This window comes from Pyrus communis, chromosome 1, assembly GCF_041283825.1.
Source record: "Pyrus communis isolate YQ-2024b chromosome 1, ASM4128382v1, whole genome shotgun sequence".
Taxonomy (NCBI): domain Eukaryota; kingdom Viridiplantae; phylum Streptophyta; class Magnoliopsida; order Rosales; family Rosaceae; genus Pyrus; species Pyrus communis.
This window is the reverse complement of record NC_142565.1, coordinates 10498263-10568302: the sequence shown is the minus strand read 5'-3', so window position 1 is coordinate 10568302 and position 70040 is coordinate 10498263. Positions and strand designations below refer to the sequence as shown.

Here is a 70040-nt window from a genome sequence, read left to right as displayed (position 1 = left end):
TTTTCTTCCCAAGTCCTTTCAATTGCTGGGAAAAAGGGAAATGGAGATGGAAGTTTGTTCCTTTTTCCTTTGTTGTGTAATATTTTTCAAAATCTATTTTTCCTTTTTTACTTTTCACCTTCATCAATGTATATATAAAAATATAGTTTTCTTCAGGTATGTGATTCTAACTCACCTTGTATCAATAGTCGGTTTTGGTCACTGGGTTTCCCATATTTGCAATCTGAATCACTTTAGTAAGTTTTGTGTTTAAAATATCAAATTGTTCATTATTATTTATAATATTGTTAAAAATATATAATAAATTTTAAATGAACGAACAACTCTTGTAAAAATACAGCTTTTGTAAAATATGAAATATGTGTTGGATTTTTTTTTTTTTCATTTCATGATAGTGGGAGAAGATGACTTAATTGTTTTTTTCCCATATTCATATGAAGAAGGGAAAGACAGAGTGGGGAAGAAGACGTAGAGAAAATTTAGGAAGAAAAAAGAGAGAGAGAGAGAGAGAGAGAGAGAGGAGAAAAGGAAAAAAAAAAAACCATTAAATTATTCTCATGGTGTATATTAATTAGTAAGAAAAAAATTTATAAGAGCTTTAAATTTAAAAATAAAATATTATATTTAGACTTACCATGTGGTGAATTTTGATTAGATTGTAATGCCATTTAATAAAATCCAATGGCACACCAAACTCTACATAAATTTTTCTCATTGTTAAAGAGACACCGAAGCCATATTACATAAAACTTTCTAAGTCGAAAAACTAAACTTTAATGCGCCAATCACTTCTAATTCACAAGCGCCTCTTAAAGTTCCCTAACATCTCCCTTTAAAGCTGTATTAATGAGAGATTTTTCAAAGTAGAAGGTATTCAAGTGGGTAAATTATGTGTCATAAAACCAGTGAAGGGATATAAAAAATATATATTTTTCTTCACTTATATTATAACAAGAAATTTTTCATTGTGTTCAGAATACTGGTGGTATACCATGTGTTACTATATAAGTAGAAGAAAATTTTACTTTTTAAGTTATTAATAGTGACACGTGATGTACCACCTTGTGTTCTAAACACATTGAAAAAACTCTCTATTATAACATGTAAAGAGGGAAAAGGATCCTCGCTGGATCCTTTTTCTAGGGATCCCGTGATCGAAATCGTTTATCGTACATCGTACGGTTAGAAATTATTTTAAAATTTAAAATTTAAAATTAAATATAAATAGTACCTAACAAAAACTAATCACATTATGTATAACGAACGATCCCGATCACAGAATTTCTGAGACCCTTATAAAAAAGATCCGGTGAGGATCCTTTTCGTGTAAAGACCGGATCCTTTTTCTGGAAAGAAGACCCAAACGTGGATTATTTTGTTTTTAGAGGCACATGAAACGAGGTTATTTTGTTTTGAGCTTTGACAAACATGTTGTTTTGCATTTGAAAATATATCAATGTCCAAGTACCAATTGAATATTCGGTAGTTGGAAAAATCTCTTGTTATTAACGGATGACAAAGCCAATTCTTTCGGCAATAATATTGGAAACAAAAAACAAAAAAACAAAAAAACAAAAAAACAAAAAAAAAAAAAAACTTTATTCTATAACAAATTGTAATGTAGTTTATTTTCGACAGAATAAATCTTATCGTTGTCCTATTTATTAATTAATTTATTATTATGGTTCGATACAATACAACGATATATTTACACAAATGAAGGGAGAGTTCTTTTTTTTTTTTTTTTTTTTGTCAAAGGAAGATGAAGTTTAGCTAAGTCACACAATAGCAACCTAATTTGGTATCGAATTTATCATTCACGAGATTTAAATTTAAAATCTCACTTACAAATAAAGAAAATGTAACCGCACGGTATCACTGAGTGACTTTCGTAGTTATACTTGGATATTGGAATCTTTACCTATTCATTAATTTTAAAAATAGGATAAGACATTTGAACCAAACCACTACAAAGGTCAACTCAATTACATACAACGTATCATCAGCAAACACCCTTCTTAAATCAAGGACAGATGTCATTGTATATGTGTATAAAACAATATTAATCTCCCTACATAAAATTATAAAAATTATTGTGGAGAAAAAGAGAAAAGAAAGCTATATGCAGCTGTATGCAATACGAAGTATGAAATCAAGGGACTACATTTTGTTTCTCACTGCATAATTAAAATGTATACCCTATGACTCATCCATGGGGGCCCTGGAGAAGGACTTACCTATCATATGAACTTATTGTATATTTTTTTTGTGTCTTTGTCTCACTCTTCCACGTGATACGTTTTTTGCTTGTCCTTCCTTTTTTGTCTTTTCCCTTTTTATCCTTAAAGTTAAAGAACTTTTGAGTTTCATTGAGCGAAGAGGGTTCCAAATCAGTTGCCTAAAATAATGCTTAATTGTACACTTTAGAGGGTCCGGAGCTTCTGTCTTCTCTTGTGGAACTATAACCCTCCAAAGCATTTGCTAGCACAAGCAACCAAGCCACTCCCTCCCTTTCCTTCATCAGCTAATTCAACCAACTAGGAATTCAAAACAAAAAACAAAAACAAAAACAAAAAACAAAAATTAACAATTAACAATTTTAATAGTAAAATAACACCTTAAACAACTCATAAATTGGACCCCTTCTTATTTGGTGCCCCAACTAGCATGGCTTTCCATATTCATAGAATATATTACACAAACAACAGCCAGAACTCTTCTAAATTCCATATGTTCCACTCCCCCCATTTCTTCTCCCTCAACCTCTCCAATACATCCCAAATGCCTGCCCTCTATTTCCTAGGAAAAACTCCAAGAACATCGAGACGAAACGAGGACGATTTTGAAGAATTTAGACTCATGCAGCAGGCTTTCATTTTGCAGAATATTTACTTTGGTGATGTGATTTTGGTTTACCTTCTCAAAACTTAAGCCAACAATATTAACATATCTCTTCATTTCTTGGGCATATTCTGCCGACACCTCTTTCATTGCACCATGCAAATTGTTTATTGCCTTTGAGTTTGTAGGATTTTTTTCAGATTCTTTATTCGTTATGAATTGTGGGAGGTTTGTATAATGGGAGCTTTAATGGATGTGGAATACAGATGGATATATGTGATTGCAATTCAAGAAGAATTTAACAATAAAATCACGAGACTCTCAGGGTTGCATTGATTGATGGAGTTCTTCAACCGGTGCATAATCTGGCTGATGATCTTATTTTCTTTGTCATTGCCATTGCGGTCATGCACGCAAACCTCGAATGGCTATGATCCTTTGTCCTTGACTAATTTCCTCCGTGATTATGCAAATGCAAGCCTAAGTAACCCTCACACCGGCACGTTGTACAACATTTCTCTCCCGGCTAATTTTTCCGGCATGGAAGCTTCATTTGTTAGGATCCTTACTGCAAAGTTTTGGAGTAGAGGTGCAAATTTCAGTTCATTTTATATCCCACCAAGGGTTATACCAATACCTTCTGGCAGAAGGTTAGCTATAGTGTTTGCAAATTTAGGCAATTGGTCTTCACTTTACTACGAAGTGTCAAATTATACATTGGTTGCTCCTGTTGTTGGATTCATGGCTTATGATTCTCCAAATGCAATAGCAATTGGCAACCAGAAGCTCATTTTCACTACCGAGGGTGACCCCATCACAATCCGGTTTCCTCACATTGATGTTGCGGAAGGGGAAAATGTGACACGAAAATGTGTCCAATTTGGTGACGGGGGGAGCTTTGAGATCTCAAACATGACTAGTGAAAATGAGTGCATTACGCACGGTCTAGGGCATTTCACTGTTGTTGTTCCATCCCCGCCAGCACCAGCACCAGAGCCCCGGCCAGTGGGGAAGAAAAAGAGGCACCGGAAATTGTTTGTGATTGGAATTGTGTTTGGGCTAGCATTTTTGGGGTTGGTAATGATAGTCATATTCAAGTTGCAGACCAGGAGGAAACTTAAATCTATGGAGAAGCAGTCTGAAAAAGATGTGGCGTTCGATACATTTTGGGTTGGGAGAAGTAGAATGCCTTCTGCATCCATGACTAGAACTCAACCCTACCTTGAATATGAAGATGTTCCTTGACTCAAATTTTATTTCTAGTTCTTTCCTTTGTGTACACCTCTTTCCATACAAACTTGTGATAGTGAAGTAAATTTATTTATGAACTATAGAATGATGACAGAAAAGTATTCTCAAGTTTGTAATGTCGTGCCAATGTCGTTACCGCATCTCTACCTCAGAAGATAATCTATCTTGTAACCAGTTGTATATCCTCCTTAGTCTCTTATCTCTTCTCAGACTACACGCGAGAGGCATCATGGTTTTACTTTGCTGCCAAATAGTTTTCTAAGTTCTAAACAATTTGGTAAGTACTTTTTTAAGTTCAGTTGTAAAAAAAATGCATGCATGTTTACTTGGCTAAGTGTTTTCAGAAGGGACGGCAGCCTGGCTTTTGTGCCTATAACATTCAACAGATAAAACGTAGAGGACAAATTTAAAAGGTTCTTTTAGCATAAAATGATTTGCAGTTTGCAGCATTTGAAACTGTAAAAGTTCTACATTAATGCGTAAGAATATGATTACTCTAACATAATCTACATTTAGCCAACAACCGATCCATCAGCATGGAATAATTTTGGTTATTTAAAGAGAAAGTGACCTGGGTTTAGCATGTAGTTTTATAGCCTATCTCCATCATGACTAGTGATTCCTGAAATATAAAAACGAAGATTCCACATAGCGTTTCAAGAATAAGACATGAACTCCATCCCAGCTGACATAGTTGTAAGTGTCACTACAAGCTGTTGCAGTCACAGGGCTCCCATTGATCACCTTTGTGTTAAGACCATCGATCTATTCTATGGTAATGATTAGTAAGTTTGTGTTTTGTTGTAACTTTATTAGGAAATGTCCTCTGGTTGTACTGCGTGACAATAAGTTGTCAGATTGATTGTGCACCATATATTAGTTTGATTCGTTTTGAGTGTGTGATCTAGATTCATAGTCTGACAACATAAGTATTTGTCTGTCAATATAAGTTTGTCAAAACAAAAAAAAGAAACATCTCTCTAAAGATATAAAGCCTAGTTGAATAGAAAACCTTGATTGGGAGCTATACCATGAGATGTGGGATGTCTAAAGAGCTCTAGCAAAACAGAGAAGTGTCTGCATATATGAGGGAAGCATTTGGAAGGAAGCCTCTAGTTTGGCCAAGTGCCTCCTTCAACATGTTATTGTGGTCCACAACTGCATTGCTGTAAGCAATTGAGAATCCAAATGTATCAAGTTCAGAAGGAGGAAGCCCCACCAGAGATGATGGATAACAACCTACTGGTGCCAGATTAAGCACCAGAAATGCACGCCCTCCTAATCCATGTAGTTCCTATAGATTTTGAAAACCAATATAAGCAATGTGCAAATGTCATAGTTCTTTAATATTATAACGGTAACTGTATGTATTATTCTCCAACAAATATTTGTGTTGCAACATTGTGACCTAGATCACAAATTTTGACAAAAATTCTAATTAACAATCTAGTAAAAAGAAAAGTCTTTATACTACCAAACAGTCTAGCAAGAGAACATTTTTATATAACCATAAACATTATTTTTGCTTCTCAAATGTTGCATGCAATAGTGACTGAGGAATGCTTTGCCTCTCCTCTAACGAGAAAAAAACTATGCACCCATTGCATGAAACAACATGCCTCACTTTTTTATAACATACGAGTAGCACGTGACCATGAATGTGAGATACTCATTTTATGCAACTGGTAAAGGAAAGCTTTTATCCCATTGATGATCAAGCCCAAAGCTCATTTGACCAACAAACAGTATAGAATCAAGTAATGGCTCACCTTGATGGTACAAGCAATTTGTAAGACCACTTGAGGAAGATACCACACCAATGGCTCCCAAATTGGACGTGAAATCGTTTTGGCCAATGTATAAGGTGTAGAGTGATTTCCCAATAACATCCAGGGAAGGAAATCTTATCAGTTCTAAGCAACAACAATCGAAGTATTCAGAACCAACAAAAACCGGCGTATGAACGTAAATTAAAACAATTTGGTCAAGACATTGTACTCATATGTATATGCTCACCTTGTTGATCCGAGGACTGGTGAAACTCTTCAACTTGGATTCCAGTGACAAATAAGGAAACGTTTGGCAAAAGCACAGTGGATGCCAATGTTGCATAGTTTGCCCCATGCTTGTAGTCAGGTCCAATTGATTTCAGATATGGGCTTATACATGGCGACCCTAGAGCTTCGGCTGCCAAAGTTTAATGCCACAAAGCATAAAATCAGATCTCATATCTGCCGTTTAGTAATTTTGTGTTCGACACTAATACACATCTTGGGGTTATCGATATCACGTGGCGTCATTTTCTTAGCAACAAGCACATTGTGGCTCGACATATCTAATAAATACTGCTCTAAAAGTTCTGCACAATGTACATTCTAAGGTTTAACTTAGTGTGGAGACATGCATATATGAGTTAGGTCAGTTGGTCAGAGTAGTGTGTTCATATGTATGCTCCCAATTCAAATCTTCTTTACGTAAATTAAAGTAGTTTTGACCATCGGTTGTATAAAAAAGATAGGTCTAACTTCACCTATGATGATTTAGATATTTTCCATTACATGCCTTAACATCAACATCATTCTTGACATAATTAGTGATACAAAGGAAAATTGGGCAAGAAAATGACTAGTGATTAGTCCAAACTTTGTCCAGTTTTGGAGTCTTTGTCTTGTGGTGTAATTGACCTGTCAAATGGAGGGCCTCCCGTATGTTACAGTATTAGGAAAATATCAATCCAAATGACAAAATTGCTGAACAAATACAAGCAATAAACATGCATGAAATCTGACCTCCTATTCCTAATAACCAAAGTCTCTGTTTGGCTGGAAAAGTAGTGGAAAAACACAAGAAAAATGGAACCAAACAGAAGATTGAGTAAGTTACCTAGAAAATCAACAATGACCCTCCCATCCGTAGCCCGACCAACAGGTTCTTGAAATAGGTCACCCGTCTGTATCCAAGTTCGAGTCTCCAAATTTGAAAATCACCTCAAATTCACATTTAGAATGGCCTAAACAACTCAAAGTTGCCACCATTAGCATCCACACGACTATAAAAGGCGAGGCACATAATTACAGAAAGTTCTCACGCATGAGACTTCACCATCACCTTGTTTCGGTCATGCTGTGAATTCTCCCACCCTCACATAGTTACGTTGTTGCCCACAATTGACATATATGTTGATTGACAATTATTTTCCAAGTTCGAATCTCATTTTTCCGTTAAAATAAAACATATTCTGTCAATTCGGTCATATAATTTGTTGCATAATTCTTCTAGGTATGTTTCAAATCTTTAATACTCTAACTTATTTGATTGAGAATTCTTTTGATGACTGTTGTATTCTTGTCAATTATTTTTGTTTAGCTTTGAAGTCTAATCACATTTTAGAGACAAGGAATGGTAACCCGCCAATGTCATTGAAGCGTTTAAAGTGATTCGTTAAAATGTTAATCTTGATTATTTTGATGCAAAGGTGTAATATGAAACGAGAAAATAAGCATTATAAAACGTTGTATGTGCTTAAGCTTTATAAAACCTTGTACGTGCTTAAACTTTATAAAACCTTGTACGTGCTTAAACTTTGTAAATAGGTAGCTTTTTTGGGAATTTTAACGAAACACTTTCATTATTGTTCACTTTTAACGAAAATGACATTTTTACTCTAAAATGTCACTCCTGGTACTATTCACTTACAACACTTCTTTTGTCATTTTGATTAAAACTCAAAGTTTTCAAATCATTTTCATTAGTTTTTTTTTTTTTTTTTTGTGTGCCAAAGTAAATTTTATTACAAGAAGAGGCCTAATTACAAGATAAGCACAATACAAATAGAAACCCTGAAACAAAACTGAGCCCAAACCAGATTTTGAAGCGCAAAGTAGAAGAAAACAAAACAAAATGAGGGAACTACTAACGACGCTAGCCACAATTAAGGCCGGCGACTGTAGAGAAATTACCGGAATGGTGATCACTCACACCTCGATGAGAAAAACTCTCACTGAGAGATAAGGACTTTCACCAAAACGGAAGAGAAGAACAATTAAATTGATTGTTAATAAGTAGTTTAGATCATAATTTAAGGGAATTGTTATTAGCACTCTAAAAATCTTATTTGGTACTTCAAACTTTCCATAATTAGAAAGAAAAATACACTTGTGAGGAGTATAAAATAAAATTTTTGAAATGCTAATAACTGTTCTCTAATTTAAATATAGCGAAATACGAATAAATATATACAATTCAGAAACTCAAGATCACTTCACACCCATGTGTATAAGGAATTATTGGGCCAAATTGGGTGGATTTTGGCTTTTGTAATTTTCACCCTGCTGGCCTTGCGTTGTTTCGTTATTGTGATTGGGCCTTTGACCGCAGCGAAAGAATAAAACATTAGAAATAAAATAAAGAAATTAGATTTTGTCCAAAATAAATAAATTAGATCGGATCTGAAACCCTTTTCTTATGGTCCACGTCAGTTGGGGCCCACCAACGTGGCTTTGCTAACCATGTGTCTTAAGAACACGTCACCTTGTCGGTAAGGATGCTTTTTATTGTTCACAAGAAATTTTTAATTGTAACGGATATACAAGTGGTATATCACGTTTTTTAATAGAAATGATAGAAAATTTTACTTTTTAAATTATTAACTTTTTAGGACATATATTACACTATTTATATAGTAACACATGATATACTACTCTGTATACCGATCATACCAAAAAATATCTCATTATCTACGCTGATTCACCACGCCATTTAAAATTTTAATAAAAGAGGCTACCCTCCAATCACGTGTCCTTTTCCTAGTCCACCGCAATAATCGCATCGCCGTTCATCCAGCCAACTGATCAACGGCCAACCTTTTGCATGACGTTTCCATTCTGACTCTTACACTATCTAGAGATAATTTTAGTATACCGAAAATACGATTCAATGTAACACATGTTATAGTAAAAATAGTTGAATACTTCAATTTATATTATGACATTTTGAATATAAAGTCGTATTCTCAACGTACTAAAACATTTCTCACCCACTTGGTATTACAACTTAAGTAGCCATTCGGGAGAGATTTAATTTTGTAGTCGAATTAAACAAAACCTGCCGGCACTTAACTCACAAATATTTAAAGCTTGTTTGATAAAAAATTTATGAAGCAACTAAGGTGTAGATAAAAAGTATACGAACGGGCAAATAAAATGAAGATTAAATTTGAAAAACAAGAAATAAACAATTTTGAATTATTTTCACTTTTTAATATTTTATACTTTTTTTTTTTTTTTTTATTTCTTCTCCTCCCATCCATTAACTTTTCTTTCTCCCGTGCGCCTTGGTTTTTTGGATGGTGCTGATGTCCTTTTTATGCGGGATTTATTTACCCTCTATTTATGATTAACAAATTTTTATTATTCGAATATCATAATTAGAATCGCTTATTTTTTTTATAATTATTTAAAAAATTTATCTGAAAAAAATTATTCAATTTGAAGATCTTTTAACCATTTACATGCATAAAGTAAATAAACGATGAAGACACTACTCGTGATCAAAACCATTGATCATGTATAGATGATTAAACAATCGCTAAATTAAATATTTTTTTGCAGATAGTCTCCATAAGCGATGGTTCTCTAATACTAATTACTAATAGTCATTCGTGGACTAATCCTGTTCGCCTTTTAGGTTGTTGTGCCTTAATTATCTAGAGTTAACTTAATAATTAGTATCAACCTGTTCTTTAGTACTATAGTTTAATAGTATTTTTCTTTTCATTTATAAATAAAAAATCTTAAATTTGATAATCATTAAAAACGAATTTGAATCATATTATTAAGCTGACCTACTCGTCCACACGTAATATAAATAATATAGTATGTTAAAAAAAAAACTTAAAAAAAAAAAAAGTAGAATTCAACTAACCAAATTTTCATTTATAGCTTAGGGACTCGTATTCTATAAACCTTTCGTCCCATAGAACCCTAAAAATAATTCATAATTAGGCAACCCTTGATTTCTTGCCATTTTTTTCCTTTTGTGGCTCAATTTGTGGAGTAAAATGTAGGATTTGGATTCCATCCAAATATAAATTGTGAGGATTTTAGGAATCTTAACATCTTAATTGTTTACTGTAAATCGTGCAGTCAAAAATTATTTTAAATTTTTTATTTATAATTAAATATAAATAACGAAAAATAACCGTATGATATAGATGAACAATTAGAATATGAAGATTTATAAGATTCCTCAAAAACTGTGTAGGTAGGGATGGGTACAGTAGAACGTAGCACCCGCGTGGACGTAAGTGATGACACGTGGGCCATTTCAAGATCTCTAGAAAGTACCGACGAGATGATATAGAGCTGACTACGCAATCGATGCTCGCCTGGACCCCACATCCAACCGAGTCAATATACGTGGAACACGTCAGCCGGCTGGACCACAAACACAGACATGTGCGGTAGCGGGTAGGGCCCAGCCAGAACCACGTGTTGAGATCGATGCGTAACCGTTTGTTTATTCTCTTTTTGGGCAAAGGCGGGAAAGGCCTCGTTGGCACTTTGACGGTTCCGTTCTATCTCCTTCTCTATCTCTCTCTTCGGTGCGGTGGCTGGCGCCTGTGCGTCCGATTAGATCAATGTAGACCGTCTATTGTGGTTGAGTCAGAGTGGGGCCCACACGAGATTTAACCGAAGATATGAGTTTCGTTTTCTAATGTATCTGGGATGGCGACTGAACCGTGGGGCGTACACGTGGCGTGATCGTGAGGTAGGAGTGGGATGTGTGCGTAAAGTGTTGAAGATGGAGATGTGGTGGAAGGCGGGCGGAGCGGTGGCGACTGGGTGAGATTCGAGTCAAAATGGCAGGATGCGTCAGCCAAAGGAGTGGACTCCGCGTCGGACTCAGTGAACGATGAGAGGTGATTGCTTCCACCTCGTATTACCTGAATTGCCCTTCGCTTCCTTTTTAGTTTTGCCATCTAGACCCTGGGACATCCTTGGCAGTCGAAGTCAAAGTGTTTACATTGCGAAAGTATGGGGCTTGGGTGCCTTGTCATATCATTTACGCATCCATCACAAAAATCTGATATGTTTGTATTTTAGTCGCACTTGATGTAATGTTGTTTTTACCCGTTGTGAAAAATAGTATAGTTAGCTTGTCGTATTAAGGTTTTTATCCAACATATGAGTAAGTAACTAGAAATAATATTCAAGCGTGATTAATATCTACATCATTTCAACTTAATAGAAATTCATTTAATCATTGATCGTCGTAAATTTTTTCTTTTGATCAAGGGAAAGATGAATTTAAACTTGAGATTCTTTTCAACATTCGATAGGGAAAATACAACTAGTGGCAGCCAATTGGTCATTATGTTGGGTTTAAGGTTGCCTTTATTTGAAAGGTATTTTCACACCTTCACTTCAAAGCTCTTGCCCTAACTTGTTTGTTACAACGCATATACCGTGAAAGGTAGATTGGTTTTGGGTAAATATCTTTTAAGTAATACTCTTCAAAGTACAAAAGACAAAATAAAAAAGGCGGACCTCGTTATGCCACGTCATGAATTACACTCATTAACGAGTAAACTAATGCTTACACTTTAGATTAATCAAATTTTGAAGTACAGGCACATGCATGTCCGAATGAGCAAACCACAAGGTACTAAACATATAATTTATCCTAAAACTAAATACTTAACACACTTTAAAGTCTATTAAAATTGCTTGTAAAAGAGGTTAAAATAATTTTTTATTTTTGCAAAGACGAATTTTAACCACATCATTACTAGCTCATTATGAGACTAAATTCTTTCTTAATATAAATAATATCGTTTGTTCAAACAAAATTGCTTTAAACTATGTTTGACATATGTAAGTAAATAAACTTTCCACGCCCAAAAAGCACTTAATAACCTCGTTCAAGAAACTCTTCAACATTTTAATAAAAAATTTAAACGTATTTCTAATAAAAAGCATATCAGCAAGTTATTCCTACCCAGCAAATAGCAATTCCAAATCATCCATTACAATAGCGTTTCGTCAATTAGTTTTTGCATCCCAAAGACGGTGAAAGTTAAACACGTGAACATCCAACCATCACGGAGTAATTTAGTAGTTAAGAATGAATTTCAAGCCTATATTCTATATGATATGTCTTGGTTTCAGCTCTTGGCGCTTGTGAATCATAACAAGCGATCAAGAAGATGCTGAAATACCTCAATAAGTCTTTTGAACTCTGAAATACTGGATTACACTGATGAAGGCACCAACTAATCTGCTTTTTAAAAAAAAAATATACGTGAACATCTTATTCAAAATCGTTAATAAAACGAATAGATTGACCAATAAAACCATGGATTTTTGGTGTTTATATAAATTATAATAGAGGATCAATGTTATCAAATAAGAAGCAATCAAATATAGGGAATTGTGCAAAAAAATTATTAAATTATGAAAAGCTATCAAGACCAAAAGAAAATAATCAAAAGCTAACGTGCGCAAGTGCAACAAATGGTATGTGTGCAAAAGCTAAATGGTATGTGGCACACAGCTTGGATCTTGACGTCATGGCTTTTGAAAACATGCTGCGCCCCGGGTTAAATATCTTGCCGAATCAAAATTTTAAAAGGAAAAATTAGATCGTTAGACTTTACTTTATCGACACACATAATCTTAATCTGGTTATCTCACAATCTTGTTCACGCGTGGCTCAAAGATGAAAGACCCCCCATTTATGCCGTCCATTACTGGCTAACTGGCTGGTCGTGGATTCCAATGGACATTTTAAAAAACCATTTTTTAACAATAAAAAATTTGTCTACAGGCCCTTTAAATTTTAAAATAGGATTTATTTATGCGACACACTTTTCATTGAATTTCAACGATCTAAACCGTTTATTTTGTAAGTTTTAATTCATTGATCATTCCTACAAAAATTCAATTCAATCCGAAACCATCTGCTTATTTAAGAGTAAAATGTAACAATGGTCTCTTAACTTTAATCAAATAGGAGCAATGATCTTTCGACTAAAAATCAATTACCATTGGTCTCTCAACTCATCAAAACGTGCAGTTATGATCCTTTTCGTCAAAATGAGTTATGTTAGAAGGACTTTTGCTACAATTGGATTAAAGTTGAATGACCATTGCTCCAATTGAGTTAAAGTTGAGAGACAATTTCTCCAGCTGGATTGAAGTTGAGGGACCATTCATACAAGTTTTTTTTATTTGATTTTCCATATTTGCCTCCTGATTCAGCCTCACGTGCATGACACATAACTCATTTTAACAGAAGTTCTAACAGAGTTGGCGAAAAGGCCTATAGCTGCACGTTTTGATGAGTTGAATGACTAATGTTAATGAATTTTTAGTTAAGAGACCATTGCTCTAATTTGGTTAAAGTTGAGGGACATTGCTACAATTGAATTGTCACGATGAAATTTCAATATTTCTCATAACAAAATGTTCGTCAATTTCTTTGAACTCAATTAGATGCTTCACATATTTCCGATTTAGCTAATATTTTGCAAGGATGATCTATGCAACTTAAAAAATAGACGATATGGATTGTTGAAGTTCGAAGTGGTGTGGAATCCACAATGAATCCCCAATTTTTTTTTTAAAAAAAAAAATGGAGGTTTCCTCATCTTAAGAGCATTTCCAATGGAAATGTCAAAAAATAAATGTCAATGTTAGTTTGTGGCTGACGTGATAATGTCAAATTTTCTCTTCCTCCAATCCATATGTATTTTTTTTTGTTTGTTATAAATGGTATTTGTATGACCAATTTTTAAAAAGAAATCAATTAAAATAAATTTTTAAGATTTATAATTGGTACATTAATGAGACTCATATAATAAAATAGTTAAAAAAATTACTTGACATTACCTTTTTTTATATGTCAAATTTGACATTTGAAAATTCATATGTCAATCCACGTAGGATTGACATATTAGTTAGAGTTTATTCTTACATTCAAAATTGATTACATGATATTTTACTTAAATTTTGATCTCTCATTTAGAGATGGTCTAAAGGCTCCAAAACCCAGAGGGGGTGTTCATGGGGAGCGAAAGGTGCAGTCGGACATGATTCTAAATTTGAAGGAGCCCTTAAATTTTTGTCATCTAACATCATGTAGTAATGTTATATATTTAAAAAATTGCTTTTGTTAGCACTTTAAACCGCAATGTGCACTTCTTATAAGAACTTGGAGTACAATGAGATATTTTGAGTGTCAATAATAACATCCTGAAAAGCAACAATTTCTTAATTTTATATCATAACAATGTCATATATTCAAGTGAACTTTAAAGTTAGAGGTTTGATGTTTTTTTTAATTTTTTTTTTATGTTTGGTTGTTTAAGATAAAATTGCTTTTGATTATTTAGTAAAGGTTATGTTTGTAACTCTTTTTATTTATCATTGAGGACATTTGTAAACGTGCAATCAATGAGTGCTAAATTGTTTTGATTTTTTTTTTTGAGCAAACGATATTATCTACGCAAAGAGGGTGGGAGAGTAAGCTAAACTCACTATCGATTAATAATAATGTGGTTCAAATTCGTCTTTGGCAAGAATTGAACATAAAACCTCTCATTTACAAGTGAAGAGGAATACCACTAGACCGTAGTACTAAATAACTTTGTTTTGACTTAAGTGAATGTTTTCTAATATCAATACATTGTCATACTTTTTTAATACTTAAAACTATATTAAAGAGGATCCCTTTTATAAATGTAGCCCATACCTCAAAGTCTCGTAGACGACTCTGCTAAAACCATGTAATATACAAATTTGAGTTAATTTCAAACTACATCCTTCAATTTTGCAGTGAGAAGATTAAAGCATTTTTCACAGAATTTTAATACGCTAATATATTTTTAATAAAACCTAAAATTTGATATTAAGAAAATATATCATTTGATATTAAATTCACAATCGACGGAAAACCAAACCTGAGAAATCTCAAATTATTAATTGATTTATTTGTAATTCGGATAATTAATTAATGAAGTGGACAAGGACCACGTCAGCCACAAGACGGGTGGACTAGGGTGGACCCGGAACCCGGGACGCGTAGATCAATGGCCCCTAAACACGTGTACGGACAAGGTCACGCTGGAATAAATAAAGATGGCCAGCGCGAATATCGACGGGCCAGCTCAACAACCTCCAACACCACCTCGTATATACGGTGTACCGTCTACGATCTCCTTCTCATACGACACGTGTTTCGTGACGTGGCCGTTGCCTTGGCGCTCTTCTTCTTCCTCCTCCTCTCCCTCTTGTTCTTCTCCTGCATAACTACATCTCTCTCTCTCTCTCTCTCTCTCTCTCTCTCTAAATTGTATACCTTTGCAAATATAAAACAAGTTCTTTATCTCGAAATTTTTAGAGAGAGAAATAAAATGCAGGGGATGTGAAACCCGGGCCGCCATTGAAGACAGTTGAAGCTTTGACGAATTTTGAAGCAAATTCTGCAGTTTTTTTGTTCTTTTTAGCTTTGGTTTCGGACGTCGGGAGGTGAAGATTCGGATTGAGAGTTTTAGGTACGTTTAATTTTGAGTTCCGGTTGATTTTTTTTCGTTTGTGTCGTGTCTCGGCCTCTGTTTGGTTGCTGAGAGAAGGGATAAAGTAAGGGGAAAGAGCTTAATCTCGTTGTTACTTGAACGGAATTACGGTGAGAAAATGTTTAGGAAGATTAAGGAATTCAAAGTATGCGTCTTTTAAATTATTTTCCGGCAGCTTGAGATTTTCCTAACAACCAAACAGAGGATTAGAGTGGAATCTTTTGAGTTTTCATTGATCTGAAGAATTCTGTTTGTTTATGCTGGAATTTTATGATTTGATTTAGAAATTTTCTCGGGTCACTGTTTTCTGTCCAACTGTACAAAAATAGAGAAGAAATTAGGATTCCAAAGTATAATAACTCGTGTTAGATTAGAACTAATCAAATCATCTGATACAAATACAAAATTATAAGATGATTTCTAAGAAAAATGTTTTTGCGTGTGAAGGGCGTATCTGTCATTTAATCACAGGGTTAATAGCTGTGATGGATTTGGTGATGCAATGTATCATTATCCTGCTATGACGTGATTTGGTGGAAATACCATGTTGCCCCCCAGATTTTATTTAATTTTTAATTTCCTAATTTTGTATGTTCTGATTAACTTGATCCCCGTTTTGTTTCGGTGAAAGATATTTGTGAGAATATTGTAATTAATTTATCAAAAGAGAAAACAGGCATGGATGTATTTGTATTCTTGCTAATTTTTTAATTAGTTGATGAACACTCACATAAGCAAGCAGCTAATTGCTACTACAAAATTTGGTAAATATTTTAAGTCTCAATTGTTGTTCTAGTGTGATGTAATGAGCACTGTCTTCAATCAATCTTTTAGATTTACCGGAGATTCCGATTCCTCTGGTTTCGATCGGTGTGTTTTCGACTTGGCAGATAGGATAGGAACAATTTCATATGTGCATTAATCTAACCTGTATACTTAGCCTGTGTTGAACAAGCAATCTGAAGCAACGTGGTATTGTTGTTGTTGCTTTAGCGTTAATTGAGTTTGTTTATCGAGCTGAATCAATTCATTGTTCTATTGTTTTCCAAAGAGCATATCGGTTTTGGTTTGTGTTAGGAATTCCCAATAGAAAGTTGACTAAAAGAGATGTGCACTAATTTCTTTTTTCTATGCAATACATAGGTACAATATTGTTTGTTGAGTTTGCTAGTTGTTGTTTTCGGTCACTCTGGATTTGCTAAACTAGGAAACGTACATGAACGGAAATGAAGGATGCCATGAGCTAGCGTTAATTTCCTGCAATTATAAGATTATCAACTCAAGTTTGTGATGAATGTCTGTGGTTGTGTTGATATTGGTTCCACATTTTTTGTACTTTTGTTTATAAGCCTAGCATTTTTTTATCGGGTAGAGTTGTTCATGGCACCTATTTATGCAATGTGCATTCTGGACAGATCAAAGGAGTGATGCTCTAATCAAGGAAGTTCGCAATACTTCTTCACGATATCTTTGAATAAGCCATAGAGTTTATCCATGGGAAACGATGATGATGCAAAGTCTGTTAAATCTGAAAAATCATATTCGCCTCTGCCGGCAGTAAGCTGAGATACATTGTTTTCGTGTTAATCTTAGTTGTTTACTGTTGGAGCTTGTATCTAAGTATTTCCCAATCATTTTACGTTGACAGGATCAGGCAAATCCTAACAATCAGACCAATATGCATGTCTATCCTGATTGGGCAGCCATGCAGGTTACAACTTTGTTTTGCAGTTTTGCTCCAACAACTTTTTGGGATTTATATTGTACCATTTCATGTAAACTGATTAGCACTAATGTTTTATACCTTCAGGCTTATTATGGTCCGAGAGTTGCTCTCCCTCCATATTACAACTCAGCTATGGCTTCTGGCCACCCTCCTCATCCCTATATGTGGCCCCCACCACAGGTACTTTCTTTTACTTCAAGGTGGTTCATTCGATTTAAATTCGCAATTGCATTGCATGCTGGAATAACTTCAGTATACTGTTTGAGAAGTTGCTGACTTGTTAATTCTTTCAGCATATGATGCCACCCTATGGGGCGCCTTATGCAGTATACTCGCATGGAGGTGTTTACGCACATCCGGCAGTTCCTCTTGTAAGTTTAAATTCTCATCATTTTTAGTGAAGATCTACATTTCATCAGAGTTTCTGTTTGATTTTCAGTTTGGAGTGATTTATTGATTTTTAAAGTTCCCCAACGTTATTGCTACACCTTTTGAAAGCGGAGGCTTGATTGTATTGGCCCCACTTCATTACTATTGTTATGTACACGTATTTGTACTGGTACTTGCTGGATGTTCCAATTGCCGCTGATCTCCAATGGAAATTAATAAGTATTCCTATTTCTTTATGTAGATATAGCGCTCAATCAATAATTGATAACTCCTTCCACAATAATTGATATAGCGCTCAATCCAGTGTCTTCCCCCTCCCTCCCCTTTTTACCTGTGTGATATAACTGTAATATTTACAAGACTGGAAGTTTCTTACTTATTAATGAATCGTTTTTCTTGATATAGGCATCCCATGGTCAAGGGGGTCCATCCTCACCTGCTGTAAGTGAAGTTTTCACCTACACTATCTCCATGGTTAAGCGGTTTAATCTTTATGTTTGAATGTAACTCTATTGTGGTGCAATAATGCAGGCTGCGACTCCTTTGAATATGGAAACACCAACAAAGTCATCTGGTAATACAGACCGTGGGTTAATGAAAAAGTTGAAAGGATTTGATGGGCTTGCAATGTCAATAGGAAGTGGTGATGTTATGAATGCCGAAGGTGGAGCTGAGCGTAGTCTCTCCCAGAGGTGTGTAAACCAGATTATCTTCGTTCTTCCTTTCGTTCTTCAACCTTTTAGATACTCCTTCTAGTGCACTAATCTGGTCCACTCTCTGGTGGACTGGAATTTTCCCTTTGCTCACTTTTATCTGGAAAATTTGTCCACTAGGCTCTTAGTTCTTTGTATAAATATATTATTTATGCGCTAATTTGGTGTATTTGTTACCATGTTAATAGTTCTGGGACTGAAGGTTCTAGCAATGGAAGTGATGGGAATACTGCTGCAGTAAGGACTTCTTCCTTTGCTTGTAGCATGTTTCTGTTATACCTTCTTTTTTTTTTTTTTTCACTTGATTTGAATCGTCTATGTATATTGATGGTTAATAGAGAAGTTAAACTGCACTATATGTCCAGGCAAATCAAACCAGAAGAAAAAGAAGTCGTGAGGGAACACCAGCCACTGGTATGAATGTTCTTGACCCATTGTTACATCTTGACGAACAATAGAGTAGGCCTGCGATCAGTATTTTTTAGTAAATCGCTCTCATATCATAAAGCTTAAAGTCTTAAGATGTGAGCCAGTTGTTGTTTTACATCCAAACACATTCACTCACATGCGAACATCTCTCCACCACTTAATTGAGACTTTGATAGGTTATAGTTTTGGAGGTTTAAAATCAGGATCCTCCGCTTTGATGCAGTGGTAGATTCACTGGTTTTTTACAGTACACAAAATCTTAAGTTCTATACAACCTGTTTTTGAATCGTATTTGTGCTCAATATTTGTTCCAACAGCTGTAGAAGGGAAGACTGACATGCAGCCTGGACCAGCTGAGGAGGCAAGTGCAGCTACCGATAAAGTGTTGGGTGTAACTCTTGCTGCTGTTGGTATCCCGGGAAAATTGGTTGGACCAGCTGTTTCTCCTGGCATGACCACAGCGTTGGAACTCAAGAACTTGCCTATCTTGAACTCGAAGACAAGTCCTACCACTGTTCCGCAATCCTGTGCAGTTTTGCCTCCGGAAACCTGGATACATGTATGGTTTGTGTATATTGCATTGTAGTTGTTAGATATGCTTTTGTTTCTCATACTTAATCCAAATTATGCACCACCGAATGTAGCTTATGGTGGCTTGAATATGACTCACAGAATGACCGGGAGATAAAACGGGAAAGGAGGAAACAATCTAATCGGGAATCTGCTAGAAGATCCAGGTTGAGGAAGCAGGTATGAAAGTTGTGCAAGATCCATGTTCCAATATTCTTTTTGTAGCGAGTGTTCTTATTAATGAAGATATGATGCTAATGCTTATTACTTCCAGGCTGAGACTGAAGAACTTGCACGAAAGGTCGAGGCCTTATCTGCAGACAATGTGGCACTTAAATCTGAAATAAACCGGGTAACCGAGAATTCTGCTACACTGAGGCTAGAAAACACTACATTACTGGTACATCCACATGCTATTTCAGAATCATTTCTTTACTCAGAAATTGATGAAAATTTATGCGGCTGTTTTTCTTGTGTTAACATACATTTTTTTCCACATGCTAGGATAAACTCAAAAACGCACGCGTAGGAAGAATGGAAGACATCATCATGAACATTGATGATAAGAGGGTCCAACCTTTCAGTACCGAGAACCTACTGTCAAGAGTTAATAACGCAGGTTCTATTGCTAGGGATGCTGAGAAAGACAGTGACGCTTACGAGAAAAACAATGGGACGAAGCTGCACCAACTCCTGGATGCGAGTCCAAGGGCCGATGCAGTCGCTGCTGGCTGATCATCGACCGGTAATTGGCACAGTTTATTTAGTTACGTAGTTTTGGCATATTACAAGCCCAAAATTACAGCTAACAAGAAGCAGGAGAAAGCGACAGCTGAGCCGGATCGGAATCGCGGTGAAAGCTGAGGATCTAATTTTTACTCTGTGGTTAGTTATCTCATGGAAGAACTAATGGCGTCTTTGTATTTGAATTTAATGTTATGAGTTGAAAGACTAGAATTCAGATGTGCTGGAATGGCCACTGAAAGGTGATGTACATTGAAGGGTGTAGAGATTTAGTATAGAACCACCTTCCTTAATTGTGTGCGTGTGGGTGTGATGTAAACTTAATTAACAGTAATGTGATGACACTGCAATGTCGATGTATGGTTTTATTTGTAACTCATTTGTCTAAATATTCGGCTCCATCTTTCCCATCACGGGTGAATGACCCGTGATAGGCGTGTACGCCTGTACAACTAGTTGTGGGCAAGAAAAATTAGAAAGGTTGCATCACCTTTCAATTAGAATTGCAAAAGCAACGTCTCCTTGCATAATATGGATTTCGAAATATCCATGATCTGGATGTGAATGAGATGAATTACTTCTCTTGGCAACAAGATCGTCATGCTCATTTCTAGCAACCAAGGTGAGATTCAACTAGTTTTTTGTGGATTATGACGAGTATGTGTATGTATTAGCATGAAAATTACTTTTTTTTGGGGTCGAATAATATGAAATCTTTAGTATATAACTTTACAAGTGCAAAACGGTGTTGCGGTTACGCTATAATTTCTTTCTTATAAAATAACTTTATAATTTCTTCCTTATAAAATGCATCTCAAGTAAATAGTGATGTTACAATTACATTGAAATCTATCCTTTATAAAGCACATGTCTATGATACATGTATTGTCCGCCGGCTTTTGTTCGACGTCGGATTAACCAACCACGCATGTTCACCTCCACATGAATCCGTGGCCGCTATCAGCATCTCTCTCAAGCTCAGGTTGAAAAACGGTTTGATTATATCAATAGTTATTGAAGAACGGTTTACTCATTCGATGTATGCATAAGTAGCGTTTTGCTTGTATTCTCTCTCATATACGAGGTATATGTTTTTCCTTGTGTATGTGGGATCTTATATGATAATCTTTTAGATTTTGTTGTGAAAATCTTAGATTAATCATAAGTGACGTTTTATTTATATCCTCCTCGTGTTTGTTCGAAGACTTCTTAAATTTTTGTTATGAAGATCTTCAACTGACCACTAAAAATGAATCTATTTTAAAATATAAACGAATTGACAACATAATATAACGACTTGTTTAATATATTGCTTAACCATACAATTTCTATTCTCTCATAGAAATCATTCATCTTGCTCGTTAATACCCAAAATATTGGCCATAAACTAAATCAACAAATATAGGGGGAAACGAAACTTTGTGATTTTCATTTCACATTCAAAGTTGGCACATTTATTCATTCATAAATCAAAAATTTAAAAGTGCATAGTCTCTCTCGATTTCAAAAATTTCCCACAAAAATTGTTTAAAATATTAACCGGTTGTACAGTCTCTCATGTACTACTTGTATCTCCACGTCCCTACTCTTTCCTAGATCTCTGCAACAAAACACTGTTTTTTTCCTCCTTATCATCAAACATATTTCCTATTATTTTCCTTCACTTCCTTCTCATTCTCCCACCAACTGCACTTTTGTTTTTCTCTTATTATTTAAAAACTGCTAGAATACCGTATTTTGTAAACTTAATGATATGATAGTTGGTAATCGAATTTTATTTTTAATTATTTAAAGATAAAATCTAATTATCAATCAACTCATTATGTAATTTACAAATATAGTTTGAAAAATAGTATCTCTGACCTCATTCTTTTTATTTTAAATTTTTTCTATTAAGTTCCCTTAAGAATTAGTTTGTATTATTAATATCAAATTCGAAACACTGAATGCTTCCTAGGAAAAGGGTTGCTTTTGCAGTTAAGACGTTTACTCATTTTTGGTGTTTGTTCAAGGTACTGTGTGCGCATTGTAATTGGAAACACTGAATGCTTCCTAGAAAAAGGGCTGCTTTTGCACTTAGACATTTACTCAGTTTTGATGTCTGTTCAAGGTACTGTGTTTGCATTGTTTAATTTGCAAGTTAAAAATGGCTTCTGCCTGAAAGTTTCTGACTTTAATTAAAAACTTAAGACTTCTAAGGTAGTTTAGAGCGTATTCAACATTCCTTTGATGGGTTTTTTGAAAAAGGCTTGTTACAGTTGAGAATTTGGTCTTATTCTTTTTTATGAGTGTGTTCTAATTCAAAGTTGCATAGAAGTGAGGCTATGCAAATTTGGATTTTCCCTTTTGTTTTCCATTAAATTGATTGCGTGAATTTTAGGTGGGTGTTGAAGTTGGAGGTTTTGCTGCGGAGCTGCCAAATTTCACTTTTTGGGTTTTCTGGATTTGGGTTTTGCTGCTTTGATGACACTTCAGAGGCATTAGCAGTTTGGGGTCGAAAAGTTGAGATTTTGTAGATCTGAGGAGTAATGGTAGTTGGGTTTTCTCTTTTAATTCGAAAGATTACTGCTTTTTTACAAGTTTAGGTGTTTCTTTAAGTTTAGATCTTTGGTTGTGTCACTGGGATTTGCTGAGTTGGGGACTTGGGAGAGGGAGAATTATGCTTGTTTTTCACAAAATGGGGCATTCAGCAGGAGAATGGGAACATAGGGCAGCAATTGAGATTACCAAAGATTGGAATGGGGTAGAACAAGTGGTGCTTCAGAACCAGCAAGGGGCTTCGGCACGGGTGAGATTCGAGAATATCTTGTTTTCGCCATTGATTAAGTTTTCGAAGGCTCTGAATTTACAATTTGTCATTAAATTGTTAGTTCATTTATGTGAAAACTTCTGTTCATATACCATTTTGGTTTCTGCATCAGTGGGGTGATTAGCGTGTGTGTAAATGTTGCGATTAATGTGTTCTCTTGTGATAATATAGGTTAGCTTACTTGGAGGACAGGTCACTTCATGGAGGAATAAGCACGGCGAAGAACTCCTATTCACTAGCAGCAAGGTATAACTTTTCATTTCCTATTGTATAAATTTGCTTTCCATTTATTTCTTTCTTACAATTTTGTGGCTGTTGTAGTTGAAAGCATTTGATTTCGTCTTTTATCCTGGCATGAATGTTGTCTATGTTTGTATATATGGTTGAATGGTCACGAAGACTGGGGGTAGAAGTAAAACTGGTTGACCAAGTACACTCTGCCTTAGGATTATCCAATATGTGCTAGTTCATAGTTTATGAATGTGTTTGAATCAGATTTCCGGTTGGATAAGGGTTTCAACTGCGTTTTAAGTTTTATGCAAAGCTATGCCCTGTTACCTAATACACAGCTGATATTTGGCACAATGTGGACATTAGTTCCGAAACAAATCTTACCAATTAGAGATATGGATAAAAGATTCTTTTAACGTGCGTTTCATCAATCACAGGCAATCTTCCAGCCCCCAAAAGCGATGCGAGGAGGAATTCCCATTTGTTTCCCACAGGTATTGTCAATTATTCCTGCATAAATTATCCTTATACAAAGATACTAAAATCTGAAAACTCCAACCGATGCTTTTTACTTAATGCTTTTGAAGTTTGGGAACTGTGGATCGCTGGAAAAGCATGGTTTTGCAAGGAACAAGGTGTGGGCAATTGATGATAATCCTGAAATGCGTCAACCAAATGATTCCAATGGAAAATCCTTTATTGATCTACTACTAAAACCGTCTGAAGACGACCTGAAGTGTTGGCCCCATAGGTATGAGCTTGGATGCTGTATTCTTAGATAAAACTACAATAAGCTTTCACTTTAGGTACAATCAACTCATTTCCTATTGATTGAAGTTTGTATGCTCAATTTTTGTAACAAAATGCAAGTCCTAGATAATTGTCTTCTTGTCTCTTTGTTTCCTGTGCAGTTTTGAGTTTCGACTTAGGGTGTCTCTTGCAACAAATGGAGATCTGAACCTGACATCAAGAGTTAGAAATGTCAATGGAAAGCCATTTAGTTTCTCCTTTGCCTACCACACTTATTTTTCGGTTTCTGATATAAGGTATATAGCCATTATTGTTAATTTCACAATCATCTGCCTTCTGGTTGTTGCATGTTTGCTTCCGTTATTGGCGTGTGATTTGATTTATTAACGTGAAATGAGTTCTGTCCCTAGTGAGGTGAGGATAGAAGGGCTGGAGACACTTGACTACTTGGACAACCTTTGTGAAAGACAACGTTTTACAGAACAAGGCGACGCCATAACTTTTGAGTCTGAGGTAAATTCTTTTTATTTGAAACATGTGAAATTGGTTTTACATATAAAGTAGGAAACCCTAGATTCGGAAACAACAGAAGTTCACAACAAATTATTATTTCATTTCTTCATACTGTGATGTAAGTGGCATGGAGGAAGAAATACAATTCAACCTCCCAGAACAGTATATTCATTATGTTTGTCTGCCAAACTCAATCAGTCTCGACTTTATAATCTGTTAGAATTAAATCTTAGCTAAAATTTTCTATTCTTGCAAGTATTGTCAATGCAATATGAGTGCTTTGGCTTATAGGTACAAAAAATTTCTACTGGCAGGTCAGTCGACTTTATCTAAGTTCGCCCAATGTGGTTGCAGTCCTTGATCATGAGAAAAAGCGAACATATGTAATCCGAAAGGAAGGACTACCAGATGTTGGTAAGCTGGCACATGTTTGACATTTCACTGTTATTACTTCTTCATATTTGACGGAAAGTGAAATAGATTGAAAATTTTGGTGTGTGGAGCTTGTATACTCAGGTCTCAGTTTTTTGTGTGCAAAAGGGATTAGCTTAGCTAAACATATTGCATTGACATGCCTGAACAAAAATTGACCCGATATTGAATTTGGCTTTCTGTTTGCGTTTCATTCCCCCTTGTACAGTTGTTTGGAATCCGTGGGAGAAGAAATCGAAATCTATGGTTGATTTTGGTGACGAGGAGTACAAGCAGATGCTTTGTGTGGATGGGGCAGCGATAGAGAAACCTATCACTTTGAAGCCAGGCAAGGAATGGACAGGGCGACTGCAGCTTTCAGTTGTGCCTTCGAGTTTCTGCAGCGAGCACCTTGATCTTTAGAAGCGAGGTTTTTGAAGACCAGTACAGATGTTATAGGGTAAAGTGCTTTTAGATTATGTTGTACTAGGCTGCTAGCGGATTATCGTAGAAGGGGTCGGTCCTGTAACCTGTTGTAGTTTGTTATAGTTCGATTCTTCGAACTAGGATCCTAAAACGAAGCACCGAGACCTTGTAATTTCATCCGTGGTTTTGTTATAGATTGAAAAAAATGTTGAAATGGAAAGTATAATTTGGAGAACTTCAATCATAAAGATATGAAATGGGGCCAAATTAAAAAAAAAAAAAAAAAAAAAAAATTATTCGGAAGCCACTCTATATCAGAGCCAGGTTTCGATCCTGGGACCTGTGGGTTATGGGCCCACCACGCTTCCGCTGCGCCACTCTGATTGTTGTAGTCAGTGGTCCTAAATAAGTTATTTGTATACAATTGGGAAGATCATTTATATGAAATTTGGATGATCATTGAAAGCGAATACTAATATGAAGGCAAAGAAAACAAAAAAGTGTGTAGCTTAGAAGTGTCTAATTTGAGAAAAATCTTGTGTATTATTTCGGATATAGTCAGAAGTAAATTACGTAACAAGTGCAATAAATATATATCTGACGATAAAGTAGAATTTCTTTTAATTTGAACTACCATTTACATCGTGAACGAGAATATATAAATTACTTGGACTACATTTCGGTATGAATGGGAAATGAGTCACTAGTGTATAGTTGTTGACATTGACATTGCTTATCATTTGCACCATTGAGACGTAAGAATCAAAGCTATATAAGTTAGTGGGAAGAAATGCCCAACTTTAATGCATAAATGCCACTTTAATTTGACTCATCAACCATCATATTCAAAAATCAAGATATTATATAATGTGAGCACCAACTTTTTTGCTATTAAGTTATTAACACACTAGTCAACTATGTTGTTGAGAGACTTATTATTTTTCGGATCTTTTTTTTTAACCTTCATATGAAATTTTACATTTTTTCAATTTGTCATATGAACTAAAATTTTAAGCGATTTGTCATATTAACTTTTTGAAATTATTTATTTGTCGTCTCATCCTAGCACCGTTAAATTTTCATCAAAAATACTTGCACATAACTTGTGTTTAGGGTTATTTCGGACATTTGACCTCATTTTCATGTCATTGTTTGCTATGAGCAATAACTTTGTAAAAAGAATGTACGTTTGATATGTAGCGTTATTTTGTAGGACAACCATACTTCAAGAACATATGATATATTTTGAGGACTCTACTGTTGAAAAGAAACTCAATCAAAATTATATCATGTCATTATATTAAGTTTTATTTGTATTTAGAATAAAAATTATTATTCCATTGCATAATCATTTTCATTTTTTAGTTTGTAGAAACTCTGAATTTTTGTTTCTTTGAAGGCAATTTTTTAGGAGAGTGCAGAATTAAAATGTCTCTAATAATTAACAATTTAACCTACTAACGCTATTGTTTATAAAAAAAGGATATATTTCCAACTTTTATTGATTTTTTTTTTCAAATTAAATATATTTCTTATTGTTATTTTCTTCTGATAATGCATTTCTAATAGTGTGGATTGATACATAGTTCTCAACTAATAGGAAGACAAAGCATTGAAAGTTTTTTATTTGCATTTGTGGTGGGTGGTGGACAGAGCATTGAAGTTTGTATTGTGTACTGTGTTCAATTTGCTGTTGCAAAATAATATGGGTTTTGTGGTGTTAGAGCAAGCTATTCACAAGTGCTTTTACGACACGCCATATGTTAAGAGTACAATGAAAAATAAAAGCCTTATATTAATTCAAGAAAGATTTTAGGCATCTCCATCTTTTGCTAAGTGACTTTGGATTGTACATTCTAACGGGATTCCATCAAATGATTTGATATGAAAACTTCAAATCTGTTTTAGTGCCACTACTAATTACTCGAGTTGTATTAGACTGAGGGCTTGTTTAGAAGTGCTTTTAAAACAACTAAAAATGATTTTCCATGATCCACTTGGATTTTTATAAAGATTGGTTTCAAAAACATTTTGACTAAAAATGCTTTTAGTCATTTTAAAAACAATTTCAAACAAGTATTAATTTAAAGGAAACTGCAAAGCACTTCTATTGTTTTCTATTTTTCTAATAAAAATAAAATAATTACTGTTAAATTTTGAAAACAACTATTTGTGTTTGGTTCTTTATATTCTCTGAAAAGTTGTTGCTCTTGCATTCAACTTCCTAGTTTCCTAATTTATGTTTTATAAAAACTATTACCTACCAATTGTATTTTAATTTATTACCCTTTCTGAAAAAAGAAAAAAAAAACTACTGTTTTTAAATCTTATCCCAGCCCCAACCTACAGTTTTCCTGCCTTTTGGCCATTCATGCATATACCATAATCCAACCAACCAATCTAACCATTTCACGAAACAAAATTTCATAAAGGTTTAATTTTGTAATTGCCCCCTAAACTTTTTATTTCTTTCACTTTGGTCTTTTAACTTCTTTCTTTCTCATATTGGCTTCTAAATTTTGAAAGTGTGATTAGCTAAGGCAGAATGAAACTTCGGTTACAAAAGTTGAGAGAATGGCACACAACAATTTTTGAACAGCATTTCAGTGTTCAACTTGCTTTTGACCAAAATTTCACCCAGCTGCTAGTATGTAAACACTTACATCTAAGGATATGAGTTTGTTCCTACCAAAAAAACTCGTGGAATTGAATAGCACCCACCACTAATCCTATTAAATCTTGTAATCGTCATCGCTATTGCCCTCGTTGAACAAAATTCTTAAGCATTCGTGGATCAACTTGGGACGAAAAAATTGAAGGCAAAAAGTGAAACCACCACTAAAGTTCAAGGACCAAATTTGTAATTAACTCTTTCATAACTAAAACAATAAAAACAACTTGTCCAAAAATCCCTACCGCCAATATCAGCATCCAAACGGCACGCGTGAATCTCGCGCCTAAATTGCCCCCGCCCCGACCCGACTGGATGTCCCCATCGTCCCAAGCCTTACTGCTCACCCGTCTCTCCCTCTCCCTCTCTCTCTCTCTCTCTCTCTCTCTCTCTCTCTCCCCCCTACTTCTCAAAAATTGAACGACTCTGTCTTGGTGATCCGATTTCCTGAGATTCAATCCTTCCCCTTCCTTTCTTCCTCCATTCTTCATCTTTTTCCTCCAAATTTCACTACCCATTTCTTCTTTTCCCAGAAATTCAAATCCACATTTCAAATTTATCAGAATTAAAATTCCAGAAATTGCAAATTTCCATCCTTTTTTTTCAAAAATGTTCTGACCCCTTCTTCCTGCTCTGCACGATTAATTTCACTACCCAAATCAATCCAATTTCTTGAACTCAATCACATTTTTTATATTAATTACTAATTTCTTTATTATTCAAAGAAATTTCAATCTAATCCCATTTGGGTCTCTGTTTTTTTTCTGCAAATTTACCCAGAACAGAAACAGAGTAATCCAACAAAATGGCTCAACAACCGCCCATTAAACCGGTTCTCCAGAAACCTCCAGGATACGGATACCCGCACCAACCGGGCCGGCCCGTACCCAGTCCGCCAGGCCGAAAGCCCAACATCCCCCCTACCTTCCGCCCAAAGCCCAGCCGGGGGAGCAGCTGCTACTGCATATGCTGCTGCGTCTTCTGCGCCTTCCTCCTCGTCGTCGTCATCCTCGCCGCCCTCGCCGGCGGCATCTTCTACCTCCTATTTGACCCCCGGCTCCCGGCCTTCTACCTCCTCTCCTTCCAGATCCCCAAATTCGAACCCGTCTCCAAACCCGACGGGACCCACCTCGACGTCCAGGCTGTCACCAGTGTCGAGGTGAGGAACCCCAACCCGAAACTCGACATCTTCTACCGCGAGGGGATCGAGATGTACGCGACCCTCGGGGACGAGAACGACGTGGGGTTGGGGCTGGGTTCAAAGCTGCTCAAAGGGTTCACGCATAGGCACCGGAACACGACGAATTTCAAGATGGATATGAGGGTGAGGAACAAAGTGGTGGATCAGACGGTGGGGCGGAGGCTGGCGGCGCAGCTGAAGAGTAAGGAGATAAAGGTGGCGGTGGAGGGAAAGACGAGGATTGGGTACGTGATCAAAGGGTGGAGGGTTGGGACGATGCAGATCAATGTCTTGTGTGGTGGCGTGAAGTTGAAGGTTGTTGATGCAGGAGAAATGCCCAAGTGCACCATCAATGCGTTCAAATGGTACGGAATTTTTAATTATTTATTTTGAATTTTGCATGCGATTTCATGTTTTAGATTTTTGTTTCTTAGCAAAAAGTTTATCATTCAACGTATTTTTGCTCATTACCCTAAAGTAATCATCTTATTTCTCGTCGAGATCTGGGTAATAAGCATTACCATTTATCACTGCTTGTGGGTGGTGAGCAAAAAATGCAACCTACTCCATGCTTCTTTTGACTACGAGGTTGATGGGTTCACTTATTTTAGTAGAATTTAAACTTGTTTAATACCGCTAAGAAGATCATCTTTTAGAACACATTGTAATATCACATGACCTAACAACTACTGAGTACCATGGAGTAACATAAAATTAGTAAATGATAGAACGTAAATACATCACTTACCACATCATCTGATATAAAATTTAGTAAAAAAAAAAAAACTCCCTTAAACGATATTCAAATAAAACCTGATTGTGAAGAGGGCATCGGTGTTTGGGGAGTATATGAATTATGAAAAGCATTCTCAAAAAATTAAGATATGTAGTTAGATAAGCGAGTGACTCTGTTTGCTGACTATGGTGTAAATAGAAATTTCATAAATGTATATATATAGATGTGGTGTCTATACATTTCAATGTGACTGCTAAAAATTATTAGAATTCTTTTTTCAATTGATACATGTGCATGTCATTACATCTGAGAAGTGATTTCCGCACACTTCTTTTTTTCCTTATGTACTCATGTTTATAGGATTTGTGTCAAAATTGAGCATGAAGTATAGTCACGATCTTTAATTTCTGGGATTTTGTTGATATGAGTGCAGGATCAACATTCGTTGATACGATGGATCTGATCCTCACAAAGCATAATATGTAAAGGGTGATAGCGCAAGAGAATTCAATTTGGTGAGCTCATCAGCTGGATGCTGCAATTTCCAAGCAGACATTTGTTGCCAGAAGATTAAAGGATATGGATTTCTCCCTAATCTATATATCTTTCTAATATTTATAAACAAGCGAGCCTTTTACAACGTATATTCTTTGGTGTTAAAAAAAAAAAAAAAAAAAGTATTGGATGGATGGGGGCAGTATCTATATGAATTCCAAAACACAGGCTAACATGTGTGAGTTTAAGCTTTTGGATCCTTCTAACGCATTTGGAATACATATCAGTTTAGAAGGAGCGAGGGTTGAAATTTTAATTTATTAATTTGTTTATTTTGGTGACTGGTTTGGACACTTGGTTTAATTAATTAGTTATTTATCAGCTTAATATTTTTTTTCTTTTTATATGATAAAAGCTTATTTGGTTCCTAACATTTTGCCATATGTATTTATTTGCAAGTAAAAAAAATGTAATTATGTAATTTAGTACTACGGTCTAATGGTATTATTCTTCACTTTTAAGTGAGAAATCTTTTGTTTGACTCTCGTCAAAGACGAATTTGAACCGCATTATTATGGTTTGTCTATTATCAGGCTTGGCCTACTCTTCCACCATTAATGTAGATAATATTGTTAAAATATATATATATATATATATATATATAATTAAGTATAATTAAGGTGTAACATTACATCTCCTCTCCCGCTTTTGTAAAAATAATAAGTTGTGACATCTTTTTATTACTTTGGTAAAAGTGGGACACAACTTATGGATTGACTACAAAGACAGTGGCAGTAATATACAAACACTGATTGCACCTAAACCCGTGTCTCTAAAACGAGCCAACAAATAAAACTAAACCCTAGCTTCGAAAATTACACAGAATATAACCAAAGCTCACAAAAGGGCGACGAGTGCTTATAACACCACGCTAAATTGGGGCTGCAGGTCTTCGGAGAGTGTCTGGTGATAGTGACTTTATCGGCAGAAGCCGTGACGGACCCGAACTTGAAGACGTTGATGTTGGCGGCAACTGGTTGAGGCACCACAACTACGCCGTCCATGCCCCGAGACTCGGTCGGTTTCAGATCTGGGTTGGCCTTAGTTTCAAGTTTGGGTTCATTCCCTTCCACCACGAGAGCAGACTTGTCACTCCCCAGACCTGGGGCCGTATAAAAACCTGAATCCATTGAGGAAATAAAAATAAAAAAAATAAAAAGAAGAGCAATGTAATGTTTTGGAGCTAATTATGCATTGCGTAACTGATGTGAATTTCCAAATTGTTTTAAATGGTGAGAAAATAGCCTCTGCCCACGAAGAGGTGTTCGACAAGGTGATCCTCTTTCACCTTATTAATTTGTTCTTTGTGATGAAAAATTATCTCATCCGATTAATGAAGCTGTTAATTCTGGAAAATGGAAAGCTGTTAAAGTTGCAAGACAAGGACCTGCGCCGTCTCTCATCATATGTTTGCAGATGACATTATTTTCTTTTGTGAAGCCTCCAAAAAGCAAGCTCAGATCGTTAAAGGGTGCATTGATAAATTTTTCCTGGCTTCTGGGAAGCAAATAAGCTATGAAAAATCGATAATCTATTGCTCACCTAATATTAATCGTGGAATGGCTCTTGAACTGAGTCGCATATGTGGTTCTCCCCTGACTAATGATTTGGGAAAGTATTTGGGAGTTCCGCTAATTCATGTAGGAGTTTTGAGACCCTCCTGTCCCACATCGGGCAACAGTGGTTTTTCACTAGCCTTTATATAGACTTATTCCTTCTTTTTAGTAATTAGAACTTGGATCATTTGGAATGAGGATTGATGTCACATCCCGGTCCGAAACGGATCACTTCCCGGGTCCGCTCCACCACCGTAGCACGATATTGTCCGCTTTGGGCTTACCATTCCCTCACGGTTTTTTTTTGGGAACTCACGAGCAACTTCCTAGTGGATCACTTTCCGGGCCCGCTCCACCACCGTAGCACGATATTGTCCGTTTTGGGCTTACCATTCCTTCACGGTTTTGTTTTTGGGAACTCACGAGCAACTTCCCAATGGGTCACCCATCATGGGATTGCTCTAGCCCCATTCTCGCTTAACTTCAGAGTTCCTACGAAACCTGAAGCCAGTGAGCTCCCAAAAGGCCTCGTGCTAGGTAGAGATGAGAATATACATATAAGGATCACTCCCCTGGGCGATGTGGGATGTCACAATCCACCCCCCTTAGGGGCCCAACGTCCTCGTCGGCACACTCGCAACCAGGGTTAGGCTCTGATACCAAATTGTCACATCCTGGCCTGGGACGGATCACTTCCCGGGCCCACTCCACCACTGTAGCACGATATTGTCCGCTTTGGGCTTACCATTCCTTCACGGTTTTGTTTTTGGGAACTCACGAGCAACTTCCCAGTGGGTCATCCATCATTGGATTGCTCTAGCCCCCTTCTCGCTTAACTTCGGAGTTCCTACGGAACTCGAAGCCAGTGAGCTCCCAAAAAGCCTCGTGCTAGGTAGAGATGAGAATATACATATAAGGATCACTCCTCTGGGCGATGTGGGATGTCACAATCCACCCCCCTTAGGGGCCTGACGTCCTCGTCGGCACACTCGCGACCAGGGTTAGGCTCTGATACCAAATTGTCACATCCCGGCCCGGGGCGGATCACTTCCCGGGCCCGCTCCACCACCGTAACACGATATTGTCTGCTTTGGGCTTGCCATTCCTTCACGGTTTTGTTTTTGGGAACTCACGAGCAACTTCCCAGTGGGTCATCCATCATGGGATTACTCTAGCCCATTTCTCGCTTAACTTCGGAGTTCATACGGAACCTGAAGCCAGTGAGCTCCCAAAAGGCCTCGTGTTAGGTAGAGATGAGAATATACATATAAGGATCACTTCTTTGGGCGATGTGGGATGTCACAATCCACCCCCCTTAGGGGCTCGACGTCCTCGTCGGCACACTCGCGACCATGGTTAGGCTTTGATACCAAATTGTCACATCCTGGGCCCGCTCCACCACCGTAGCACGATATTGTCCGCTTTGGGCTTACCATTCTCTTACGGTTTTGTTTTTGGGAACTCACGAGCAACTTCCCAGTGGGTCACCCATCATGGGATTGCCCTAGCCCCATTCTCGCTTAACTTCGGAGTTCCTACGGAACCCGAAACCAGTGAGCTCCCAAAAGGCCTCGTGCTAAATAGAGATGAAAATATACATATAAGGATCACTTCCCTGGACGATGTGGGATGTCACAATTGAGGTTTGGGCTACTAATTGTGTGGATTAGGCTTGATGATTATACTATAATATTAATATTAATTAATATTAATTAATCAAGACAATGGCCTTGGGCCTTAAGGAATTAAAATTAATCTGATCAATTAGTTTTAATTTCGAATTAAGTTTTTAATTAAATTAATTAAAAACGTTTTGATTAATAGACACAACTCTTTGGAAAGAGTTGTATAGCTTCATATACATTCAAAAGGTGTTTGAAGAGGTATGAAAGAGCCTATATAACTGGAGTCCTCAGTTCCATAAAAAAATGATCTTTTATTCCTCTACTATTCGAAGGACATAGCGTTTGCGCTAACCTCTACCTTCAATTCATTCAACTTAGTATCATTTTAATTTTTTGTAATTATTGTGTAATTACATTCTGTATTGCAAGCATTTTTTTAATAATAAAGTATAAGTATTTCGGTTCTGTATTTCCGTTATTTTATTGTTTCTAAATTGTTCTCCAACAATTCATTCTCGCATCACTAAAAGCATTTACAAAGGCTTGGTAGAAAAGGCTCAAGCTCGATTTTTTGCTTGGAAGGTGAATTCAGTATCTCTTGCTGGTCAGGCCACACTTGTCCAATCTGTCACCTCCGTCATCCCATTTTATGCTATGCAGACAGTGAAATTACCAGTTACCATTTGTGATCAACTTGATAGGTTAAATAAGAACTTCGTCTGGGGCTCCACTTAATCCAAAAATAAGGTTAACTTGGTTAAATGGAGCCAAATTTGCCTTCCGAAGTCTCTTGATGGGCTTGGTTTGAAAAACCGAGAGATGAATTTGGCTCTTCTTGTAATTAAGAACTCTTGGAGATTGATGCAGGGGGATAATGGCCTTTGGGCAAAACTTTTACAAGGAAAGTATGTTAAAGGTGATATGGGTTAATTACTCAATGATAAAACTGTTGTACGCTTTTCTTGTACTTGGAAATGAATTCTTGAAGGGACTAAACTTTTGCATGAGGGGCAACTATGACGAAATGGAAATGGCAATATGGTAAAGTTTTGGACGGACAAATGGGCTAATTGTGATATTTTGCTTCATCATGCTTCTTGCCCGCTTTCCAATGAGATGCTTAAGGCCAGATTATTGTTACAATAATGGTTGGGATATTGGTCAATTATTACTTGTTTTACCAAGGGAGATTGTCGAACAAATTCTTAGCATTCCATTTGGTTTTGATGGTTTAGCTGATAAGTGTATCTAGAGTGGAACATGTGATGGTAATTTTTCTATTCAATCTACTTATATGTTGGCCATTAATTCAAGTGGTTTTCCTAATTGACGATGGGAATTCGTTTGGAAACTTCATATTCCTCCAAGAGTTCAGTCTTTCTTACGGCTGCTTTTTCTTAATATGCTTCTCATTAGTAAATAAAGGTTGAAAAAGGGTATGAATGATAAACCCTGAGTGTCAAAGATGTACTTGTGGCGTTGAATCAATGCCTCATGTTTTCAAAGATTGTCCTAAGGCAAGAGAACTTTGGCAAAGGTTGGGAATGTATAATCCACAATTAGATCACATTGATTTTCATGATTGGCTTCATTTTAATCTCACCAATAAATCTCTCATATTTTTGGTTTTGGGGGGGGGGGGGGGGGGGGGGGGGGAGGGGTTTGGGGGGTTTAGAGTGGAGGTTAGTTTTTTCCATTGCTTGTTGGTTTATTTGGTATCAGCGAAATAAATTTATTTTTTAGCAGAATTTTGCCATGATTGATGAGCCTACAATTGCTATTTGTACTTATCTTCATGAATGGTTGAAGGCAAATACTCACAAGATTGATAAACCTCATAGGATTGAATCTTTGCTCTATTGGGAAGTTCCTCCTTCACGTTGGTTTAAGCTTAATGTTGATGGTTGCAAGAAGGAAAGTAATAATTCTATTGGAGCAAGTGGTGTTTTGAGAGATTCTGATGGTAAATGGATTTCTGGGTTTTGCACCAATTTGGGCTCAGGTGAGATTCTCAATGTTGAATTATGGGGTCTTTACTTAAGGCTTACAATCGGCATGGAGATTGCGAATTGATAAATTATTGGTGGAATCAGAATCTGCAGTCACAGTTCATTTGGTGTTGCAAGCTGCTGGCAATAATCATCCCTTAGGTCCTTTGTGTTGGCCCCATCGAGATTTGTTTTCAACATATTGGCAATGTGAACTTCGGCATGTCTACAGAAAAAAGAATTTTATGGCGGACAATTTAGTGACCTATAGTCTTGATTTAGATTTAGGTCATTTTTATTTTGATACTCCTCCTTCTGGTCTAGTTAGTTTTATTCGTGAGGATCGACTTAGGATGTCCTGGTCTAGATTTATTATTGAATAGGTTTGTTTGGGCTTGCTTTTAGCCCCATTTTTCAACAAAAAAAATAACGTGAAGACCTTACAAGTGTCTAAAAATAAATAAAACTCTTAAATCCCTCTTCTAACACAACCTTAACTTGTCTGGTACCTATCTAATTCATCTTTAAAATATAATGGTGATGGATATGACAAGACTTGTAACTGATTGCTGTTTGACAAGTGACTTGGCAATGATGCGGCTTCCCTATCAACAATTAAGTGGGTCACACTTATGCCATATCAAAGATTTATTGACAAGGTTGACGGATGTGCCTCCTCCATCCTCCCTACTCATCTCAATTCATAGATTTTTTAAAAAGAAAGTTCTTGCAACAATGACTAACCTGTGGAGGTTGCAAGAGAGTCAAGAGCAAGAAAACGAGTGAGAAGATGAAGAATGAATAAGGAGACGTGCCTAACACCAACAATGGTTAGGGAAAGAATAGTACTTGGTTACTCAAATGATGAGTAGGGGTTCTTAATCAAAATTATTTGTGGCCGATTCATAGAACTTCGTGTTCATGATATGAACTATTCATATTATGAACTACTCTATAAAGATCGCTTTTGCAAAAAATCAATTAAAAAAGTAAGGCCGTTTAATCATCGAAGCACCAAATATGCTTCAAATGGTGATCAGTTTCCCACCATTTCTGCAAAAAATCAATTAGATGCTCTCTAGCCTGCTTTGTGTTTGGGCTAAGAAGATGCTCATCCTCACTACTTGACCCGACCCATTCCAAGATTCAAAGCAGGGTCAAGTGGTCAAGTACCCTCCAAACGCCATCCACAACCGTTGAAAATCCACAATCTAACACAGTCATTAAAATCAACGGCTTAGAATCATACAATAAGATTCATCAAAAGCAAGAACCTCTTTGGAATCTCTCTCTCTCTTAGGGGTGGGTTGAAACAATCGAAAACAAAAAAAAACCCTGAACTGAATACCGAACCAAAATCGAAAAAACCCGAACCGAAGTAAGAAAATCGAACCGAACCGAAAGTTATTGGTTTGGTTTCGGTTTCGATGATTCAAAAACTAAACCAAACTGAATTAAATATAATTAAGTTTATTTAAGCTTTTGCTTTAGGCCAACCATTAACCCATAATCCAAGTCTTTTTTCTTCTCCCACCCAATCCTCTTCTTTCTTCCATTTTTTTCTCCCCATCCGACCCTCTGTTTTCTTTCTTTCTTTTCTCCCCACCCGACCCTCCCTGCATCTTCTTTCTTTTTTTCTTCCTTTAATTTCTATGAAATGAAAAAATTGTAAGCGAAGTTGTAGAGCATAGACCAATTTTCAAATTAAAGAAAAATGGTTTATAAAAAAACCAAACCAAAACGAAATCTAGTAGAAAAAAATCAAACCAAAATTAAATCAAACCGAATAAAAACTAAAAAAAATTAAACCGAACAAAACCAAACCAAATCAAAATTTCGGTTTGATTTCGATTTTGACAAAAAAAATTGAACGGATTGAAACCGAAACCACCCTTACTTTCACATCTATCGGGCAGATAGTGACAAAAATACATTATTATTATTCCGTCCCCGCATATCATCTTCTTATTATTGGACACTTTGTCAAGTTCCTCTTCTCTCTCTCTTCTCCTCTCTGTCAAAGCAACGCCCCCTTCCTTCCTTAGATCCGTACGATCTGCGAGGTCCATCCATGGCTTCCAAACGGATCTTGAAGGAGCTTAAAGATCTCCAGAAGGACCCCCCGACCTCTTGCAGCGCAGGTATAATCCCCTTCTTCTTCGACCCCTCTTCTTATTTACCTTTTTTCTGTGTGGTTTTACCCTTTACTTTCATTTTTTAACGTTCTCAGCCGATTTCGAGCTCGATCTGTGAATTTTGAGCCTTTTTCCGATATGGGTTGTGTGTAATTGGCTTGTTTGGTTGTGTGCAATTGGCTTGTTTGGTTTTGTGTTTGTTGTAGCTGAAGTTACTTTTTGCAGAAAGAATTTTGGGTTTTGTGAAAATTATGTTTTGGATTGCATGTTCATGACCCTGCTACAGTGTTTGTGTTATTAAGGCAATGAAATATTGGATCTTTGGTAGGCATTTTTTTGTTTGGTTTTTTTCCAATGCAATTTTGCGATTGAACAATTTTTGAAAGCTAGTGAATTTTAAGTGTTGTAGTGTGCTAACCGAAATTGACTTGAGTTATTCGGAAGTTTTGTTGTGTCAATGAAATAAAGGATCTTTTTTTCATCACAGGGTTGGAAGACATTTCGGATATGTAAAATCTTGTGATAGACAAAGTTGAAAACTTATGAATGTTCAGAATTGTAATGTGCTAACTGAAATTTGACTTGAGCTATGCGAATAGTGGTGTCAATGATTAGAGTTAATACTGTTATGGGGAGGGAATTTGCACCCGGTAGCGAATTTGTCATGGTTGATCACCATTGATCTTTTATTGAGTTGTTGCCTGATTGAGACTCAATCAAAGATACACACTTTTTTCAACAGGTTTTGTTTTTCTTTCTAATATTTACTGAACTGTGGAAGTAACAAGTTTCTAGTTGCTGAAGAAGGCATGCATTTAGTTGCTTGAACTTTGTGTGTTAAATTTATATGTAATATGCATTTTAAAAATGGTTTGCTATGAAACGATTATGAGGTTACTTGTGTTCGATGTCAGGGCCTGTTGCTGAGGACATGTTCCATTGGCAAGCAACGATAATGGGCCCTCCAGATAGTCCTTATGCAGGGGGTGTCTTTCTAGTTACCATTCATTTCCCTCCTGATTATCCATTCAAACCACCTAAGGTATGGAAATTTAATTTCTTTGTTAAAGTTGTTAATTTAGCTTCATAGCGATGGCATGATTGCCAACTGTTGTTTCTTCCCCATGCCCCCTTTTCCCCATCTCCTTGGTTTTGGTTTGGGGTGTGTTCATGCATTGTCAAGAGATCCAATAAATATTATGGTTTTTTAGTCAGTGTCAGAGAAATTGTACCGCATAGTGTGATTCTTCCATGGTTGGAACTTACAATTAAGAGGTTGAAAATGTATGAACATTTTAAGACAGTACCCTTTTTTTTTAATCAGTTTGTCCTATATTGAATTGAATTCCAAATCCCCAATTCATTGTCTATGAGATTAGGGAACCAAATTTTATAAAAACTAGTGATATTTGGATGACAACACAGGACGAGGACATAGGCATGGTGACATTGAGAATAACCACTGGATCAGGTGGTGGTGTTTCAATAGTGTTTGGAGTTTTAGCGTGCGGTGTTATAGTTTAGTCATCCAAGAACTTTTCAGTTTTTCCATCTATTTGATTCTGGCATGCGACAAAGTTGTTGCTCTTTGATAGGGAAGGGATTGTATTTTTGTTTTGGTAGGTGGTGATGATTAAGTCTTTGTCCAATTAACTCTTACTCCCTTGGATTTTCATTGACTTGTATGATATTTGTCTTGTTAAACTACTTAACAGTAAAAGTATGTGTTGAAACATTCTTGATGCCTTAAATATATAGGGCCATGGGCCATGGCTTAGGGGCTCAAGTCAAACACTTAGGCCTATGTCTTAGCCACCTCCCATTGCATCAGCATGTTCAATTCCGTGTATGACTTGGGGTTCGGCTGGTAATGGCCTGAGAAGATACGGTTGAACCTGGCGGGCTCATCAGATCTCAAATTGACCCTTTTCAGGGAAATGTCAATAGTATATCATGTTTTGAATTGTTGCCAATGCTTTGGCTGAAGATGAAACTCAATCTATTAATATTCTTTCACCAAATTGTTTTTGCAGGTTGCCTTTAGGACTAAGGTATTTCATCCCAATATCAACAGCAATGGAAGTATCTGCCTTGACATTTTGAAAGAGCAGTGGAGCCCTGCTCTCACCATATCTAAGGTTCTGATCTCTTCGCGACTCGTTATGATTTAATAATGTCATATGTTTCAATTTTTCCAGTCCAAGATACATGTGGGTTGGTGATTACCATGAATAACCCCACAAATTGCATATTTTCCATGCTGAAGTCCAGATGGCAGCGCGTCTGATTAAATGCTTTGTTCACAAATTATTTAATTTTAATCTTCACCATGTACGCCTCATCTGGATTTCCATCAAGGAGCATATGCCACTGGCTCTGCTCTCCATTGTTGCAGGAAACATTTCGAGAGTGGGTGCACTGTGGAAGGCTGTCATTTGTTAATACACGGTTGCTATGCACCCTTTTCACTGTTTGATATCTGCCAGTTTTTTAAGTGGGTGGGAAAGGTTCTTGTTTCCTATTTCAGGTATTGCTATCCATCTGTTCCCTGTTGACGGACCCAAACCCAGATGATCCCTTGGTGCCGGAAATTGCTCATATGTACAAGACAGACCGGTCAAAGTACGAGACAACCGCAAGGAGCTGGACCCAGAAGTATGCTATGGGCTAGCATGCTTTGTCGCGAGGGCATGTAGGACATCGGTTTGTATTCCTTGTTATGTATAAAAGAAGCGTGGTTTCTACTTTTGTAATAGACATTGAAGAATGGTTCTACATGTTCACCCTGGCAAGTCATGACGATGTTTTAGGTGGTTTAATGGATATTTATCGTAACAACTATGAAATATCAGCAGTTAAATGTTCAATTTACCGTCTATATGTGAATACGTAAGTATTTTGTGACCTCCCCCGCGTGGATTTGATGCATGATGGTACATTAACCCTAATGCCTGCACTACTATGCTAGTCTCGCGGTAGTTGTATACGGCATCACTGTACCACTAGCATAAGGCCATATAGGTACCGTTTGGTACACAGATGGGACGGAACGGAATGGGACAGGACGGGATGGGACGGAACGAATGTTCTGTGTTATGTTTGGTACTTGCAGGATGGAACGGAACGGTTGTTCTGTTCTACGTTTGGTAAGTGCAAGATAGCACGGAATCAAACGATTAAATGACCAACTTATTCTTGTTACGTCTGTTGTTTGGTGCAATGTTTATGTGTGGAACGGAATGAGACATTTTTATTTTATTTTTTTTTTAACCATAAACGATACCATCCCATCATAATCCTAAGACTCTTAACCATAAAAGAGGCGGATCAGAGATTTGAGAATGTTACTTTAAAACTCCGACGGCACCTTAGGAACGCCCTAGACCCGAACCCGAAGACCCAAAGATAATATAACGACATATATGCTGTCCTGTCAATTTGGATTCCTCTAGCTGGCATAAGTGCAGGATACTTAGCTATTAAGTTATTTAAAAAAAAAAAAAAATTGAATTCCTTTTTCTAAAGAGAGTTTTTATTTATGTTTTGAAACTTGAAGTAGCTAGGTGCGACAACTTTTCCACTCTTTGTTCGGAAAAGATTGCTTCCGAAAAAGCTTAATTTGAACATGGTTTGAAATAAGTGCTTCTGGATAAGCCCAAGATTTTGCATGAAATAACTTTGTGGTTTCTGCTACATGCTGAACACAAACACACTTTTTTTACTCAGAGCTTTCTTCTTCCAAGCTAAAACATCATTTTCACTTGTACATTCCCCTGCTTTTCATGTAAATGGAAGTGTTTCTGACGGATTTTCTCCAAATCTGACATAACAAAACCCCCAAATGTACACACTTTCAAGTTTGAAATTAAATTGAAAGGAAATACATGAAATTAGATAAGAAAAAACGATAGTAACTTATATGACATTAAGTACACAGTCACGTAGACATTTTATGTTAATAATATAAAGATATGTGTACGTTTTTTTCCTCATATGTGCTTGTTATGGCATTAGACGCCATATGGCGGTGTAGCCTATTTAAATTGTTATCCTAAGAAAGAGATTTTCTAGGCTGTCGTGAATCTTTGACTCATAGATTTTTGTTACACATCTAACTCTTCATTCAAGTGGTACATACTATCTAATGAAATATAAAAGAATTTTAGGGAAATATTATTCCATGCTACATGGTATGGAATAATACAAGCATTTCATGACGTGAATTGGTTTAGATGATGTGGTCAGCGTGAATTCAAGTATCTAATGCTCAGTATGAAAGTTGGACCCAAATTTGAGAGAAATAATGTTCTTTTAACCAATAAAAAAAATAATTTACACTAATTAGTCTTAGACATTGACCACCACTTGCTTTTATAGTGGAAGGAAATTTCTTAGCAATCCACTCGTTGCTTTAGAGGGAGGAAGGAAATTGGAGGGAGTTAACTTTGGTGATGTGAGCAATTGATGAATGGTGACAAGTTGGAAAGCAACAAATGAGAGCAGAGAAGAGAAAGTCCTTGCGGTTTCCTTGCCACCAATTCCCAAGCCATGATATGATACACGATACACCCTAATTTGTCTTACATGCTTTTAGGAAATCGTTATTAGAGCATCTCCTTCAGAGATGTCAAATTTTAAATATAAAATTTGAATTTGAGAATTTATGTGATGTTTTAACATCTTTTAAAATTTTAGTCTTTATCTTGTATGTTAAATTAAATATTATTTTATTACACCATTTTCTTTTCTTTTTATTTTTTTAATAGGATTGCACAGCCCCTCCAGGCTCCAGCTCCTTCAACTTGTCCTCCAACTCATCAACTTCCGCCAACTGTTCCCCTCCAGCCAATTAATCGCGTCGTCCACCGCCTTCTCGATCTTCTCCTTGTCCGCCGGATCCAATTTCCAGGCAAATTTATCATCCCTCACGGTGTTCCTCATGTTGTACGCATAATTCTCCAACGCATTCTTTGCTTCCACCTTCTTCTTCACCTCCTCGTCCTCCGCCCTGTACTTCTCCGCATCCTGTACCATCTTCTCTATCTCCTCCTTGCTCAGCCCCCGCCGTCTTATCCTCCGCCGACACGTTCAATATCCCATTCGCATCAATGTCGAAACAGACATTGATCTGAGGCACGTCTCTGGGAGCAGGAGGGATTCCGGTGAGCTCGAATTTCCCCAACAAATTATTATCCTTCGTCCTCGCCCGTTCTCCTTCATAAACATGAATCAAAACTCCCAGCTGATTATCTGAATAAGTCGAGAAAATCTGCTCTTTCTTCCTCGGAATCAGCACCGTCATAACACCGCCGGCGCTTCTCAGGTTCTAATGAGAGAGGAGAGTTGCAAATCCGATAAAAACAATTAATAAAATAACATTTAAAATTTAATTAAAAAAATATTTGAAACTGCTGTCAAATTTGACAACAAAGGGAGAGCTGTTATTTCATATCATGCCACATCAAATTTGGCTTTTTGGTTGGAAAACATTGCAGCTGCCTTTTTTTTTTACTGTTATTGCTGATTTGGACATTTTGACATCTCTTTTGGAGATGGTCTTAGCAGTTTAAAATTTCTCATTTTGTATTTTAAATTTTTTTATAATTAAAAAGAAAAAAATAGGGAGTTTTAATGAAAAGCTCACGGTACTGTTCACTTTAACGAAAAACCACATTTTTATACTAAAAAGTCAATCATGATATTATTGACTTTATCCTTTATTTTGTCTTTATCGTTAAAACTCAACGTTTTCAAGCATTTTTCATTAGTTTTTCTAAAAATATACTTATGAAGAGTGTAAGATGAGATTTTTAGAGTGCTAATAACCATACTCGGAAGGGATCCCTATTTTTTTTTTTTTAGAAAATGGTAATTCGTTGTAAGACTCACTCCAAATCGAACTTCAACGATCCGAATCGTCTATTTTCTAAGTCTCGATTGGTATATCATTCTTGAAAAAAAATTAATTCAATCCGGAACTACTTTCCTATTTAATTATTACGATGAAAATTTCATTGTTTTTTATAGAACAAAGTAGTTGTCAATTTCTTTGAACTCAATTAAATGTCACAAATATTTTCGATTTGGCTAATATTTTGTAAGGATGATTTATAAGGTGCAACTTGAAAAATAGACAACTCGAATAGTTGAAGTTCGATGTGATGTGTGGACTTCACAGCTAATTCTCATTTATGCCACTTAGTAGTACGGTCTAGTGGTATTCCTCTTCACTTATAAGTAAGAGGTTTTAGGTTCGATTTTCGCCAAAGACGAATTTGAACCATATTATTACAAGTCCATTATGAGGCTAAACTCTTCCTCCTCAGTATAAATAATATCGTTTGTTGAAATAAAATATTCTTATTTTTAAAAAAATGGGATCCTTCCCTTAAAGACCTCTGCTAAAAACAGTTCCCTATTTTTGCTAGAATTATGTAATTTTCCCTTATGATTCCTTATACATAAATTTCAGCATTAAATATAGTGGTCTTTGGTTAGTCAACAGCCCAAAAAGAAAAATCCAAAATTTGAGTGGCAGAAAATAAAAATGATATATAAGGTAATGGTTGACGACATCGGATAGCTACTAGACAAATATGTTGTTTTTTGGGAACTGGTAACTTGGAGCGCAAGCACCAACAAGGCCCATTATATTTATTTGACTTTTTTTTTCAGTTAATAATATGCCGCAAGATAAATTATTATTTTGTGCGACACTTAATTTTCACTTGATTTGAGAAGTATTATGTTTAGCTGACACGAAATACGTTTTATTGTAACTTATTGTGGGTGGAAAATAAATCGTTATATAAGTACTTTGTAAATATTTATTAATTGTAAAATAAATATAAAAATTCATAAAAATAAATATTGAGGCGTTTGATTTGATTAATACAATAGAAGGAAAGTAGAATACTAGAAACTTGGTCCCCAAGCAAAAATAACTATGGATTGCACAAAATACTTACCAAGAGATATCAATTCAAATAATCTCAAGTTCTCCCAAAGAAAAAATATTTGTTATTTTCACACGTTGAACGTGATTTTATTGGTCAAATTCTTATGTATCCGTTGTATTACACAAATTATTTGGTATGACAATCACACAATTATGTAATGTTATTATTATACACTCAATTCGTAACACTACAACATGTGCAGCGATATCCAAGAAATTACTCAAATATTATAAACAAAAAATACTCCAAAATAATGAACCCTAAATTGGGCAATTTGAAAAAGAGTTTTGAATGAAGGAATAAGATACTCTCCGGATCCTCTTTGTAGGAATTCAGATGATCAATCAATCGTGTCCGTTCATCATACATCGTGCGGTTAAAAATTATTTTAAAATTATTGTTTAAAATTAAATATAAATAGTACTTAACGAAAACTGATCGCACGATGTACAATGAACAAACACGATTGAATGATCATTCGGATCCCTACAAAGAGGATCCGGAGAGGATTCCGGTCTCTGAATAAAAACCTTCGTACTAGGGAGGAAATTCAACATGACTTTAATAACCCCAAAAACAAATCTTAAATTTGAACTGGTAAGACAAAAACATTCTTAATACTTATCAAACAAATATACCATAATTAATGGAAAAACACGAAAATGTTGGAGACTGCTAAGATCCTCCTATAAGTACGCGATCCTCGGTAATTTTGACTCCTCCTCCTCCTCTGCTCTCTCTCCGCTCTTCCTCATCACTCTCTCTCTCTAAATTCTCTCTCTAAAGACTCTTATTTATTCCAGGCTTTTACTTTCTCTTAATGCTCCATCAGTTTCATTTTCCTCCGCCATTAACAATTGCCCTCCAAATTTCCCTTCTTCTTCTTCTTCCTCTTCCCACCATTTCATCATCTCAGTATTTTGTCGTTTAGCCTGTAAGCTACAGCCATGGATCGAGCCAATCAGTACACGCAGCGTCGCACGGTCAAAAACAAGCTTGTCAAAAAGCTCACCACCCGCTTCCGGGAGTCTACTGCCGGAGCCCCCCAAATCGTAAGGATTTCCGTCACCGACGACAACGCCACCGACTCCTCCAGCGACGAAGCCGAAGCCGAGCCGGGCCGGAAATACCGGGTCCTCGTGAAGCGCGTCATCAACGAGGTCAGAATCGAAGACCCGTCTCCTTCTCCGGCGCTCGTCTCAAAACCAACTAAGCCTTCTAGGTGCAGAGTGGCGGAGGAGAGTAACGAAATTTCGCCCAACGGGAAGAAATACCGAGGCGTACGGCAGAGGCCGTGGGGGAAATGGGCGGCGGAGATCCGAGACCCAAAACGTGGGGTCCGGGTCTGGCTCGGAACTTTCGAGACGGCGGAGGAGGCCGGTATGGCTTACGATAAGGCTGCCATTGCGTTTAAGGGACCTCTGGCTTTGACCAATTTCCTCAAGCCTCCCGAAATTGCCATTCCGGACATCTCGGAAGAGGACTGCAACCCAATTTCTCAGTCTCCGCTCATCTCGCAGTGCGGCCACAGCGTCCGGTCGCCGACCTCTGTTCTCAGTGGCCGAGAACCCGAAATCGACTGGAAAGTTTCGGAGAGACAAAATTTCGGGGTTTTTGATACGGAGTTTTGGTTGAATGATTGTTTTGAACCGCCGATATTTTTCGAGGAGATGAGTGTCGTACCCGAAACGCTTCTGAAAGATGAGGATTTCTCCGACTTATCGCTTGATTTCCGGTCGTGTAATTGGGATGACGTGGAGGATTACTTTCAAGATGCTTATGAGTTGAAACGATGACTATCAAAAGTGTGGTCTTTTGATTTTGAATAAAGATTTTGAGTCCCAAAGAATTGTTTGGAGGTTGTGATTTAGTGATTAGTTTATATAAAATTAATCTAAATTATTATTATTATTATGACTGTAAATTTTGGGACGAATGTATCTTGATTTTTCATCAAGTTGGGGAGCACTCAAAAGATTAAGTTGCTTAACTTAATTTCTTTATTGATTTAAATTTGCAATCCGTTATTTAAAAATGTCTGTATTTAACTGTCTTCAAACTTATTATATTTACCAATTAAAGCGTATTACGTTTAACAATTAAAACGCAGGAGTAGTTTCATACTTACGGATATGCGTTTAGGTATTGTTGACCCTAATAATTACAAGACCTACGTGGCGCGCAGGCCGAGCAACTAGTAAGCTAACTACGTCCTTCGGTTGAATGCGGGGCGTGCCAACTCGTCGGCCGAGCTCGGCCGAGGAGTACAATTTGTTGATATCGCTTGGAGCGCGTCGTTGACTTCTGTATCTTGCGATTGCGACCGAGGAAGGAACGCTCTCGGTCTCTGAGTTCTACAGCCTGAAGACAAGGCTGCCAATTCTGCGGAGTTCAATAATCGTCGGAGCCCGATTCGGTCACTGTGATTATATTCGTGAGAGTATAAGCACGTCGAATCGAGACCAAGGTGTATGGGCACAGGTACTCGAACGTGATATATGTCTTGATGGTAAACGTAGTTCGGCCGTCGGAATGCCGAACCCTGAAACTCACCTGTGAGTATCCAATCATAAAACCACTCGGCAACCAGTACGCCGAGCAATGTAATTCGTAACACCTAACTATGCCGAGAAAGCTTAGTAAGGTGACCTCTGCCAACAAAGGTTCGAAAACCTTCCTCGACCGAGACTTGGATAGATAATCGGTCGGCCTCGACGCAGTGCTGTTTATCCAAACTGAAGATGCCTCTTGGTCGGCTGATCCTGCGGCAGCAGTGCTGTTTATCCAAACTGAAGGTGCTCGCCGGTTGCTTCCACAGTGCTGTTTATCCAAACTGAAGGTGTGTCGGCAGGAAAAAGAAAAGGAAAAATCTCAAGGTGATTGAGAGGTTTTGCGCAGGGCAATTGTATGCTGAGTTGAAGGTCTCCTTTTTAATTGTCTGCCGCTTGGTATTTATAGAACTAACTTAGCGCAAAATCCATATGTGACCATCAACCTCCACAAATAATAATTTACGCGGAGATGATGATTATCCAATGAAAGTCATGGCACTCAACGTCTTTGATGCTAACCACGCATTTTAGCCAAAACCACGTAACAAAGCTTGGTATGCCAATTCCTTCTTTGCTAAAGATAAGCATTGTCATTCAAACCTTGGAATATCAAGCTTTATCCATAGAATATTCACTTCATTTGGCAGCCTTGAGTTTGCTAATGATTATCCCATGCATGCATCACAATGGCTTACTTCACGTAATTAATCATTCAAGTTGGACTCCACCTTGGTTACCAACTGATGCCACCACATGCTAAGCCTCTTATAATGCATGATGCTCAATCCCGCGTTGAATGCTAAGAATCCCAAACTAAATTGAACTATTTTGCTTGTTTCGATATAGTTTGAGTCACATTTATCTCGTACAAGAAAAGTGTCAAGATAATTCATTATTAAAAGATAATTATCATGATTAAAAATCATAATATTATCCTCTAATAACAACAAAATTATTGTAACTTTCTTATCCGACGATTAAGAATCATCCTTACTCAACGGCCTCGATCGCTTGGGCCGATGGTGTAAAATCAAGTCCAAACATTGCCCCCCAGTTTCCTTGAACTTCGGCTCATAAGCCGAATGGTTAAGGAAATTAAGTCTTTCCAGCCAATCAGGAGTACCTCGAACACCTACTTATCAGGCCGAGAGAAACCTGTTGCTGTGTTGATTTTGAGTAACTAGCCGAGAAAAAACCAAATAGGGTCGAAGTTTTGAAGGCTCTCGCCCAATGCTTCTTGAACTCGGCTCATTTCTCTCGGCCCCATATGGTTTAGCCACTTTTATAAGTCACTAACATATATATACACGAACACACATGCCGAGCTCGACGAGATGGTGCTCGGCACAGGTTTGTTTTATGTGTGTGTGTGTGTGTCTATATATATATATATAGGTAGAGCATCGGATGTCCCTCAGCTCAGTAAAACAACCTTTAAACAAGCCTAGTGTGAATTGATCCACACGGCTGTCAATCACGTAGACCTACTAAATGTGCCGCATGGGATGTTCCTCGGCAACATCTCTGTATGTGTGTATATGGTCGAGCACCAGCAGGCCGAATGACCCTATGGTCGAGCACCAGCACTCGGCAATAATGCCTCGCCGATCTTTTACTCGGCCCATTTTTTCCATTTCTTAAAGTATCGGCCGAAAGGCCGAATGGTTAAGAAAATACCATTTTTTTTTTTTTTTTTTTTTTGGATGCCAACGCTATGGTTAGCATCTTCTTGATTTTCTTGGCCTCGGCTTAGACAGCCGAGAGTTGTCTCATTTTTTTTTTTTTTTTTTTTTTTTTTTTTTTTGTCCGAGGGCTCAAATGTTGACCCTAATAATTACAAGACCTACGTGGCGCGCAGGCCGAGCAACTAGTAAGCTAACTACGTCCTTCGGTTGAATGCGGGGCGTGCCAACTCGTCGGCCGAGCTCGGCCGAGGAGTACAATTTGTTGATATCGCTTGGAGCGCGTCGTTGACTTCTGTATCTTGCGATTGCGACCGAGGAAGGAACGCTCTCGGTCTCTGAGTTCTACAGCCTGAAGACAAGGCTGCCAATTCTGCGGAGTTCAATAATCGTCGGAGCCCGATTCGGTCACTGTGATTATATTCGTGAGAGTATAAGCACGTCGAATCGAGACCAAGGTGTATGGGCACAGGTACTCGAACGTGATATATGTCTTGATGGTAAACGTAGTTCGGCCGTCGGAATGCCGAACCCTGAAACTCACCTGTGAGTATCCAATCATAAAACCACTCGGCAACCAGTACGCCGAGCAATGTAATTCGTAACACCTAACTATGCCGAGAAAGCTTAGTAAGGTGACCTCTGCCAACAAAGGTTCGAAAACCTTCCTCGACCGAGACTTGGATAGATAATCGGTCGGCCTCGACGCAGTGCTGTTTATCCAAACTGAAGATGCCTCTTGGTCGGCTGATCCTGCGGCAGCAGTGCTGTTTATCCAAACTGAAGGTGCTCGCCGGTTGCTTCCACAGTGCTGTTTATCCAAACTGAAGGTGTGTCGGCAGGAAAAAGAAAAGGAAAAATCTCAAGGTGATTGAGAGGTTTTGCGCAGGGCAATTGTATGCTGAGTTGAAGGTCCTTTTCTGTTGCATGATTTCTTGTATTTATAGCCCCCCATTCCTTGAATCTGACTCCGATTTGGATCGGGAGTCCTTTTCCCAATTCGCCTCTTCCTCGAACAATCCTACTCCTACTGGGATTCTGAATTTTCCTTCTTTTCGGGACTTCATTCCTTGCTGGTCGAGAATCCTAATTGCATCAGGTTTCCTCGACCTTTCTATTTATCCGGATTACCTCTGATGGGATCTGGCCGACCCTGCCAGCTGGCCCGGGCCTTATTATTCGGCCCATAGTATTTATCATCTCCTTGGGCCGAGCACATCCTGCTGCTCGGCCCAGCAATAATATTTCGGGCCCAAACATTGCCCCCTCGCTTCTGAGGTCGCCGACTGTTAGCTCTTGGTCGGGCCTCGACCTTGAAGAAGCGAAAACGTTTATTGCTTTTTTGAACTTAATGACCGTTATTCCTGTGCATTTATGAAGCATGATTGCACTTTTCTTGCTGCCCCCAAAGCGTGGCCACGTGTCGATTCTCCGCCGCTCTTAAAACTTTCAATCGTGGGCCTCGAAACCGTGCGCTAACTGAAACGTCTCATCCTTATTAATGCCTTAAAACTGGCGTCGCACGCAATCGTGCGTCCTGGATTTTCGACTCCTCGATCCCCTCTTCGCAGTTTCCCAAAATATCCGAAATGATTGAGCCTTTCCCGGTTAAATTTCCCCCCAATTTGAACCAGTGCCTTTTGAATCCCAGACGTTTGATATTCATCCTGAAAGGCCTATAAATACCCATATTTCTGCCATTTGCCTTTTACGCTTTCAGAAATTCTAAAATCTCAAATTCCTCATCCTTGTTCGTTCAAATCAAACCTTCCAGTTCTTCTGCAATACCTTCTTTTTCCAGAAACATCACTTCTCCACAAATGGCCTCCTTCATTTCAAAGTTCTCTGATGAGATCAACAAGTGCAAAGATTTCGTCGACCGGAGCGCCGTCAAGACGCTACGATTTGAAGAAGACATGACCACGACCCACCAAATTCTGGGTCCCCTTTTCAGAGACACAGTGCCGTCGTCTGTCACTAACCTGCTCAAGGAACAGTGCCTAACACCCCTGCTGCAGGGGTTCGACTGGTCGAAATGGACTCTGGCGCGGCCTCAGGGAGCCTGGCCGTCGACTACTGCGGCTTGGGCTGCCTGGGTCGACCGGATGAGCACATTCTTCTCCAAGGAATGGAAGGCTTTGGGTATTTATGATGCCATCATCCTGTCGACCATGGAGGTCGCCATGGATAAGGAGCTGCTTATGGCGGCCCTGAGTCTATGGTGTTCGGCCACCAACACCATGATCCTGCCTTTCGGCCCACTCGGCCCCACCATCCTTGACGTCTCGGCCATCCTTGGGACTTCCCCGACCGGCCTTCCTATTGACGCTGCCCTTTCCGGATACCCTTCTCCTCTCGACCTGAAGGCACTATTCGACGAAAGGGCCGTCGAGACGCTAAGCCGGGACGACCGGGAGCCCTCAAGGGAAGAAGTTCAGAAGCTGCACAAGAATTTCTTCAACTATAACACGCTCATTCTTCACTTCGCCGGCCGAGGCGAAGAAGGTCTTAGGAAGGGAGAGCACGAGGCCTTCCTCTTCTACTGGTACAACAAATTCATCTGTTGTACCAGGTCAAATAAATGCCTGGTGGAGAATATGCCGGTGGCCCAGGCACTGGCTAATGGTCGCTTGCTGGCGCTCAGTCCAGCCATCCTTGCCAACCTCTACCGCTGCCTGGCCGAGGCGACCATTGGCAAGATCGACCCGCACCAGAACGGACCCCTCTGGGTGTTCCAACTCTGGTTGCAGGTCTACTTCTCCACCCTTCGACCGGAGGTTCCTGCCTTCCAGCGAACGGCCGCCCTCGGCCTTCAACTGGCCTCTCGACCAGCGCCACCTCACCGGGCAGCCGAGGTTTTCAAACACTTCCTCAGCCTCGACGTCCTCTCGGATGACGAGTTCTTGGTGTGTCGGCGCCAGGAGTACCCATCCTCGCTTAGACTCCCTACGGCAGCATGGGCCGAATCTGAGGATGCGGGCATCCGCCAGCGCTGGGGGTCGTTTGTCTTGGCTCGCGACCTTCCTCTTGGTTGCGATGCTCGCCGAGCCAGCTGGGAGGTTTATCACCCTCATTTTCTCGCCCGGCAGCTCGGCTATCTTCAAGGCTGTCCAGTCCCCCTGCTCGCCTCTCGGTCGCTCCTAAGTCGGGGACGTCTTACTGGTTCCTCTGAAAGGGAATGCAAGACGTCAGACCAGGAGTTCCAGGAGAAGTGCAAGAAATTTCGGCTTCGGCCGACGGTTCCTGAGTCTTTCGGAACTGACACCTTCGGGGATTGGTGGGAGGAATATACCGGAGACTTCTTCGGCGCCCCGGCCGAAGATCTGGTAAAGAAAATCTTCGGCGATCGGCCCAGATCAGCATCCTCGACTCACCCTAAGGAGTCGGCCCAAGGTAGTATTTCCGTTTCTTTCCTCCTTTTGTTTTATCTTTCGTCCCTGTTATTAATTACTTTGCTCCAGGGGGTCGTGGGTCGAAGGCGGTCGAAGTAGTCGCTGCGGTGCCAAAGGCGAAGAAGCTAGTGCCCAAGAAGGCAATCCTTGTCACCAAGCGATCGGTGCCTTCCAAGCGCCCCCACCGAGAGGCCGAGCCTGCGGAGGAGACCCCTCGCCCTTCTAAACGTGTCAAGAAATTGGCGAAGAAGGGCGACCGGGAAATTCATGTCGTTCCCAGTGATACTGCTGGGACGCCTGCTCCCGCCGGCTCTCCATCTGTGCCGGCAGCCGCGGCCTCCCCAACCTCGAATCCTCCAGCCGTTTCCCCGGCAGATCCAGACGCCGCACCCGCTCTAGCTTCGGAGTCGGTCGCGGCACCTGAGGCACCCTTGTCTTCACCGGTCGTTTTGGAGGTATAATTCTGTTTTCACTTGCTTCCTTAGGTTTCTGATCGTAATGCTAACTGTTCTCTTTTTGTTCAGGATGTCGAGAGCGAGAGTGACGAAGTCCCGCTGCAACGCCGCCGTCGACCAGTCAACTCTCCTGTCCATCCTCCTCCTGTAGTCGAGGTGACCGCTCGACCACGTCCTACTGCGGCGGAACTTGGCAAGAGACCCATGGTCGATCCTGAGGCCACGGCTGAGTCACCGATCCACCCGCAGGACGAAGACCCTCCCATTCCTCCACAGGAAGTCTCTTCGGCCTTTGTAAGTATTGTTTCTTTTGTGTTTTGAGTTTTTGTGACATTGTTTTTGAAACGATATTAAATGTCAGGTGCCTGAACATTCATTTCACCGGCAATTTTACGCGCCGAGGGGCGTTGTCTATATTTCCTGGCCGCCGTCGTGGCCATCAAATGTAGATAAACTCCATCGGCCGCGTGAATTGCGTAGCGGTCTAAGGCACTGGGCTCGGCCATTAAGCTCCCTGGGTTCGAGCAATGACCCAGAGGGCATGGCCGAAGTCTCCTCTCAGCAGGTCTAAAACAATCCCCTTTTTCTTTATGCACCATATCACGCCTTACTTTCCCTCACATTTTCCTTTTATGCGCACAGCCATCGTGGGAAGTGGAACTTGACGCTCTGCTTCAAAGCACGACCGGGGAGGTCGGCTCCTCTGCAGCTCCGGCCGAATCGGCAGAAGACACGCCCGCCGAAGTCTTCGTGAAGCTGCACGAAGTCCTATCTCTGACTGCTTCCCAAGCTCTCCGGAGCAAGGGCCTTGACTCTGTTGGGGAGTGTCTTAATGACCTTGCCAGCGGTGGTCACCTTAGCCCGGAGGGCATCTCTTTCCTGACCGACCTCCTGGAGCGGACTCGGCAACACTTTCTTATCTTTGAGCGTGCCCTACAGGCCGAGGACGATTTGAAGGTGGCCAAGGTTGCGCATGAGGCTGGCCGAGTAGAGATGGAGGCTTTCAAAGCAAAGAAAGCAAAGCTGACCGAGTTTGATCTCCAGATCTCTGACCTCCAGCGTCAGATTTCTGACCTTCAACATCAAAGGTCGGCTGCTGCTTCCGAGCTTGAGAAGGATTTTGAGGCTAACAAGGCTCGGCTGACGGCCTTCGCTGCCGGCGCACGACGTATCCAGCAACTGCAGTGCAACAAGAAAACGCGGCAGGCTGAGATAATTTTGAGCGAGGCGAAGTGGCTGGAGCTGAAAGCTGCCCTTGAGACTTACCTCCCCTCGACCCCTTAGGAGTTCATCATTGTATTTGTACTTGTAATGATTTTCTGTTATCAATACAATGGTCGTTTTGCTATACAATGGTCGTCTTGCTCTCAATACAATGGTCTTACTCTTGCATTTCCCATGTAATTGGATAGTACTTCTTTAAAAACTTTCCATTAATCGGTAATTTGTGAACTGAACCCGTCCGATCTCTTAGATGATATGCCCCCTTGCCGAGGACTTTGTGAACGATGAATGGCCCTTCCCAATTTGGCGACCATTTGCCAAATCTGGGGTCTTTTATTCCAACAGGCAACACAGTTTGCCAAACCAGCTCTCCCTCGCCGAACGTTTTTTGTCTTACACGCTGATTATATGCTCGCTCGGCAATTTTCTTTTGTGCTATCAACAAGTTACCCGCGTCGATTCGACTTTCTTCCAAGTCTTCTAACTCTTGTCGCATCGCTTGACTATATTCAATACTGCACAAATCATTCTGCTCAATTACTCGCAACGAGCTTATACTCAATTCGACTGGTAACATAGCGTCGTGTCCATAAGTCAACGCGTAGGGAGTGGTTCCAGTAGCCGACCGGGGTGAAGTTCGGTATGCCCATAATGCTTCATTTAACTTCAAATGCCACAACCCTGGTTTCTCTTTTACCATTTTTTCAAGGATGCCGATCAACACTTTATTGCTTGCCTCGGCCTGCCCGTTTGCCTGTGGGTAATACGGCGTAGATTGCTCCAGTCGGATATTCAAACTTGCCGCGTATTCCCTAAACCTATCGGCCGTAAATATAGTGCCATTATCAGTTATGATCGTTTCTGGCACGCCGAATCTGGTCACAATATTCTCTTCTACGAAGTTGCATACTTCTTTAGCCGTTAATTCGGCGTATGACCTTGCCTCGACCCACTTGGTGAAATAGTCAGTTGCTACCATTATCCACGCGTGTTTCGCTGCCCCTGATGATGGCGTGATTTTGCCAATTACGTCCATTGCCCAACCCCTGAACGGCCAAGGTTTAGTGACCGAGTGTAGTAATTCGGCCGGGGCTCTCTGTACAGGTCCATGAATTTGGCATGGGACGCATCTCCGTGCATATTCGATACAATCTTTTAATATATTGGGCCAGAAATAACCGTGTCGTCGGAGCAACCAACGCATCTTTCGTCCGGACTGATGTGCCCCACAAATTCCTTCATGTACCTCGGCCATTACTTGGGTGGCCTCTTGTGGGCCGAGGCACAATAGTAGTAACCCGTCCTCGCCCTTGCGGTATAACTCATTTTGGTACGACACGTAATTCGTGGCGTGGACCTTCGTTCTTCGGTCATGTTTCCCATTGGGGTTATCGAGGTATCGTAACATCGTCCTTCTCCAATCATCTGGTTCTACTTCGACAGCACATATTTCCACGGGATCTCCTCGTTCTAGTAAGGATGGGAGAGACATTACCCTTGTGCGTATTACGTGTGCGCGCTGGAGAGTTTGCCGATTAATCAAGGCTGGGTATGAGCGCAGACTTGTGACTGCAATTCGGCCTAGCTTGCCCCCCTTGAGTTGTGCTCCGGAGGCGATCTGGGCGAGTTCGTCGGCGTCTGTGTTGTGGATGCGTGAAATGTGTTCAAATGTGATCCGTTCGAACGACTCGGCCAGGTAGGTGGCGACCATGTGATAGGGCGCTAAAGTACAACTCATGCAACGAAACAGGCCGTTTATCTGGTTAATCACCAGTTCGGAATCACCGAGGACGAGAACGCGGGAGGCCCGTAGATCGTGTAAAACGTGGAGGCCGATAATGAGGGCTTCATATTCGGCCTGATTATTGGTGCAGCTGAAATCCAACTTGAGGGAAAAATATCATCGGCAGTGGTCAGGCGATTGAATTGCAATTCCCACACCCGCCGAGGTCGAAGTGCTGGAACCATCAAAATGCATAGTCCAATGACTATCACGCGTGGTGATGAAACCGATATCGACGTTGTCTCCCTCAGAACCATAAGGAGAAGGGTGTTGGGCCAAGAAATCGGCGAGAGCTTGCCCCTTGACGGCCTTTTGGGGTACATACTGAAGACTGAACTCGGATAACGCGAGCGTCCATTTCCCGATGCGGCCTTTGACAATAGGCCGAGTGAGCATGTACCGAATTACGTCTGTTTGGGCGATGACCTGCGTTACTGACGGGAGCATGTAATGCCGAAGCTTGGACGCAGCAAAAAACAAAGCTAAGCACAGTTTTTCGACAGGGGAGTAATTGAGCTCTGGTGAATTCAGATTTCGGCTAAGATAAAAGATCGCTTGTTCACGCCCTCCATTGTTGTCTTGAGCGAGGAGACAACCAATGGATTCAGTAGCTGCCGAAATGTATAATTTCAAGGGTTTGTTGCGACATGGTGGAACGAGCACGGGTGGGGTTGAAAGAGCCACCTTGATTTGTGTAAATGCCATTTGATGTTCTTCGCGCCATTCAAATTTGTCGGTATCCTTAAGTTTCAAGAGCGTAGAGAATGCCTTCATCTTACCCGCCGAATTGGCGATGAAGCGACGGAGGAAATTTATCTGCCCGAGTAACGACTGGAGCTGCTTCTTTGTCGTTGGTGGTGGGGCGCTAATGATGGCGCGAGCTTTATTTTCGTCGACTTCGATACCGCGGTGGTGCACTAAAAATCCTAGGAAATTACCGGCCGAAACACCGAAAGCACACTTGGCCGGGTTCATCTTGAGCTTGTTCTTGCGCATGCGAAGGAACGCTTGCCTCAGGTCGTCCAGATGTGTTTGACGACGTTTGGATTTCACGACCACATCATCGATATAAACTTCGACGATTGTACCGATTAAGTCGTGGAAGATCATATTCATGGCTCGTTGGTATGTGGCGCCGGCATTCTTGAGGCCGAAAGGCATGACGACCCATTCATAAGTACCAAGTGCCCCCGGGCATCGGAAAGCCGTCTTGTGGACGTCAGCTTCGGCGATGAAAATCTGGTTATAACCCGCATGACCGTCCATAAAAGAGAGCAATTCATGATTAGCTGCGGCATCAATTAATAAATCTGAAATCGGCATTGTATACTCGTCCTTGGGAGTAGCCAGATTTAGATTACGGAAATCGATGCAAATGCGAAGGGCACCGCTTTTCTTTAACACGGGGACGATATTGGCCAACCATTCGACATACCGTGCGGTCCTAATAAATCCGGCTTTCAAAAGCCGAACTAATTCTTCCTTAATGCCGAGCTGTACTTCGTTCGAAAATCGTCGAGGAGGCTGTCGAAAAGGTTTACACCCCTCCTTGATGCGTAGCTCATGCTCTACAAGGTTTCGGTCGAGGCCGGGCATTTCATGATAGCTCCACGCAAAGCAATCTTTAAATTCGTGGAGTAACTTCCGTAGTTCGACCTTCATGGACGGTGGGAGTAACGCGCTAATAAACAATGTTCGAGGATCCTCGGCCGTGCCTACGTTAACTTCCTCCAACGGGTCCTTGACTTGAGGCCGATGGTCTTCGAGTTCGGCCGGCGCAGCCTGAACTTTATCGAAAGAAAGAACGGGGCCGTTATCTGCTTCGGCCAGAAATTCGATTAAATTGACGCCCGAGTGCGGTTGCTTGGTAATGGCGTACCAATGGGCCAGCAGACGTTCCATTGTAGATGAAACCGCGGCCTGACGCCTTTCTTGCGTGGTGTGCTCAATCATCGGCGTTGGTGACTAGATCTGCCAAGCCAAGTCTCGCCGAATCCTGTTGGACAGTCTCGGCGCCGACCTCAATTACTTTCTGTACCGAAATTCTCGTCGGCCGCCCATCCTCGTTAAGGCCTTGGAGGGTGATGTAGCCGACGTGATCATCGTAATAGCGAGCCTGAATCATGTTGGTTTCAAATGGCTGGTTATCGGCTGGGTGGACCACGACCGATTTGCCATCCCAAAAGATGAGGACCTGGTAGAGTGATGACGGAATGCAACTGGTTTGGTGGATCCAGTCGCGACCAAGTAATGCGTTATAATCGGTCTTGGAATCAATGACAAAGAAAGCTGTCATATGTTGACGACCGGCAATGCTAACTTCCAACGGAAGTACGCCTTTGGTCTGAGACTTGTCACCGACGAAGCTGCTCATAGTAATCCCTGACGGAATGAGTTCACTATCAGAACGGCGTAAAGTGTTGACCCTAATAATTACAAGACCTACGTGGCGCGCAGGCCGAGCAACTAGTAAGCTAACTACGTCCTTCGGTTGAATGCGGGGCGTGCCAACTCGTCGGCCGAGCTCGGCCGAGGAGTACAATTTGTTGATATCGCTTGGAGCGCGTCGTTGACTTCTGTATCTTGCGATTGCGACCGAGGAAGGAACGCTCTCGGTCTCTGAGTTCTACAGCCTGAAGACAAGGCTGCCAATTCTGCGGAGTTCAATAATCGTCGGAGCCCGATTCGGTCACTGTGATTATATTCGTGAGAGTATAAGCACGTCGAATCGAGACCAAGGTGTATGGGCACAGGTACTCGAACGTGATATATGTCTTGATGGTAAACGTAGTTCGGCCGTCGGAATGCCGAACCCTGAAACTCACCTGTGAGTATCCAATCATAAAACCACTCGGCAACCAGTACGCCGAGCAATGTAATTCGTAACACCTAACTATGCCGAGAAAGCTTAGTAAGGTGACCTCTGCCAACAAAGGTTCGAAAACCTTCCTCGACCGAGACTTGGATAGATAATCGGTCGGCCTCGACGCAGTGCTGTTTATCCAAACTGAAGATGCCTCTTGGTCGGCTGATCCTGCGGCAGCAGTGCTGTTTATCCAAACTGAAGGTGCTCGCCGGTTGCTTCCACAGTGCTGTTTATCCAAACTGAAGGTGTGTCGGCAGGAAAAAGAAAAGGAAAAATCTCAAGGTGATTGAGAGGTTTTGCGCAGGGCAATTGTATGCTGAGTTGAAGGTCCCCTTTTTAATTGTCTGCCGCTTGGTATTTATAGAACTAACTTAGCGCAAAATCCATATGTGACCATCAACCTCCACAAATAATAATTTACGCGGAGATGATGATTATCCAATGAAAGTCATGGCACTCAACGTCTTTGATGCTAACCACGCATTTTAGCCAAAACCACGTAACAAAGCTTGGTATGCCAATTCCTTCTTTGCTAAAGATAAGCATTGTCATTCAAACCTTGGAATATCAAGCTTTATCCATAGAATATTCACTTCATTTGGCAGCCTTGAGTTTGCTAATGATTATCCCATGCATGCATCACAATGGCTTACTTCACGTAATTAATCATTCAAGTTGGACTCCACCTTGGTTACCAACTGATGCCACCACATGCTAAGCCTCTTATAATGCATGATGCTCAATCCCGCGTTGAATGCTAAGAATCCCAAACTAAATTGAACTATTTTGCTTGTTTCGATATAGTTTGAGTCACATTTATCTCGTACAAGAAAAGTGTCAAGATAATTCATTATTAAAAGATAATTATCATGATTAAAAATCATAATATTATCCTCTAATAACAACAAAATTATTGTAACTTTCTTATCCGACGATTAAGAATCATCCTTACTCAACGGCCTCGATCGCTTGGGCCGATGGTGTAAAATCAAGTCCAAACAGGTATTTCAAATTTAAAATATCTACAGTTTACAACTTGTTTCATACTTTGAAAGTTGTTACAATTTTGAATTAAAGCGTTTCATACCTATCAATTAAGACGTCAAAGTTCTCATCACATAAATGTTTGAATTTACAACTCGTCGCATACTTAACTTTAACCCCTAAAATAACTCAAATTCAACACAAGGGTATCTACATCTTGTGTGATTTGTTCTAAAAACAACAACAATTTGGAGTAAAAGTGATATGAGAGTGATTCAAGTCATTGACCCAAATGGGGTTCTCTGTCTCAGTCAGTGTCTCTGGAAGACAACACCAAAGAGCGAAGAGACTGTAAAAATCAATGGTGAAGTGTGACCAATGTTCTTGCTCCAAAACCAAAACCTAGAAATTAACCATTATTTAATACTGATTTAGTACTAGAAATCTTGGAAAGGGTGAAAATAAATATACAGGGGCCTTTGCTTTTTCAGAAATTCCCAGACAATGTCAGCCTGCTTCTTCTGGTGAAATCCCCGGCACGGTTCTTGAATCTCCGGCCAACTGAAGGAAGCTAGCTGCACAAAAACCACGGATTTGCATTCCCTGGTAAATTCAAACATTAAATTAAGAGAAGACCTTTCCACTGTTGTGTTGATAATGCATACAGTGTGTCGTGGAACACGAGGTTTCAAAGTTCATGTCAAATCTCAGACCCACAGTTTGCAACTTGCAAGTTGCAAATCCCATCTTCATCTGTGACTAATGACTAGACTACGTATCTCTCAAATTCTGGTGACTAGATTAGATCTTCTTGCAAACATGTATTTAATTTGGGTCCCCTACCCAGCGCTCTCTGTACTGTTTTTGCCAGAGAGAAATGATCATTAGATCTCAATTCTCAACTTTTATGTTAAAAACTTTTTAGTCATAACGATTTTTGAGATCAGTACACTCTTTACGTGATATAGTGCACCGTTAGTCATTTTGGTTATCTGTGAAAAATATCTGTTAAATTGAAGAAACCACTTGTTCAAGTGGAGGAGTTGATCTAATAAAAACATCCTCAATCTAACGAAGACTTTTCACGAAACATCAAAATAATGGATGGTAAACAATCTAATGGACTACTTTTATCGATTTTAAATCTCATGGACTAAAATGATGAGTTATACCAATCTCAAAAATCGTTTTGGCTAAAAAGCCTTATCTCTACTAATTAATAAAACACTCATTGTCAACCAAAACCTTATGAAATTACTAGTTTAACCCTATAATTAATACACAACATGAATAAGAAATATGGGGCAGAAATGTAATTTTACAAAACCAAATTTTGCTGTTATTTTTTTCAAATCCTCACCTACATGTAATCCTAATATATCTCTAATTTAAAAAAAAAAAAAAAAAAAAAAATTCTCACACACTTTGTGTGTGCCCTTATGCTAGTGTTAGTGAAAAAAACCCTTTTGTTTAACTAGGGGGTTGGAGGCTTGATGACTGTTACTCAGTATTACTTGGCATTTGACAATCAGACCATCAACTAATCTTATAGTCTTTTGTAATATTCTAAACTACAAATTTCATCCTCCACTCATAATATAACTTATAGATCAGTAATACCACATGACAATATTGCAGTAACCTCTAAAACTTTTCCTTTCCTACATGACCGATAAATTTTCCTCATCCCGTGTCGTGTTACCATTCTATTCATGTTCTAACGTTGCAATCTACGTCCATCAAATCATATTTCCTATACACATGTTATAACGACAATCAACAATGAGACTGCCGCACACAAAATTTTCTAACTTCGATTCTCTTTTTAACTTTGAAGAATATAATTGTTGTGCTTCATTTCACATGACAGAATGAAAACTGAAACACTATAAAGAAGGATCTAATTAAATTGTATTGAAATTGAACTAAATTACCAAAAGAAAACATGATAAAACTAATTGGACTTGGTTTTCTCTACTCTTTTTAGTAGGTAATTACTTTGACCGCAATCTAAAGATGAAACGATCCAAACCAGACCGCACTTCCCTCTACTTGGTCCGGCAAAACCCAGTAAAAGATAGCAGTTGAGTAGGAATTTTATTTTATTTTTTTGAATGATTTTAAATGAGTTGCTTGGGACTCAAGTCTCAACAAGCTTATTATTTCCAATAAATACATGACAGAATTCCATCATACCATTGAAAATCAACAGAAATATAAAAAAATAATTAATTAATTTATGAGAAATGCTAATGAGGCTCTTTCGTAGGACACTCTCTAGATTTTGTCATTTTTTTATAATTAAACATTAATTTTCGTATTAATATTATAAAATATTATATAAAATACGAGATAGAAGAGAGTTCGTAAATGGATATACTTTTGTGAGAATCTCTTTGACTAGCATTTATCGGAAATGCAGCCAGCCTCTGCCTCCCTACAATATATCATGTCGCAGGTGTAGGGTCCACCGTACATTACAGAGGCAACAGTGCCTGGGCATGGTACCCTTTAAAGCAAAACACTGAACCAGAACCTAGTAGGTTGATTTAATAAACAACCCAAAATAATAATAATTAAAACTCTTTGAAATTCAACTCAAATAGTACAGTAATAAATTGGTAGATCTTCCTTCTTCTTGCTATAAGTCTAGTAGTGCTAGTCAATGTGGTCCTTCTTATACTGTGCAAGTTTTAATTTTTCAGAATTCAAGTAATAAACGGTTGAATGTGCAGTCAAAGATTTAACGATCACAATCCAAACAATTAAAGATTCTAGTACACACGATACTTTGATTCATACTAAAAAACATGCAGATGCGGTTGCAAATTAAAATGTAAATAGGTATCCTAAGGAACAAAATCGTGGATTCATATGCTTTGTGGTTTTCTTTATATGAATCTTGAATCTAAACGAATCAAATATCGTTTTATGAATCACATCTTAGCATTTTTAGATTGTTAACGTTTTTGTTGTCTAATAATTAGTCAAACTATCAATATGAGCATTCACTTATCAACAATTTAGTTAGAATCTTGGTTTAACAATATGATAACATGACATGATAAATTATTCGTTGAGATATACTGTCTTTCATATTCACAAGTCCACAACCATGAAGAGCTTCAAATCATTTTCAAGGTGACATTAGCAAATAGATTAGGGCCTAAAAGTATGCAAACAAAAATGGACATGGAACATTCCCCTACCTAAATAGCAAAGGAAGACAAAGGGAGGACAGAATTTCATCAAAGGTGAAACTAAAACAGGAAAAAACAAGATCTTTATTCCAATTACCTTAAAACACAAGGTGTATTAATCTCTTTTGGACCCAAAGTTGGTGAATATAATAAAACGGGATGTGAAGCCCACACCTTAAACTTTACTTAACATGAAACCATAGGGTTTCATGCTTAAGTACTGTAATTTTTAAGGTTTAAAGTGGGCCACAATATCTGAAAATGATGGGAGAGGGAGCCCGAGGAAAAGGTACAACATTTGCAGAGGAACGCAGAGATCATATCAAATGTATCAGAAGAACAGGTGGGATCAGTGGTCCCATTCAACCTACCACCAGAACAAGGATAGAGATTTGCATCGGACCTTTGGGTCCATGAGCCATTGATGAACTTTTTTGCTTAAAAATATAAGGCTCTTTCTCGTGGTATTTTTCGTTACAAATAAATCATAGTTTAATCTGTTTTTATAATATATTTTTGCTTATGTGGCAAACCGTTATTTGTATGTGAGGAGCAACCACTTCTAACATAGGACGAGTCGAGCAATGTTCTTGGTTCTTAAGGCTAAAACACGCTTTTAGACGCTGTAGTATACACAAAGTTCCCCTACCATCCATGTAGTCTCGATTTCATTGTATTTAGTCTTTGTAATTTCTAATATGTTTCCATTCAAGGACATCCGTCAACCTAGGTTAACGGAAGTTGATGAACGTCGTCAAATTGGAACGGATTCAAAACTACAGGGACTAAAAACGTGCCTCAGTCTTTTTGCCATGTCTTATGGAAGTGCAAGGTCGAATTGGTCACATTTTCCTCTACTCACATCGTAAACAAAATTTCATTGTAAATACATGATTTTAAATTGTTTCATTAATATATGTGAAGATACGAAAGTAAAAAAGTCCCACATCAGTAAAAGAGAAAATTTTGCAATGACTTATAAGAGATTGAGTTGCTCTTCATGCTGCCAATTTGTTTTAATGGTGCAACCCCAACTTTTTTAGGGTACCAAAGCATGTTGGCCCACTGTGTAACCTAACAGTGGTGAAAGAAGAAACCTTGCAAGCTTATAAGAGATTGAGATACTCCTCGTATTGCAATTAATTTTACGGTAGAATCTCAACTCCTTCGATATATACATTGTTGAGTGGTGAATGGTGATGCAGTACAGTAACATCATGGTCAATGGTGTATAACCAACTAAAATGGCCAATTTCAGAAGCAGAAGAGCTTTTTTGTGTATTTGACTTTGTCGATTTTTATGGTGCATATATGCAGAACAAGTCTGAGGAAAACTCATTGATGTTTCATGCTGCTAGTGTTCTCATTGAAAATATTTGTGAGATGGTGCGTGTTCAAAGTTTTGGGTCCATCCCACATTCCCACTTTTGTGAACTGAAAGAAAATCCTTCTGCGCACTTGGGCTGGCCCCAAATTTGTCACTCCCACAGATTATAAGCAGTTGTGATTTATGTTAACCTTGTGAAGATGATCTAAATTAAATCACATGGAGCCTAATGATGTATAGTTTTCAAAGAATAATGAAAATAAACACAAATAGAACCGGTTTTAAATTTTCAAAGAAAAATAAAATCAGAGGACATAAGTTATGTTTGGGTGAGGAATTTCCAAGTCTCAAGAGATTGACGCTAAATTAGTAAGAAATGTATCACAAATGTTAGATAAGAGCAATTAGAAATGTCTTTTATGAGTATTATAAAGGTATGCATGTGAGATTTGTAAGGACCCGTTTGATGAGCTGGATGAGATATATTGTGATCGATTAAAATGGACTGGAGTCTAGTCCGTTGTTTGTTGTGTAAAAATATGAGATGGAATGGACTAGATAAGATGAGTTGTGAATCCACAATAGAGTGAGTTATTTAACGTATTCTTGTACATGTGTTACAAATCATGTCTTACAAGTGTCTGCCAATTCAATCCTATCCCTAAGGCCCAATTCCATCCAGCCTACCAAATGGGCCCTAAATGGCTCATGGATTTGACAATCTCTTTCACATGTCGTTGTAATGCTTATGAAAGGGTATGTATTTCTAATCCCTCATATCTAACATTTTTAATCTATTACTTACTAACTTGATATCAATCCCTTGAGATTTGGAAATCTCTCATCCCAAACATGGCCTAGAGATTATAAGCCGCAACCAAGTTCAGTGTCCGTTTAATGATGCGTCATGGTTTATGTTTTATTAAAAGTTCATAACCAGTTATGTGTATTTTTACAAAAACTAGTATACAAGTTGTGCGTGTCATAATATGCAATATACATGTATCACATGCATCACTAACATGATGAGAATTTTATTTTTAAAAAAGAAGATGGAGTAGGAGAAGAACGTGATGAGAGTGAGGGTGTGGGGGTCATGAACAGCTAAAGCCACCAAATCTTCCCTTTAAAGGAAAGAAAAAAGAAAAAGTGACAAACAAAATGATTGTGTAGAAACACTTTAATTTAAGTTAATGCAGAAGAGGAGCCCTACTTCATACCAAACCACAGGCAAAAGAAAAGAAAACCTGATAAAATTGAACATGGCCAGTTCAGAATATGATTAAAAATAAAAAAAAGGCCATTGAAAATTACAAGATTAGTGGGTTTTTGATTGATGGGAAATTCATTTGTTTGAGGGAGTTTTAAGAGAGAGACCTGCAGTTTTTTTCAATCGAGATAAGACAGCATGGGATTTCATGGCAGGCTCAGCAGCAATGAAACTAGGTAAATAGCACGTTGTGTAGTTTCTGTTCACAAAAGGGGCGTTACTGTGACATTGCAGAGGCCCCATTTGAGGAGAGGAACAGATTGATTGCAATTAGAGATCAAGTGAAGGAAGTTGAGAACTCATTCGTGTTTTTACAGGTAGTTACTTGCCCCCCTCACCATTATTTTGTTTTTCTTTGTGGATTGTCCAATTTTATATATTTCTCTTTTATAACACTAATTAAGTTTGCTTAAACTACGGAGAACATGGGTCCAGAAGGTAGAAACACATTGCTATAGCCAACTAGATTAAGCCCAAGTCTGCAATGTTGTTCCATTTGCATCATAGCTTTAGGTGTTTTTGATTTCTCTGTCACCATATCACTGTTGTATGATCTTTTATTTAGTTTTTTTCACACTTCTGGGGATCGATATACACGCAGAGAATGAGTTCTTGGCAGCAGATGGATAGGCAAGCAGCATTCAACAGTTAGGAAGAAAGCAGGCAAAATCTAGTAGCAAAGGTGGCAGAATATAAGGGAAGAAGGAAACTTGATGTGCTGACAGAACTGAATGCATATTTTGGCAGTGAAAATAATGTCCCTTTCAATTGGGATTTTAGAGAGAGGTTGAAGATAATATCTGATGAACCTGCAGGTGGAGTTCACAGAACGAGGTTTCTCACTAACTGCATAAGAAAACTGCTCATCTCATGGAAGTGGCAAAAAGTTGTTGGAATTGCAGTGAAACTGGTTATGGTTTCTGCGAGCATTTCTTATGTAATTGCTGCTTGTAAAACCAGGCAACTATTGTACACCAGCTCAACCAAAATGATTCCATTTTTGGTATCCAAAGAAGCAGGAAAAATTGACGCTCTATTAACCTTCTCAAAGATCCCTCTTGATGTCTTTTTTTGGTAGGGGATGATTGTTAATCTTTTTTTTGTTTTGTTTTTATGTCTCTCATACACGTTGTTGTCAAGAAAAGTTTAGAGATTTATATTTTGATTAATTTACAAGTGTAATTCTTGTGAGATATAAATTCATAGCAGTGTTACTAGACTAAATAATCATTGGTGAAACGTCTTGATATCGAATATCTTTCGCTTTTTAATATAATATTTTTTTTATATAGCACGTGCCTATCCACTTGTAAGAGTTGGTAGTCATCAAATGTCTTGTATGATACTTTCAACTATTTCTGGCCTTGATAATTTAAATCAAAATTTGATAGTTTGGAATGACTTGATAATTACAACTTTTTTATACATCTTGAATCGAACTCGGGATCGAAACAGATCCTGGAGTAGTTATTTTATACTTGTTTGGATGAATACAAATTGTAATAAACTGAATACACGTATAACAAATAAAACAAAAAATTTAACCAAGTCTCAAATGCATTTGTTTGGTTTGCTCACAGTTATGTCTTGATATATAACTTACAATTTCAATTGCATACAAATTTAACGGTTGAAGGCACTTTTTGTTTAAGGTTTTGCATAGCATGGTCTCTTGCTACCGCTTCCTTATCGGGTTTTCCTCCGTGACGCACTAATCTAATATCCCAACACCAATGCCGGACGACAGGATCGACGATAATTTTCTCCAGTCCAACAAAATTCTCTATTAGGAACTTGACATGTTGATCGACGCAAGGACGAGGGTGGTACCCTAATATTTCTAGGACCTTGACGTAATTATGGGGGCATTTGGCAGCTCTCTCTCTAATTCTACTTCTCCCCATGGGCAATGAAAAGTCTCTTTTACCTTCAAAACGAGTCTCTGCAAGTACGGACATGCCTTCATGAAACAAGTTAAACGACCAAGACTCTCTGAATGTTGTACATTAACTAGTAACTTCAAATGCTTGAGATTTGTTATTATGGGAAACGCCGCATGAGTCTGAATGTAGTCATCAACTCCATTGGTATCCAACTCGAGAATCTCTAGTTGAGAAAGACAGGAAGAAAGTTGGGTAAAAGGAAGCTCTGGTGTCACATCATAAACAATGCAGCTATGCAACGCGGATATCTCAACAAGCGAAGGCGTTTTACCCAGAGCAAGATTGATAGTCCATTTTCCATTATAATGAAAGGAAACCAGGTTTACATCACGAATCTCGATACTTTTAAGGTAATGAAAAGAATGTATCGCCAGATGTTTAAGGGCAATTGAGGGGCCGACAACTCTTAAATCAACCAAATCACTGAAAGCGTAGCCCGCTGTTAACTGCTCAAGAACGGGACAATTAGACCGCAAGTACTCGAGAAATTCTCCAGTCACAGAAACCTTGTAGACATGAAGAACTTTGAGGGCTTCAAATCTGCCACAGGAAGCACCTAGATTTGGAATTTCAAGACCTAATAGTTCCTTGCCAAATTTATAATAATTCTTTGGAAATCCAGGGGCAAATGCACAAAAATCCAACTCAAGTATTTCAACTCTCTTACTCATTGCAATTCGAATCCAATCATCAACGGAGCTTGTGAAGCAAGAGTCTAGTTCTAAGCAAGCCCTGAATAGTCTGATGGTTGCGCCATCGCCTAGAAAGAATACTAGTAGCTGCTGCTTCCTTTAGTGACATGAGTGACAGTATACTAACAATAATTTCATGTGGCAACTCACTGATTCGGTCCACCGAGCTGCAACAATCACCCTTAATAATATTTTCCCGCAATTTCTCAGCTATCAATCTTCCGTTCTTTTCTTTTACCTTTGGTCGCTTCACTAAAGCAACCTATAAGCTTCAATGAACTGCAACTCGCCTAGCAAAAAATCAATTGATGGAGAGAATGCATCAATCGAGAATGCATCAATCAAATGCTTCCACCATTCGAGCAATATTCTAATCTAATATAAGTACAGGGAGCCGGATTCTAACTTGGCTACGACAATCAAGTAAAGATTGATATTGAACAAGTTGCAAATTTAAGTGTCACCACTGGCCTAACAATGTAAAAAAGGAAGTAAAACCAACATAGAAAACTATTCTGCAAAATTATTAAGAAAGAAAGGTTTGTAAAAGCAGGAGATATACAGCTGCCTACCATTCGTGGCTATCACTACCACAAACCTTAAAGTAGGTTTTATCTAATCGAGTTCTTGCCCATTGTTCTTTAGGAAAAAATTGTATAAGTTCTAATATCGAAATTGGTTTTATCTAATCGGGTTCTTGCCCATTATTCTCTGAACATTCTTCACTTCCACAGGTTTGTGAGTCCACTGAAACCCTTCATGCTCCTTTTCTTGTTATAAAACCGCTTCATCCGTTGTTTCTTCATTAATTACAAGAAACCTTGATTAAAGTCAAACAACATTCAGTTTGAAAGGTATTACAAACTCAAACGGTAACATCAGTCAAGTCCATAGAAAATTGTTATGCAGGATGGCATATATGTATATATATATCAATGCTGCTTAAAGTTGAGCAATAATATAAAGCTCAGCAATATGAGAAAAATGAAGCGGGTCCATATCAAATCAGAAAATACCTAGCACTTGAAAAATATCGCATTCAGATAGCACGCTTATTAGCCGAGGTAAAACAGAAATGCCCACTAGAGATTCTCCCTTAGGAGGTTGAGCTAGCAGCTAGCTAAAAGAACAAAATATGGACCCTGTTCTTTTAATCTCTATCTACCTTTACAATCGATGAACACTTGCAAATCAAGGGAGATGAATTAAACAAACTTCCGCAGAACCTTAGCACAAAACAGGTCTTCTAACTCTAGGCATAAGAGACATCAAGATATGAGTCCTTGAACATTTGTAATTCCTGCTTCTATCTAATTTCTTCTCCCATCTTATCCCTTAAACAATGGATTGTTATAACTTCATTCTTCTTCTCACTACTATACTACTCACACTTGTATAGTGTGACAATCCAACTCGATTGGCAACTAAATTTCCTTCTAAAATCCGTAAGATAACACATTATGCAACACATTAACCATAATTCTCCATCCACTATTTACATTCCATAGGCAGCATGATAAACATAATAAAACCCTTCATATGAGAAAATCGTAACCAACGCCTTTCATGACAACCAATCTTGACAATTCCAGTCCTTAGCTACTATTTTCACTAGAAATTTAATCTACACTAAAACCCTAAACACTGTTCATAAGCACAGTGTTCTTCCTGTCTTACCCCTGCTAAGTTTGCATTAGTACGTTTTTACACAGACAAAAAAGCCCCGCACTCATCTCTTTCCTCCCGATTTCTTCCTGCCTGGCCGTCGTCCTGTTTTACCAAGATCTTACGATTTCTACTAACTTGGTGCGACTTCTTCTCACCAAGTAGCCATTATGCTCTAGACCTTTCAATTGAAGTTCCTCTCCTTCAACCTTTGCATGTTG

General features: G+C 38.6%; 8 protein-coding genes and 3 pseudogenes across 16 annotated transcripts; 8 read left to right on the top strand and 3 right to left on the bottom strand.

Annotated features, from left to right (window-relative positions):
• The first annotated feature begins 2567 nt into the window (after window positions 1-2567).
• LOC137719791 (uncharacterized) lies at window positions 2568-4272 on the top strand. Its single transcript, XM_068458810.2, has one exon. It carries the CDS (start codon window positions 3181-3183, stop codon window positions 4084-4086), a length of 906 nt encoding a protein of 301 aa, XP_068314911.2. The 5' UTR covers window positions 2568-3180; the 3' UTR covers window positions 4087-4272.
• Window positions 4273-5087: 815 nt separating this feature from the next.
• LOC137719790 (GDSL esterase/lipase At4g01130-like) lies at window positions 5088-7127 on the bottom strand (annotated as a pseudogene).
• Window positions 7128-15346: 8219 nt separating this feature from the next.
• On the top strand, window positions 15347-20614 carry LOC137720309 (common plant regulatory factor 1). 5 transcript variants are annotated; one of them, XM_068459362.2, is made up of 13 exons: window positions 15347-15646; window positions 17083-17224; window positions 17316-17378; window positions 17478-17573; window positions 17687-17764; window positions 18189-18224; window positions 18315-18475; window positions 18685-18733; window positions 18862-18910; window positions 19243-19484; window positions 19598-19675; window positions 19770-19895; window positions 20000-20614. In XM_068459362.2, exons 2-13 carry the CDS (start codon window positions 17162-17164, stop codon window positions 20228-20230), a joined length of 1272 nt encoding a protein of 423 aa, XP_068315463.2. In that variant the 5' UTR covers window positions 15347-15646; window positions 17083-17161; the 3' UTR covers window positions 20231-20614. The 5 variants fall into 5 exon arrangements, with proteins under 5 accessions (XP_068315463.2, XP_068315461.2, XP_088553058.1 ...); XM_068459360.2 differs by having other exon boundaries at window positions 15348-15646; window positions 17074-17224; XM_088696932.1 differs by lacking the exon at window positions 15347-15646 and adding an exon at window positions 15760-15777.
• A 1173-nt stretch (window positions 20615-21787) lies between these two features.
• Window positions 21788-25614, top strand: LOC137720484 (putative glucose-6-phosphate 1-epimerase). Of its 4 annotated transcripts, none has more exons than XM_088696949.1 (9): window positions 21788-22251; window positions 22620-23027; window positions 23220-23294; window positions 23717-23773; window positions 23867-24030; window positions 24191-24325; window positions 24440-24542; window positions 24857-24956; window positions 25183-25614. In XM_088696949.1, the coding sequence occupies exons 2-9, from the start codon at window positions 22899-22901 to the stop codon at window positions 25374-25376; spliced, it is 957 nt and encodes a 318-aa protein (XP_088553075.1). In that variant the 5' UTR covers window positions 21788-22251; window positions 22620-22898; the 3' UTR covers window positions 25377-25614. The 4 variants fall into 4 exon arrangements, with proteins under 4 accessions (XP_088553075.1, XP_088553077.1, XP_088553068.1 ...); XM_088696951.1 differs by having other exon boundaries at window positions 21788-22349; window positions 22933-23027; XM_088696942.1 differs by having other exon boundaries at window positions 21788-22349.
• A 2866-nt stretch (window positions 25615-28480) lies between these two features.
• Window positions 28481-30848, top strand: LOC137720485 (uncharacterized). The gene is made up of 2 exons (XM_068459561.2): window positions 28481-29595; window positions 30400-30848. The coding sequence occupies exons 1-2, from the start codon at window positions 28856-28858 to the stop codon at window positions 30413-30415; spliced, it is 756 nt and encodes a 251-aa protein (XP_068315662.2). The 5' UTR covers window positions 28481-28855; the 3' UTR covers window positions 30416-30848.
• A 6331-nt stretch (window positions 30849-37179) lies between these two features.
• On the top strand, window positions 37180-40692 carry LOC137720955 (ubiquitin-conjugating enzyme E2-17 kDa). Its single transcript, XM_068460081.2, has 4 exons — window positions 37180-37831; window positions 38740-38867; window positions 39859-39963; window positions 40353-40692. Exons 1-4 carry the CDS (start codon window positions 37762-37764, stop codon window positions 40494-40496), a joined length of 447 nt encoding a protein of 148 aa, XP_068316182.1. The 5' UTR covers window positions 37180-37761; the 3' UTR covers window positions 40497-40692.
• A 1892-nt stretch (window positions 40693-42584) lies between these two features.
• Window positions 42585-45539, bottom strand: LOC148699131 (heat shock 70 kDa protein-like; annotated as a pseudogene).
• Window positions 45382-46774, top strand: LOC148699130 (ethylene-responsive transcription factor CRF4-like). Its single transcript, XM_088696913.1, has one exon. It carries the CDS (start codon window positions 45732-45734, stop codon window positions 46578-46580), a length of 849 nt encoding a protein of 282 aa, XP_088553039.1. The 5' UTR covers window positions 45382-45731; the 3' UTR covers window positions 46581-46774.
• A 3200-nt stretch (window positions 46775-49974) lies between these two features.
• On the top strand, window positions 49975-53931 carry LOC148699129 (uncharacterized). The gene is made up of 3 exons (XM_088696897.1): window positions 49975-52411; window positions 52480-53159; window positions 53508-53931. Exons 1-2 carry the CDS (start codon window positions 50839-50841, stop codon window positions 52869-52871), a joined length of 1965 nt encoding a protein of 654 aa, XP_088553023.1. The 5' UTR covers window positions 49975-50838; the 3' UTR covers window positions 52872-53159; window positions 53508-53931.
• Window positions 53932-65520: 11589 nt separating this feature from the next.
• LOC148699128 (uncharacterized) lies at window positions 65521-66806 on the top strand (annotated as a pseudogene). The gene is made up of 2 exons (XR_015954029.1): window positions 65521-65836; window positions 66121-66806. The product of XR_015954029.1 is annotated as an uncharacterized LOC148699128 (transcript).
• Window positions 66807-67359: 553 nt separating this feature from the next.
• LOC137719789 (uncharacterized) lies at window positions 67360-68133 on the bottom strand. The gene has a single exon (XM_088686867.1). It carries the CDS (start codon window positions 68131-68133, stop codon window positions 67360-67362), a length of 774 nt encoding a protein of 257 aa, XP_088542993.1.
• Window positions 68134-70040: the final 1907 nt, after the last annotated feature.

Coding starts and splice junctions, on each gene's coding strand:
- LOC137720955 (XM_068460081.2), top strand. CDS start 37,762: ATGGCTTCCAAACGGATCTTGAAGGAGCTTAAAGATCTCCAGAAGGAC. Junction 37,832..38,739: donor CCCGACCTCTTGCAGCGCAG/GTATAATCCCCT, acceptor GTTCGATGTCAG/GGCCTGTTGCTGAGGACATG. Junction 38,868..39,858: donor ATCCATTCAAACCACCTAAG/GTATGGAAATTT, acceptor TTGTTTTTGCAG/GTTGCCTTTAGGACTAAGGT.
- LOC148699130 (XM_088696913.1), top strand. CDS start 45,732: ATGGATCGAGCCAATCAGTACACGCAGCGTCGCACGGTCAAAAACAAG.
- LOC137720485 (XM_068459561.2), top strand. CDS start 28,856: ATGGCTCAACAACCGCCCATTAAACCGGTTCTCCAGAAACCTCCAGGA.
- LOC137719791 (XM_068458810.2), top strand. CDS start 3,181: ATGGAGTTCTTCAACCGGTGCATAATCTGGCTGATGATCTTATTTTCT.
- LOC148699129 (XM_088696897.1), top strand. CDS start 50,839: ATGGCCTCCTTCATTTCAAAGTTCTCTGATGAGATCAACAAGTGCAAA. Junction 52,412..52,479: donor CCCTAAGGAGTCGGCCCAAG/GTAGTATTTCCG, acceptor ACTTTGCTCCAG/GGGGTCGTGGGTCGAAGGCG.
- LOC137719789 (XM_088686867.1), bottom strand. CDS start 68,133: ATGAGTAAGAGAGTTGAAATACTTGAGTTGGATTTTTGTGCATTTGCC.
- LOC137720309 (XM_068459362.2), top strand. CDS start 17,162: ATGGGAAACGATGATGATGCAAAGTCTGTTAAATCTGAAAAATCATAT. Junction 18,734..18,861: donor GTGATGGGAATACTGCTGCA/GTAAGGACTTCT, acceptor CTATATGTCCAG/GCAAATCAAACCAGAAGAAA. Junction 19,485..19,597: donor CTCCGGAAACCTGGATACAT/GTATGGTTTGTG, acceptor TATGACTCACAG/AATGACCGGGAGATAAAACG.
- LOC137720484 (XM_088696949.1), top strand. CDS start 22,899: ATGCTTGTTTTTCACAAAATGGGGCATTCAGCAGGAGAATGGGAACAT. Junction 23,028..23,219: donor AGCAAGGGGCTTCGGCACGG/GTGAGATTCGAG, acceptor GTGATAATATAG/GTTAGCTTACTTGGAGGACA. Junction 23,295..23,716: donor TCCTATTCACTAGCAGCAAG/GTATAACTTTTC, acceptor CATCAATCACAG/GCAATCTTCCAGCCCCCAAA.